Source organism: Primulina eburnea, chromosome 13 (assembly GCF_022965805.1).
Source record: "Primulina eburnea isolate SZY01 chromosome 13, ASM2296580v1, whole genome shotgun sequence".
Lineage (NCBI taxonomy): Eukaryota > Viridiplantae > Streptophyta > Magnoliopsida > Lamiales > Gesneriaceae > Primulina > Primulina eburnea.
Genome location: NC_133113.1, coordinates 322,793 through 394,226, shown reverse-complemented (window position 1 = coordinate 394,226; position 71,434 = coordinate 322,793). Strand labels below are relative to the sequence as shown.

Sequence of the window (71,434 nt, the reverse complement as noted above, 5' to 3'; positions counted from 1 at the left end):
TCACACAAGAGAACAAAAAAAAACTCTCTTTTTTTTTTCTCTCTAATACGAAGCTTTGTAATTGCTTCTGGGATGAATTTTCAATACGAATTATGCTCGTATTTATAGGCGGGTTTTCCCGTGTAAACACAAGGAATGCATTTATTCCTCTGCCGGCCACCATTCAACCTTTTCAAATTTGACACGTTTTGGCAAAATGCATTGCATACAATTAAATGTAGCGGCCCACTCACCTAACATTTCTCCCACTTGAAGACTTGATTTCAATCACGTCTTCACATCATCATTGCAGCAGCTCATATCTCTTTATTTATACTTGCAGTCCAACTGAAGTTGAACACAACTTCAGTTTGTCAATGGTTACTGTCTTTGTGAGCATATCGGCTGGATTCTTACTTCCAGGAATCTTTTCCAGCATCAAGATTCCATCTTCCAGCACTGATCTGATGAAATGGTACCTCACCTATATATGATTTGTCCTAGCATGATAAACAGGATTTTTTGCTAAATGAATAGCACTCTGACTGTCACAGTGTAACGTGCTATCTTCAAGCTTCTGACCCAATTCTTCCAGAAAGGATCTCAACCATATCATCTCCTTGCTAGCTTCTGTAACTGCAACATACTCAGCCTCAGTAGTCGAAAGCGCAACAATCTTTTGCAGCTTAGACACCCAGCTTACAACTGTACCACCTAATGTGAACACATATCCAGTAGTACTTTTCCTGCCATCCAGGTCACCACCCATATCGGCATCGACAAAACCCTGTAAGCCCAATTTTGACCTCCTGAAGCATAAAGAACAACTAGCAGTACCTTTCAAATACCTGAGAATCCACTTAACTGCTTCCCAGTGTTGCTTTCCTGGATTACTCATAAACCTGCTCACGACTCCCACTGCATGTGCTATGTCTGGTCTTGTACACACCATTGCATACATGAGGCTTCCGACAGCAGAAGCATAAGGAACCTTATTCATATAAGCCTTCTCCTGCTCCGTCGATGGTGATTGTGCTTTGGTTAGTTTGAAATGACTAGCCAAAGGAGTACCCACAGATTTAGCTTCATCCATGTTAAATCTGCTAACCACCTTTTTCACGTACTCTTCTTGAGATAACTTCAACAATCCATTCACCCGGTCTCTAAAGATCTTCATTCCAAGGATTTGCTTTGCAGCACCCAAATCCTTCATGGCAAATTCCTTTGATAAATCTTTCTTGAGTTTATCAATTTCTTCCAGACAAGCTCCAGCTATCAGCATATCATCTACATATAACAGTAGTATGATATAAGAACCGTCAAACTTTTTCACATAACAGCAGTGATCAGCTTGACACCTTAGGAAACCATTTTCCTGCTCCGTCGATGGTGATTGTGCTTTGGTTAGTTTGAAATGACTAGCCAAAGGAGTACCCACAGATTTAGCTTCATCCATGTTAAATCTGCTAACCACCTTTTTCACGTACTCTTCTTGAGATAACTTCAACAATCCATTCACCCGGTCTCTAAAGATCCTCATTCCAAGGATTTGCTTTGCAGCACCCAAATCCTTCATGGCAAATTCCTTTGATAAATCTTTCTTGAGTTTATCAATTTCTTCCAGACAAGCTCCAGCTATCAGCATATCATCTACATATAACAGTAGTATGATATAAGAACCGTCAAACTTTTTCACATAACAGCAGTGATCAGCTTGACACCTTAGGAAACCATTTTCACTCATGAATCCATCAAACTTCTTGTACCACTGTCTTGGAGCTTGTTTGAGACCGTACAAGCTCTTCTGAAGTTTGCACACCATTCTCTCTTTTTCCCGTACTTCAAAGCCCTGTGGCTGCTTCATATAAATTTCTTCATCTAGGTCACCGTGAAGAAACGCAGTCTTTACATCCAACTGCTCCAAATGTAAGTCTTCCTTTGCCACTAGTCCAAGTACTGTCCTGATAGTGGTTAATTTAACCACCGGAGAGAAAATCTCGGTGTAATCAATTCCTTCCCGTTGTTGGAAGCCTTTTACAACAAGTCTTGCCTTGTACCGCTTGCTACCATCATGCTCTTCTTTTAACCGGTACACCCACTTGTTATGTAACGCCTTTTTGTCTTGTGGAAGTTCTGTCAACTCCCACGTTTGATTGGATGACAGTGAATCCATCTCATCTTCCATGGCCAACTCCCACTTGGTTGAATCATCATTTTGCATTGCCTCTTCATAGGTCTCCGGTTCACCTTTGTCTGTCAGCAAAATATAGTGAAGTGCAGGGGAGTATCTCTCAGGTGGTCTAATGGTTCTCAAAGATCTCCTGAGTTCAATCACCGGAGTTTGTGGGTCATCATCTTGTGCAGTTTCTTCTTCATCCTCCTGGTTACTGGTTTTCGATTCATTCACAGGAATATATGTCAATGGCACTTCATCAGTTTTCTTGACTTCAGGACATTCATCTCCAGCTCCAATGTCTGACTTGTCCTTGTACAGAAGTTGCTCATTAAATATTACATCCCTGCTCCGAATGATCTTCCGATTTTGGTCATCCCAGAAACGATAACCAAACTCATTATCTCCATAACCAATAAAGAAGCACTTCTTTGATTTCAGATCAAGTTTTGTTCTGCTTGCTGAATCAATATGAACATAGGATAGACATCCAAACACTTTCAAGAAAGAAAGGTTTATTTCTTTGCCGCTCCATACCTCTTCGGGTATTCTGCAGTCAAGCGGTATCGAAGGTCCTCTGTTGATCAGATATGCTGCAGTGTTAACAGCATCAGCCCAGAATGATTTTGGCAATCCAGAATGCAATCTCATGCTCCTTGCACGTTCATTCAGGGTCCTGTTCATCCTTTCAGCTACACCATTCTGTTGAGGTGTACCAGGAATGGTTTTCTCCATCTTGATCCCGTTCTGTGCACAATATTTCTTGAACTCATCATCTTCATATTCTCCACCATTATCAGACCGTAAGCACTTCACCTTCAAGTTGGTCTCATTTTCCACCATGGCTTTCCACCTTTTAAAGGTCTCGTAAACATCAGATTTATTTTTCAGAAAATAAACCCAAACTTTTCTACTCGAATCGTCAATGAATGTGACATAGTATCTCGAGCCTCCAAGGGATGTCACAGGAGATGGTCCCCATACATCAGTATGAACCAGCTCCAACTTTGCTGCTTTCGGTTCTCTACCGCCTTTTGAAAAGCTCACCTTCTTCTGCTTTCCAAAGATACAGCTTTCACATAGTTGGTGTTCAAAAGTCTTTAATTCTGGTAGCTTTCCTTTTGACACCAACATCTTCATTCCCTTCTCACTCATATGTCCAAGTCTATAATGCCATAGACTTGAATTGGCTCCAGCATCCACAGCTGCTAAGGTGTCTCTGCAACTGGAAGTCATATACAGTGTTCCAGTTTTCTTTCCTCGAGCAACAATCATGGCTCCTTTGTTCACTTTCCAGGAACCATCACCGAAAGTCACATTGTGGCCTTCATCATCGAGCTGTCCCACCGAGATCAGATTGCGTATCAATTTTGGTACATGTCTGACTTTGTTGATTTTCCAGACAGATCCATTTGACATCTTCATCCGTACATCACCCATACCAACAATTTCCAAGGGTTTTCCATCAGCTAGAAAAACTTTTCCGTAATCGCCAGCAATGTAATTATCAAATACATCGCGATCACCAGTGGTATGAAACGAAGCTCCCGAGTCCATAACCCAAGAATCAACAGGGCTTTCCATGGATAATAGCAGAGCATCATGTACTTCCTCAGTGACAGCATTGGCATTATTCTTCGTTGATCTGCAGTTCTTTTTCAGGTGACCAGTCTCACCACAGCTCCAGCACTTCAAATTCTTTTCAAAGTTGCTTTTGTCTTTTCCATTTCTTGACTTGGACCTACCGCGCCATCGGTTAGAATTCTTTTCGCTACTCCTGCCCCTTCCTCTGTTCTCGAGATTTAGAGCAGATCTCGATGATGTTCCTTCGCCCGAATCCATCCTGCGAACTTCTTCAGCAAGAATTTGATCCCTGACATCATTGAATTGTAGCTTTCTTTTTCCAACAGAGTTGCTAACCGCTGCCCGCATTGGTTCCCAAATATTTGGTAAAGACGCCAAAAGAATAAGTGCACGAATCTCATCATCAAAATTAATTTCAACCGATGTTAGTTGAGAAACAATCGTGTTGAATTCATTGATGTGTTTAGCCACCGAAGCACCTTCTCCCATCTTCAAGTTGAATAACTTCTTCATGAGATGCACTTTATTGTTAGCTGATGGCTTCTCGTACATGTCCGATAAAATGGACATCATCTCTTCTGTGGTTTGTGCCTCCGCCACGTTATGCGCCACGTTCTTTGTTAGGGTCAATCGTATGACACCTAAAACCTGTCGGTCAAGGAGCTCCCAATCATCATCCTCCATCTTTTCCGGTTTCTTTCCTGATAGAGGTTGATGCAGCTTCTTACTGTACAGATAATCTCTTATCTGTAACCGCCAGAACGAAAAATCTGTTCCGTCGAACTTGTTGATTCCCGGTCCCGATCCATCATCTCCGGCCATCACTTCTCTAGCCTTTGCAAAAAATCTAAAAAAAAATCTTTTCTGATGTGGAAGATCAGACAAAGCTGCAACCACAGAGCATACTCAGAATTCTTAAGAATTTTCACAACAAGGCTCTGATACCAGTTGTTGGGGAATTACCCCGAAGCGATACCGATCACGATGATAATATAGTGCCGAAAAATTTGCGGAATAAAATAATCAACAAGGACACAAAGATTTACGTGGTTCACCCAAGATAGGCTACGTCCACGGAGCTACTGCAAATCTTTTATAACCGAAGAAATATTACAACAAGTGTACACAATGATACACTAAATATCTCGCACTCCCAACCCGAGTATAACCGAGAAAATATTTTCTCTAACTCACACAAGAGAACAAAAAAAAACTCTCTTTTTTTTTTTTCTCTCTAATACGAAGCTTTGTAATTGCTTCTGGGATGAATTTTCAATACGAATTATGCTCGTATTTATAGGCGGGTTTTCCCGTGTAAACACAAGAATGCATTTATTCCTCTGCCGGCCACCATTCAACCTTTTCAAATTTGACACGTTTTGGCGAAATGCATTTTGGCAAAATGCATTGCATACAATTAAATGTAGCGGCCCACTCACCTAACATATTGCTTATTATTTTATAATAGACTTTTCTAAACTTGGAAAGAACAAATTTTGGGGGAGCTTGTAAATTTTACACTCTTTTTTTTCCTGTTATTTGCACTTCATTTGTGAATAAATTTGACTCATGAAGTGAAGTATAAATAATACAAAATGAAGTGTAAATATCATCCCCTTAAAATGTAGAATATAAACAAAAATATCAAATAATATATAAAATTCAAAAAATATATAACATATATGTGATACTTTAAACCAAATTGTTGTTACATATTATGAAAGATGACGTGCTGTACAGAAATTGAAACTCGGTCGTGATAGTTCAATCATACTTTAAGGTGAGAATAATCTACAATAATGTGCAGAAAAAAAACCCACCAAGCCTTTCCAAATTTCCACGGTAAATTCAATAGTCATTAGACAATTATGTGAATATTTAACTCAAGACAAGACCAATTTAAAGCTCAAGAAACTTGCAACTTTTAAACTCAAGAATGTCTCACATTTTCGGCGCAATAATTTCTTACATCAACAGTCCAAACACAACAAACAAACCTGCAGCCCATAAAGCTTCATTTCGAAAATTTGAAGCACGATTTGACCATAATTGACAACCACTAATGACCGTTAAAATTTGAATTTGAATAGCCCCTTGGTCAGCATGTAAAAGCCAAATAATTGGTGTTTAATTAAGGCCATTAAGATGGTGATTATTACATGCTTAAAACTCTCCAGAATCTCTCCCTATTCTAGCTTATAAATATCATCCCAAAGCTGAAGGAAATCATACCATACACAAATGATTTCTCTCCCTATTTTCGAGTTCCCCACATCAACATATTTGAGCAAGAGTGCTGCCAATTTCGAGCTAAACATCTGTCCAAACTCGGGCAGAAAGGCTTAGTTCATTCTCTAAAGCTGATTTCTGCCCATCTTCGAGCAACCATTATAGCAAGCAAAGTTCTGTTCACTTCAATCAAGGAAAGACATTTATTTTCAAGTTCTCAAAGAAGAGTTGATGTCCAAGAATGTGTCAACTTTAGCAACGTTTCCGACAACTTTGTTCATATTATTCTCAACTTAAGATCAAGTAAGTGGGGTTATATATATGTGTTTTAAAATAATGATGTTCTCGTTTTGAAAACTCAACCGTACGGCGTACACTACTCTTTTCACGTCATTTGAATCATATATGTTTCGTTCCGTATTCCCTAACAAGTTAAGGAATCAAATTGTATTCCAAAAACAACAATCAAATAATGCAAAAAATATGTGTTAAAAATTAGAGCAACAAAACGAAATATTCAATCAATACTTTCATAAGTATTGTCTTCAGACGTCTCCAAGAACCATGGTAACATAGTTGTAAATAATTGTATTATTCAAAAGGCGACGCTCTACGACTTAATTATTTTTTCTGATAATATTTCTCTATATCTTTCCGCTCTTTCACCTCCGTGCACGATATTTGATCTTCATATTTAAAAGCATGTTTTAATTTTCGCTAGAATTGTTTCCTTGATTAGATACATACAAATCATGGCAAAATAAAGTTTATAAGAAATAAACATTTTTAGCATATCAAATTAAATCTGTAAAAGTCTAGAAAGCCAAAACTCTTAATCAAATATCACGCAAGAATTATTTTTCCTTTCACACTCTCCAAGCTAGAAAAAGAGAGAAAACTCGAGTAGTGGACCGGGTTAGTTAGGGGCCTTATCAGAACTTAAGTTATGGCCTCAATATACAGATTTTTGACGGGTTTGTGGTTGTGGTGACTGAAAATGGGTGTAATTCACGCGGAACACTGGTTTGGATACAATCGACAAAAAGATTTTAGCATGAAATGATCAATAACCTTGAATCCTTTATTTTTTCCATCACCGGATGCGCGCATTTGGATTTTCATCATAATCGACACGATGAGATTTATTTTGTAGAGACGTGTTAATATGAATAAAGTCAATCTTGAAATCTACAGGATGTGTTGTGTCTCCAATTAGTTCCAGGTTATTTACTCATGATTATGTAAATGTCAAGGATTGAGGCAAAGTGAGTACTATTATCTCGGATGCTCTTATCCCTTGCATGTTCTACGTTTAGTTTGGGGCTAATGAGTTGAATCATTTCATTATGGGTGTTGGAAGCTAGCGATGAAATATTTAGTTAAAACAGATCAAGAACGTACGATTTTGCAATAAAACTCCACAATATATAAGTTATAAATCTCTTATTAAAAAAGCATGCATTATCCCTCATGGATGAACAAGCGTGACTTTATACTCCAGAATAGCATCACCATTTGTAGTGTTCAGGAAATAAGTATTCACCTCGATGAACCCCCTCGCCATCCGAAACCGGCCCCGTCCCCCCACCACCGCCAGTTCCCTATGCTTCTCCGTTATCGGATTCCTCGAGAACACACTGATGGAACTCCCTTTAAACTTCCCAGTGGTAAAACCTAAATCAACGTACATAACCAAAGTCAAGAACTTGTCTTGGCTTGATGAGAGGTACATCCCACGCGCGTTGCCTATGAGTTCTGACGTGAGCTCGGGGCCTTCGGTGAGAGGATCGTCGATGGCGAAAAGGGTTCCAAATGGCACTGGATCGTCCTTGCTCTTCGTGGTGTTTGGAGAAGCTATCTGGATTGCGGTGGGGCTTTTACCACTCAAGGTATCGTGTAGATAAAAATGGAGGTGGGTTGTTTTTTCTTGCAGTGTTGAAAATGGTTGTGTTTTGGAGTAGTATTCGGAATGAACTGATATGGTGAATATGCAGAGTAGCAAGTGATGCCACCCGGGTCGAACAGTGGAGTCGGGTCGGGAACTCTACCAGGTAAGCTATCAAGAATACGGGAAGAAATATGAGCTAAGACGGCGAACTGGAAGGAAGATTCTTCGTTTGCCTTTGAAAGATCTGCCAATAAGAAAAACAACCACGTGAATGGGCGCCGGAGGGGGTCCCCGGCGTGGCCACTCCGATGCTTAAGTCAGTAGGGTACTCAAGCAATAAAACCAATATAGCCAAGTGATGGCTGTGATATTGGTGTACAATAAATGAGTGTGTTAAATGTTCATTAATATCTGAATGCAGGAATAAATGCAAAACCTGGTATTTATAGTGGAGGAAATAATGATGACCTCGTTTTTTGGGAAGTCACCATTAAATAGTTGGTCACAAGAGTCAAATGGCGAGCTCCAGTAATCCGTCGAATTCAGATATGGAAGAAGTCTCGTGGCGATTAGTTGAGAAGAAGAAAACCGAGATAGAAGATGAAGTGTTCCATAAGATCGTTCGTTACTGGAAGAAACTTCAGAGATTACAACTTCTCCACGAGACCGGAGAAGCTAATGCTTCTAGACTGGTGGTAAAGATGGAGAAGTACCGGGAACGTCTGAACGTGACCGAAGAGGTGAACATCTTCGAGGGTGACTACATACCAAAAGGCGGATGCAGTTATCAAAACGACCCCGAATATGAAAGGTTTCCCGAGATAATGTTTAATGATAATGCATGCATCATTATGACTACCCGGATATCACAAGCCTTGGGGCTTCGTATCCTCTCTAAGAGAGTGTCAGGGCCCAGCGTAATGCTTCAAAGCAAAGTCGGTGATCAACCATTACCGTTGGGATACTTTTGTTTGGTTTGTTCAGCAGGCATTCAGTAATAAAGACTCATACCAGATCTTAAAAATACAAAGCAAGGGTGAAACAGAAGAGTAACTTTATTCATTTGCTAGCATTTCTACTAATTACATCGGAGTATTTTTCTTCTACAAAGAGTATCCACATGGTTTTCCACTTTCTTAGCTCATTTGGGGAAGACTTGAGGAAGCCCTCGGTGCTTGTAATGTCCGAGAGGATTTTCATCTCCTTAAGCAACGTCAGCTGGTAGATGTAGTCACCCTCGAAGATGTTCACCTCTTCGGTCACGTTCAGACGTTCCCGGTACTTCTCCATCTTTACCACCAGTCTAGAAGCATTAGCTTCTCCGGTCTCGTGGAGAAGTTGTAATCTCTGAAGTTTCTCGCAGTAACGAACGATCTTATGGAACACTTCATCTTCTATCTCGGTTTTCTTCTTCTCAACTAATCGCCACGAGACTTCTTCCATATCTGAATTCGACGGATTACTGGAGCTCGCCATTTGACTCTTGTGACCAACTATTTAATGGTGACTTGGGAAAAAAAGATGTTGCTATATTTATAATAGCAAGGGGCTAATCACAACCGTCGAATCTTTGGATACATAGACGGTCAGGATGGACATTGGGAATTGCACCAGAAAGTTGAAAAGACGTACACGCCTATCGAAATATTGCGATAAATCATCCTCGAAAACATAAAAACGTGGGAGATATGATTGATTGATATACATCGCGAGTCTTCACCATACACCGATGTCTGTGTAGCTATGCTCAGTCCAGAAGGTGTATCAAAATGGCTTTTCTGACCGGGCACAAGGGACTAATCGGGACAGCGAGTAGACTCTAGCCCGACTATTTAAGGAAGGAGTGATGATACCCCGATATGTCCCGGGCAGTTGATCTCGGGAATGCTCGGGTCATGGGTCAGGCCCATGAGCGATGCCCGGGTCAGGACAGCCCATCTCCCGAGTGGTTGATTCAGGACATAGCACCAGAGTTCTGGTATAACTTCTCTTCTGACATCTCGAAGCGAGGGAGGCATTTAATGATGTTGACTTAATAAAATACACGCGGCCGACCTGTTAACATTAATGAGTGACTGGACAGATGGGATATGACTAATATATGATTTGACATGTCAGAACAGTAGGGTATAATCAGCCGCCCTAGTATATTTAATGCGCACATCCCAAAAAACGAGGTCATCATTATTTCCTCCACTATAAATACCAGGTTTTGCATTTATTCCTGCATTCAGATATTAATGAACATTTAACACACTCATTTATTGTACACCAATATCACAGCCATCACTTGGCTACATTGGTTTTATTGCTTGAGTACCCTGCTGACTTAAGCATCGGAGTGGCCACGCCGGGGACCCCCTCCGGCGCCCATTCACGTGGTTGTTTTTCTTATTGGCAGATCTTTCAAAGGCAAACGAAGAATCTTCCTTCCAGTTCGCCGTCTTAGCTCATATTTCTTCCCGTATTCTTGATAGCTTACCTGGTAGAGTTCCCGAACCGACTCCACTGTTCGACCCGGGTGGCATCATTGGCGCCGTCTGTGGGAAATCTGAGTCCTAAGACGTGGATATGGCTCCTACTAGGAGAGCAAACCAAGACGTCTCTCGAGCCCCAGAGGAAAACAATACACGTCTCTCTGGCGCAGGTGGTCCCCCCCCTAATGATCCTCAACCCACCATTCATTTGACTCCCGAAGAATTGAAGAAAATCATAACCGATGCTGTCAACATGGCTAACGCCAAAGAGGCTGCTTCTCACCAGGCCAGTCAGCATGAACAGCAGCGTAAGCAAGCACAAGAGGAAGAGAGAAGGGAAGAAGAAAGGGAAAGCGCAGGTTCTAAATCCCCCACTATCGCTGGAGAATTGGAAGAATTAAGAAAAAAGTGAAAGCATTGGAAGGGCAGGCTGTCTCCAAGGGCGGTATTTTTGTAATCAAAGGCTGCCCATTCTCTGACATCATCATCCGGGAACCACTTCCCGGGCATTTCAAGTCGGCAAAAATCAAAGATTATGATGGAAGCTCTGACCCTGAGGAACACCTCGCGCGTTTCGAAAATATGGCCATGTTGCACTGCTATGAAGACCCAATCAAATGTAAAGTATTTCTTACCACTCTGGTCGATTCCGCACAGAGATGGTTTGAAGGGTTGGCACCACAAAGCATCTGTTGCTTTGAAGATTTTCAAAAAGTGTTCTTGCATCAATTTAGCAGCAGTAAAAAGTACAAAAAGACCGCCTTCAGTTTATTCGAAGTAAAGCAAAGGCAAGATGAAACCCTAAGGGCTTATCTCAAAAGATTCAATCGGGTGGCCCTTGATGTGCCGACCTGTGCACCTGAGACAAAAACCACCGCATTTATGCAAGGGTTATGGGAAGGGGATTTCTTCCGATCCTTAACCAAAAACTGCCTGAAAATTTTGAGGATCTCCTGTCACGAGCGGAGAAATATATCAATATGGAAGAAGCGCAAAACCAGAAAAGAGAGGCCTTGAAAAGAGCAAGAGGAGATCGGACTTACAAAACTGAAGAAAGAGCTCCTAAGAAAAGTGGTGGGGGTCATTTTCCCCATGTGCCTTTAAAGATGGCTCGGGACAGAGAGATTCAAGAGTGCAGGTCAAAGGAAGTCCTTCCTCCCCGTTCAGAGGTCAGAATCTCCAAGCCAGAACAAAAAAGGTACTGTACCCTTCATAAAAATTGTGCTCACGATACTAATCAGTGCCGAGTCCTAGGAAGAAATGCTAATAGACGTCCCGTGTCCGCGCCTCACCCGCCACGAGAACGATCTCAACAACCACCCTGGTTGTCCAGACGTTCATCGCTGAATATTCCCCAAAGAACGATGAGCACTTCAAGTGGAAGACGAGGAGGAAAAACGAGTACCCGGGAAGAGAGAATCAAGCCAGCGGGAGGAGAGGATCCTTCTCCGAGTCGAGGAGTAATCAAAATGATTTCGGGGGGAGCTACTGATGGCGACTCTAATCGGGCAAGGAAGGCAAGGGGTAGGAGGGAATATCTAGAAGTTGATAATAAAAGAAGAGACGAGCCGATTATAAGCTTTGGACCAGAAGATCTCCAAGGAGTGAGTTTACCTCACAATGATGCGCTGGTCATTCAGGCCCGCATCGCCAACTATGACGTGTTAAGAATTTTCGTGGATAATGGGAGCTCTGTCAATGTTATTTTCAAAGATGCCCTCATCCAAATGGATCTGCATGAATACCAGCTGGAAACTGTGGGAAACCGCCCTGTTCGGGTTTGCTGGTCACGCCGTGTATCCAGAGGGGGAAATTGCTCTACCCCTGACTCTGGGCACCGGAGACTTGAGAAAAACTGTAATAACTACTTTCACAGTAGTGGACGCCCCATCTTCATATAATGTCATCATAGGGAGACCAGCCATGAATGAAATGAGAGCAGTGGCCTCGACGTACCACCAAAAGATCAAATTCCCAGTGAAAGGATAGGTCGGAGAAGTTAAGGGCGACCAGCCCTCTTCTCGAAGATGTTATGGAGAAACAGTCCGAATTGATCAGAAGAAGGCAAGAAGGGAAGGGAAGGGAAGGGGAAAGAACACCAGGAAGAAGCCCGGGAAGGGGAAGTACACTTTGTGACGGAAGAAGAGCAAGAATCGGTGGAGATCGAGTCGGGAAAGACTATCCGGATAGCTCGGGACATCTGCGCCACCACCCGGGTAAAACTCTTGCAATGTTTAAAAACTAATGTCGATATCTTTGCTTGGTCTCAGCAGGAACTGTCCGGGATCTCGCCCCAAGTGGCCGAGCATAGACTAAATATCCTCCCAGGGTCCCGGCCAATTAAGCAAAAAAAGCGACATTTCGGCCCGGAGAAAGATAAAATAATTGAAAAACAGGTCGAAGAATTGCTGAGGGCTGGACAAATTAGGGAAGTCCATTTCCCTTCTTGGCTATCGAATGTAGTTCTCGTCCCAAAGTCTACTGGGAAATGGAGAATGTGCGTAGATTTCAGAGACCTGAATAAAGCTTGCCCGAAGGATTGTTACCCACTCCCTCGGATTGATCAGCTAGTCGATTCCACTTCTGGGTGTGAAATCTTGAGCTTTTTGGATGCATATCAGGGATATCATCAGATCCCTTTAGCTACAGAAGATCAAGACAAAGCTAGTTTCGTCACGTCTGGGGGAACTTTCTGCTATGTTGTAATGCCTTTTGGACTGAAAAATGCAGGGGCTACATATCAACGACTGATGAATCTTGTCATTCAAAAACAGATAGGCCGAAATATTGAAGTATATGTGGATGACATTTTGATTAAAACCCGAGAAGTCGCTCATTTCATCGATGATCTGATCGAAACCTTCGCCACTCTGAAGTAGTATAGGATAAAACTTAACCCGGCCAAATGTGTGTTTGGGGTTAAGAGTGGGAAATTCTTGGGGTTCATGGTCACGGATCGAGGAATCGAAGTCAACCCAGAAAAAATCAGGGCCATCATGGATATGCCCTCTCCTCAGTCGGTTCGAGATGTGCAAAAACTGACAGGGAAAATTGCAGCCTTATCACGCTTCATTTCCCGATCTGCACACCGTAGCTATCCTTTCTTTCAAGTTCTGAGGAAAGCACAGAAATTCGGCTGGGATGACAACTGCGAGCAGGCCTTTCAAAATTTGAAAAATCACTTGGCTGAATTGTCTGTCTTAGCAAAACCCGAGCCCGGAGAAAAATTGTGGGTCTATCTCTCAGCCACCGAAGTTGCTGTTAGTTCCGTGCTCGTCAAGGAAGAAGGGACCGATCAGAAGCCTGTCTACTATGTCAGTCACGCCCTTCGCGGAGCCGAAATGAGATACAGTGAATTAGAAAAGATTGCTCTGGCTTTGGTAATGACTGCTCGAAAGCTGAGACCGTATTTCCTATCACATCCCATTGTGGTCCTCACTAATTCTCCTCTCGGCAGAATTATGACTCATACAGAGGTCTCGGGGAGGATGATCAAATGGACTGTAGAACTCGGGGAATACGATATTGAGTATAAACCCCGGGCTGCAATAAAAGCACAAGCGCTATCAGATTTCTTAACAGCCCGAGGAAGAAAAAGTGTGGAGGGTATTTGTCGATGGCGCTTCAAACATAGCGGGATGCGGAGTGGGGGTCGTCTTGATCTCCCCACTCGAAGAAAGGGTTAAATTGGCTTTGAGGCTTGACTTTAGGGTCACGAATAATGAAGCAGAATACGAAGCTGTCTTGGCAGGGTTGCGTGCTGCCCGTGAGATTGGGGCCTCCCGAATCATCATTTATTCCGACTCCCAGCTGGTTACTCAACAAATTAAAGGAGCTTACGAAGTTAAGAATGAAAAGATGCTCAAGTACTTGAATCTTATCACTTCTCAAGCGTCATCCTTCACAGACTGGAGTATCGAACAGATTCCCCGGGAAGAAAACACCGAAGCCGACACGTTGGCTAAATTGGCGGCTTCCTTGACAGAAGTAAGCACCCGGGAGATTCTCTATTGTTCGAAGCTCGTATCCTCGCTGGAAGAAGAAACACCCCCGCTGAGAAAAGACTCTTGGATGACTCCTCTCATAGAGTACATAAAGGAGGGAAAACTTCCAGAAGACCGGACCCAAGCTGTAAAGATCAGGAAGCAGGTACCCCGATTTGCCCTTTTAAATGATGTTTTATATAGGCGATCCTTTCAGGGCCCCTTACTCAAGTGCCTATCGGGGGAAGAGACAGAGTATGTCCTTCGGGAAGTACATGAGGGATGTTGTGGGGAACATCTCGGGGGGACGGCTCTATCGCGGAAGGTTATTTTAGCAGGATTTTGGTGGCCTCAAGTAAACCAATATGCTACCCGGCTCGTCCAGAAATGCCAAGGTTGTCAACATCACTCTAATTTCCACCACCGCCCAACTGCCAACATGCAACCGATCTCCGCATCATGCCCTTTTGACCAATGGGGATTGGACATCGTGGGTCCCTTTCCGCCAGTTCGTGCCCAGAAGAAGTTCCTCCTGGTAGCTGTGGATTATTTTTCTAAATGGGTAGAAGCCGAGCCGTTGGCAATAATCACCGAGGATGAAATCATGAAATTCTTATGGAGAAACATTGTCTGCCGATATGGCATCCCCAGGAAATTGATTTCAGACAATGGCAGACAATTCCAAGGAAAAAAGATTACCTCTTGGTGTCAGGAAATGAAGATTATGCAATCTTTTACCTCAGTAGCCTACCCTCAAGCCAATGGCCAGACAGAGGTAACCAACAGGATCATTGTGCAAGCTTTGAAAGCCCGGTTGCAGGGGAAAGGAAAAGATTGGGTAGAAGAATTACCCAGCGTCTATGGGCTTATCGGACTACTCCTCGAACATCCACTCGGGAAACCCCATATGGTCTGGTTTATGGATCTGAAGCAGTCTTGCCAGTAGAAATCGGGCAATCTTCCACTCGAGTGGAATCCTATTCGAGCAACAATGACTTATCTCGAGCCCTGGAGCTCGACCTTGTGGAAGAAAAAAGAGATCGGGCGGTCATCCGGATGGAAGCTTATCGCAGCAGGATCATAAAATCCTATAACAAGCACGTCCGAAGAAGGGATTTTCACGTGGGAGATCTGGTTATGAAAAAAGTTAAACCGGTGGGTGATGTGGGGAAGCTAGAAGCCAAATGGGAAGGGCCTTTCAAAGTAATCAGAAAAGTCAGTTCTGGTACGGCCTATTACCTCGAAGATCCTCAAGGACGTGTTCTTAAAAGACCATGGAATGCTTTCATTTAAAGAAGTATTATGCTTAAGAAACATTTGTATCTGTTATTTCTACACTGAATGAAGGAAATTACTCGAAAGAATTATCTTTTAAGTCCAGGGACCCGTACCCTGGCCCGGTGGACCCATACCCCGGATAATCTTTTAAGTCCAGGGACCCGTACCCTGGCCCGATGGACCCGTACCCCGGATAATCTTTTAAGTCCAGGGACCCGTACCCTGGCCCGGTGGACCCGTACCCCGGATAATCTTTTAAGTCCAGGGACCCGTACCCTGGCCCGGTGGACCCGTACCCCGGATAATCTTTTAAGTCCAGGGACCGTACCCTGGCCCGGTGGACCCGTACCCCGGATAATCTTTTAAGTCCAGGGACCCGTACCCTGGCCCGGTGGACCCGTACCCCGGATAATCTTTTAAGTCCAGGGACCCATACCCTGGCCCGGTGGACCCGTACCCCGGATAATCTTTTAAGACCAGGGACCCGTACCCTGGCCCGGTGGACCCGTACCCCGGATTATCTTTTAGGACTTATACCCAACCTGGGTAAACCGTATCCCATTTAGCAATCGAAATTACGAAATTTTACTAAAGGAAGCAAAATCGAAAAAGAAACATGCATACATAGATCAGAGGAAAGAGGTTACAAAAAAAAAAAAAAAAAAGAGAGAGTTATTTATTCCCAGGAGGGTCCTGCTTATCCATATCTTCCTTGTCATCATCTGGGAGAGATGCAACAGCCTTCTCCAAATCCGGGAAATCTTCCATATCCGCTGGAACCATGCCAGCTTCCTCGAATTGCTCCAAACACTTGTTGAAGCCTTGTTCAAAGTACGGGAAGGCTTTTTTGGCCAGCATTCGTTTAAAATCCGAAGACTTCAGGAAGTGTGACATCTGCTCTGTCTGGGTTTTCCTCAAAAGGGCCACTGCCGCCTGAAAGTCCCCAGCCCGGACCCGGTGGTATTCTGCATCTTCTCTGGCAGCCAGCATCCCTTCTCTAGCCTCAGCAGCCATCGCCTCGAAATCCTCGGCACGAGCCCGGGAGGATTCTGCTTCTGCCCTGGCCGACTGCGCCTCCGCCCGGGCATCAGATAATTCTGCCTGAAGCAGGTCCATCTGCTGCTGCCAAATGGCCTTCTCCCGGGCCAGGACATTCTCGTGAATTTCCCTGATCTGGTTTACTTCCTCTTGGAGCTGACCATGCGCTCCCTGAGCGGCCTTGGTTTGGGCATTAGCTCTCTTGGCTATCTTCGCCACTCGTTCATGCCCATGAAGTAACATTTGTAAACCCTGGTAATGAAAAGGTCAGGAAAATTTGCAGGAGAAAGGAAGAAGCAAGAGAGAGGGAACCCAAAAAATGAACTTACCGAGAAGGTCCGGGCCGCTCCTTCGCTCAGGAGCATATTAGGGTGCATTCCCTGAAGGTGTGCCACCTCGTCAGGTCGGAGGAAGCTCCCGATCACCCCTAGCAGATCTGAACTAATGGTATCCCCAAAAATATTGGGGAGAACCAGAGGCCTCTTCGCCGTAATGCCTGCAGAAGGATCAGCCAAAGCAGGAGAAGGGGTCATCCCCTCGGGCTCATCTTCCACCACTACCGTCTCCACCCGTGGCTCCGTGGTGGCTCTCCTCTTGCGACGGTTCAGGGAAGTTGAGTCTTCCTCCCCTCCCGAAGAGATAGGCCCCACCCGGGGAGAACTGGCCCCTGCTTGGGCATCACTCTCTGCTTCCCGGGCCAAATCTGCCTCGCTGGCTCTGCGTTCTTCTGTTTCTTGAGCTTCAGCTGCCTCCCTAGCACGGCGTGCTTCCAATTCACCAGCTTCGGCCGCCTCTCTGGCCCGGCGCTCCTCCTGTTCCTGGGCTTCCTTCGCCCTTTTCTCCGCTCTAATCCTCTTTTGCTCCGCTTTCCTCTGAGCAGCAGCCTCTTGAAAGCTTGCTTTGATCATGTCTTCTTCGGCTACATCAAAAACACAGTGGGTCAGCAAAGTAAAGTTGCGAAAAAAAAAAAAAAAAAGCCAAGAAAAGCGATTTACCCGCCTGCGACCCGGGTTGATCAAACCCGTCGATGATCTGATCTACAGGGTCTTCAGGCCGGGACCCGATCCCGTAATAGGCCAGATTGTTCGACCCAATCAGCACTGAAGATAAGAAGGATTGCTTTCCTAAAGCATCCCAGGCATCGGTAAAAGGAGGAAGAAGTTTGAAATCTCGGGGAAGCTCAGGTTGTTTGGGCATGGAAGGAAGAAACCCCAAAGCACTGGTGGGGAGAGTCGGAAATTTAAGAAAGAAAAATTTTGTTTTCCATCCCTTCAAAGAAGAAGGGATGTCGGTTAAAAACCGATAGTGCATCCGGGCCATAAAAGAAAAAACCCCGTCATTAAATCGACAGGAATAAAAATAGTGAAAGATGGAGGAGTTAATGGGAATAAGTTTCATGCGGAACAAAACAAAAGTAGCTGTCATAATACGAAAAGCATTGGGATGAAGATGATTGAGAGGAAGGTTAAAAAATCGAGCAACTCCTTCAAAGAAATGATGAACCGAGCTGCTCAAGGAAGAAAGCGTGGTATCCGAGGGGAGGAGTATCAGGATGGTCATTAGGTCCAGGAATCCTAATGTCATAAGTAGAAGGAATAGCTCCCAGGGACCGAATGTCTCCTAAACTACCCGGACGGAGAGTGGAAGACACCGTAGAAAACCAGAAGGGCCCTGTTATTTTATCCTTCCCTCTACTCGGGGAGCCCAGGGGTCGGGAAGAAGACGCTTTAGCAGTCTTCTTGGACAAAGATCGAGAGGGAATAGTAGGAATACCTCTCGGAATCTGAACAGACTGGTCAGAAGGGGTGGGAGAATTGTCCTCCGATAGGCCCCTAGCATTTTTGCCAGAGGTAGAAGAAGTGGAATTGGACATGATGGAAAAGAAGCAAATAAGACACAGAAAAGAGAGACTTACTGAGAGGAATTGAGGGTGATGGTTGATAGTCGGAGAGATCGCCGAAGAAATCTACAGAGAAGACCGAGGAAGAAAACAAGCAGGGCTTCGCCGAAGAATAAATTTGCAAGTGATTTTTAGAAAAATCGATGGATCGCTATATATAAGGGAGAGATGGAATCTATGCCGTTGATCTAGCATAGATTGGACGGGCTAGATTAGCCTTGGAAGTTGAGCGGCATCATTCGGCGGGAAAATTGAAAAGACAGTTGCTCAAATCGAGGCGCCATGGTAGCTGAGAATACGTACAGGCTCTGACAACACGTCATCAGAATTCTATCATTATGACTGCGCAATGATTGACTGAAAAAGCGAAGAGAGGGATTGGGATAATGCCATATCTCGGTCTTATTCAGATCCCGGAAGAACTAAAGTTATTGAATGAGTACCCCGCTATACCCAGATTGGGACTTACCGATTTATCATATGACTATTCTTTTATATCCATGCGTGAAAAAGGTAAAGAGGTAATACGCCCCGATAGAATCCTTTTATCACAATCAAGAAAGAAAACATGCCAAGTCCCGGCCTCTTACGAGGTAACTCGGGAGCAGAGGATCCCATCACCCGGCTAAAAGGCCCGGACAGCATGGGACCCGGCGTTCTGATATGTTTAGGCCTACCTTTTTCGGTTTTTCGGATTGATGATTAGTTTAGCTGGTGTTAAAACATTTGCAAAGAATTAAAAGAAGACGCAAGAATTAATTGTCTAAATTTTCATTAAGGGAATGGTCGGCATCGTATTACAGAAATTTCAGTGGCCACTCGACCTTTCCACTCATCCATCCAGTCAGTAACTTCTTGAATGCCAAGATTGACAAAGGAATCGGTGCTTGAGACCTTATTTAGATGCCGCCATTCCTTCCACAACATAGCATGCAGCAAGTTCTGGTCAGTCAACAACTCTTCAATGCGGGATACCCCTAGTTCCCGCCTGTATTTCCTCGTCACCATCCTTTGAGAGCGAGTGAGGACTGTGCCGTTCAAATAAAGAAGGCCGATGAATTGAAGCTTATGCCAGGGACATATGACTTTGGCCAGAATGTACTCATCGACATTCTTTTTGAAAAGCTCTACATAGGGACGTAACTCCGCTGGGATTTGACTTTGCACACCAACAGAAGAGATGGCACTGCTGCAAGTACTGGAGTCGCTGGAGCTCGACATTGTTCTGTTGGTATGGGTGCATCTTATCCACCAATTTATTTATAGGAAAGGGAGGAAAAGACGTTTGGGATGAGGGAATGTGAAGAGCCTAAGGTTAATTAAAGCATGCCGTCATTTATTGGGAAGGAGAATGTATCATAGCCATTAAGACCAGTGCACGTGGGCGATTAATAAGGGCCTCGAAAATTACGTGTGGTAGACCAAAAGGCGGATGCAGTTATCAAAACGACCCCGAATATGAAAGGTTTCCCGAGATAATGTTTAATGATAATGCATGCATCATTATGACTACCCGGATATCACAAGCCTTGGGGCTTCGTATCCTCTCTAAGAGAGTGTCAGGGCCCAGCGTAATGCTTCAAAGCAAAGTCGGTGATCAACCATTACCGTTGGGATACTTTTGTTTGGTTTGTTCAGCAGGCATTCAGTAATAAAGACTCATACCAGATCTTAAAAATACAAAGCAAGGGTGAAACAGAAGAGTAACTTTATTCATTTGCTAGCATTTCTACTAATTACATCGGAGTATTTTTCTTCTACAAAGAGTATCCACATGGTTTTCCACTTTCTTAGCTCATTTGGGGAAGACTTGAGGAAGCCCTCGGTGCTTGTAATGTCCGAGAGGATTTTCATCTCCTTAAGCAACGTCAGCTGGTAGATGTAGTCACCCTCGAAGATGTTCACCTCTTCGGTCACGTTCAGACGTTCCCGGTACTTCTCCATCTTTACCACCAGTCTAGAAGCATTAGCTTCTCCGGTCTCGTGGAGAAGTTGTAATCTCTGAAGTTTCTCCCAGTAACGAACGATCTTATGGAACACTTCATCTTCTATCTCGGTTTTCTTCTTCTCAACTAATCGCCACGAGACTTCTTCCATATCTGAATTCGACGGATTACTGGAGCTCGCCATTTGACTCTTGTGACCAACTATTTAATGGTGACTTGGGAAAAAAAGATGTTGCTATATTTATAATAGCAAGGGGCTAATCACAACCGTCGAATCTTTGGATACATAGACGGTCAGGATGGACATTGGGAATTGCACCAGAAAGTTGAAAAGACGTACACGCCTATCGAAATATTGCGATAAATCATCCTCGAAAACATAAAAACGTGGGAGATATGATTGATTGATATACATCGCGAGTCTTCACCATACACCGACGTCTGTGTAGCTATGCTCAGTCCAGAAGGTGTATCAAAATGGCTTTTCTGACCGGGCACAATGGACTAATCGGGACAGCGAGTAGACTCTAGCCCGACTATTTAAGGAAGGAGTGATGATACCCCGATATGTCCAGGGCAGTTGATCCCGGGAATGCTCGGGTCATGGGTCAGGCCCATGAGCGATGCCCGGGTCAGGACAGCCCATCTCCCGAGTGGTTGATTCAGGACATAGCACCAGAGTTCTGGTATAACTTCTCTTCTGACATCTCGAAGCGAGTGAGGCATTTAATGATGTTGACTTAATAAAATACACGCGGCCGACCTGTTAACATTAATGAGTGACTGGAGAGATGGGATATGACTAATATATGATTTGACATGTCAGAACAGTAGGGTATAATCAGCCGCCCTAGTATATTTAATGCGCACATCCCAAAAAACGAGGTCATCATTATTTCCTCCACTATAAATACCAGGTTTTGCATTTATTCCTGCATTCAGATATTAATGAACATTTAACACACTCATTTATTGTACACCAATATCACAGCCATCACTTGGCTACATTGATTTTATTGCTTGAGTACCCTGCTGACTTAAGCATCGGAGTGGCCACGCCGGGGACCCCCTCCGGCGCTCATTCACGTGGTTGTTTTTCTTATTGGCAGATCTTTCAAAGGCAAACGAAGAATCTTCCTTCCAGTTCGCCGTCTTAGCTCATATTTCTTCCCGTATTCTTGATAGCTTACCTGGTAGAGTTCCCGACCCGACTCCACTGTTCGACCCGGGTGGCATCAGCAAGATTAAAGCTTTCTCCATTTTTAAGTGTTTTGTGGTGAGATTTTGAATTTATATACACACAGAGTATATTGAGAGCCGATTGTGAAAATCTGAAATTCAGATTTTTACACCTTTCCAATATAACAAAACGAGAGAACTATTAATTATTTTGGCATCTTGGATTTTGATTATGCATTTATTTCAATGGCGGGTTTTATTTTACGGAATATTGTTCAATTCCTTAAACCTCACGAAGAGTTTTATTTTCACAACTTTTTAAATAACTACCATCAGACTAAAATGTTAATAAAGGTAAAAAAAATTATATATAAGTTTCAAAAAATAATAAAAAAATTATATTCTGAATTGAATAACTATAATATTGTAAAATATATATATATATATACGAAAAATATGGGTCGGGTCTTACATTCCGAATTCACCCAAAAGACCAAAGACTAATCATATGGATTATTTTTCTCCTATATAAAGAGAATAATTATAACATTTGCAAATATGAAATATTCTTGGTCTCGTCTCTTCTGTCAAATCATATCAAAATTATTGCATTTACGATAAGATTAAAATCACAAATATAATCATATACAACACTGATTTGTTAATATGATAATTGAATGAAAAATAATTGTAGTGATAATTAAAAGGAAATATGGACAATTATTATTGTCTGATCAAGCATATATTTTTTTGGAGTTTTTTGCATGTTATTAATATAGGTAGTGTCCTTATCCACTCAGTACATGACACGTGTACTGAGTGAATAAACCATGAAAATTCATTCAACCGCAATGTATGGAAAAGTGATAATGATTCATCACTCAACACATGATAGTTGAGTGGATTATGATATTACACATATAGATATCATTTACTAAACCCTTTCTTGTATAAATTTTTAATGTGTGATTAATTTATATTTTTTGTTTTTTTGATCCAAAATATTCTTTACCATTTTGTTCAATTTACCTTTTGTATGGGAGTAAGCACATTGTCTCTTTCTTTTCCTCACCTCACCTTCTTTCTCTATTTCTTTCTTTTCTTCCTAAAATTATTGTTTCATCATGATCCTCACTCTTATCCTCTATTTATTTCTCGTTCTTCCTAAAATCATTCTTAAATCTTCAAAATTATTTACACCAATTAGTAGGGGGAAAAATGGAAGATGGCTCACAGATTGTATACAAGTTTCACATACAAAAGATAGACCACTTCCTTCTTCTATGACGATCTCATCTATTATGTCACTAAATAAATGGAACAAAATAAGATTTGCTGAACTTGGTATGATGCATTTCGTAGAAATTAAATATACGAGCAAATAATAAAAGAAATGATACATAAGAAATTTACGTGGTTGTATGGCAGGTTAAAAAATAATAATAATAATAATAGAAAAATATAAATAAAAAATAAAAAACAGTATATGCTGCCTGTATGGCAGGTTGAATGCTGCTATTAGTGGTGGACGCTGCAAAATATATGACAGCATCCGTTATTGATGGTGGTGTTTTTTCTTAATTTTGCAAAATAATATCATCTAACTTACTTTTGAAATTAAATTTTTTTAAAAAAATAAATTTTAAAAAACCCGGTATCTGGTTGGTTTGAACGGATGATAATAACAATAATAATAATAACAATAATAACAATAACTGATTACGTAAATTTCAAAAAGAAAAAGAATATATATTACCAAAAAAATGGTGCGAGACAGTTTGTGAATCAAATCAACCACTTCACGAAAGGTTCCACTTTAGTTTGATTATTAAGACAATAACTACTTTTAATTTTATAAAAATATCATAAAACATTGAGAAATTTTCTCTCATCTATAACTATCATATTATAATAAATATTTTTTCCTTTTGACTATACTTAATTATCGTATTAACTATAACATAAAAAAAGTAAGTTTGTTGTGAAATAGTTTTACAAATATATATTTGTGACCAAAAACTTGTGGAGTGAGTCTCATGTGAGACCGTCTCACGGATCATAATCTGTGAGACGGGTCAACCCTACTCATATTCACAATAAAAAGTAATACTTTTAGCATAAAAAGTAATACATTTTCATGGGTGACCCAAATAAAGATCTGTCTCACAAAATACGACCCGTGAGACCGACTCATACAAGTTTTTGCCAAACTTGTGTGAGACGGTCTCACGGGTCGTATTTGTGAGACGGATCTCTTATTTGGGTCATCCATGAAAAAATATTATTTTTTATGCTAAAAGTATTATTACATGAGACTCACTCATATTTGTGAGATTGATCGACTTGATATTTAATGAAACATTATATTTTTGAAATAAAATTTTATATTTTTCATGAATTAGATCAAGTTGAAAATTTCTTTCACAAAATTAATCTTATGAGAGAGTCTCACAACATATTTTTGTGGATACAAAAATATTATTAAAAAAATATTTCCAACGTTTTAAACTTCAATATAATTTTTAGATTTGGGAAAATTAGGGAAAAGGGAGTCATCTGAGACTTATTTAAAAAAAAAAGGATTGAGATGTCAATTTACGTAAATGTCCCTGTTTTGTTAAGTTGAAAATGGATTACCTCTTCTTCAATCCTCTAGCTTCTTCACTTTACTTTTCTTTCAACCCTAAATTTCCCCAACCTATGCAGTCGACTTCCCTCCTTTTGCTCGTCGACTAAATCCGCATCGACGATCGACGAAACACGTTTATTTACTTACAACGCATCCGAGAAATGGCTGACCAAAATACGGTATGTTAACTTTTATTCTGTTATTTGATTCTTCGTGTGTGTGCTTTGAAAGAAATGGTAGAACCGTCGTGTTGAGGAAGAAAGGGTGCGTGTGTTGAACGTATGATGGTTGACGAAGAAAGGGGAAAGGGCTTCTTGGTCGACCAAGTTAGAGTTGGTCGACCAAGCGTTGGTCGTCGACCAACGCTTGGTCGACCAACCCACGCTTGGTCGACCAGGTTGGTCGACCAAGCGTGGGTTGGTCGACCAACGCTTGCTGGTTCACTGTTACATTAATTTTTATTCTAATATATTTGTATTTGTTTCAGGTATATTTGCCGAGAAAAATAGGCAGGGATGCAATTTTTTGTTGCAAGTTGACACTCGAATCAAGATATAAAGAGGTTGCGGAGAAGATTTTTCACTACCTGAACAACGACGAGAGAGCCCTTTTTTTTTTAGCAGTCTCCTTTTGGTAATTTGGTTAGGTATCATAGAGATTTTAATATTTCTAGTCAAATTATATGGTATTTGATGAGTAATCAGATCGTTGAGACGGGTAGTGATGATTTTTGGATGGTGGTGCGCAAGAGGCCGGTTAGATTTTCTTTGTTAGAGTATTGTTTATTAACCGGCCTCGATTGTGGTACAGAGCCTGTAGATGTACCAGAGGGAGGTGTCTTTCGCTCCATACACTTTGCCGGTAAGTCTGATATTATTTTGAGTGATTTGGAGGCAAAGATGAGTGTTCAAGTGCAGAATGAGACTGATGTAGACGTGGAGAAGTTAAAGATGGCTAGTCTTTACTTCTGTTGTTTTGTGTTCGGTGAGGGGACTAGGAAAAAAACGAATAAGATCGACCCTAAACACCTAAGGCTTATAGATGATTTGGATAGGTTTAACAGCTATCCGTGGGGTAGAGTAGCCTTGCGTGATGCGGTCCGATGTTTGAAGAAGGACCTTTTAGGGCGATATAATTACCTCACCGAGGCACAGGGTGGGAAAGAAGTTAATGGCAGCTTCCTTGTCGGTGGTTTTGTGCTGCCTCTGCAGGTATGTTATTTTTTGAATGTTAAAACTGGATTTATTATCTTTATTTCTATTAATTACATTGTTCTAAATATATATTACAGATCCTCGCTTATGAATATTTTCCGAGCGTGGCACAAAAGTTTGCAAAGAGAAGAGATGTGGACGGTTTGATGTTGCCCAGGATGTTTCAGTGGGTGACTAACACGTGGCCGTCAACTCGCGCTCCAACTGCTGTTGATGTCAATGCAGCCTTTGGTGATTGTGCAGTAGATGTAAGTAATATAAATTGATTTAGATATAATAACTGTGGACTTAATCTTTAATTAATCTGATACGGCATTAATTAAATGTAGGACTGTCTTGGATGCTTGACTCCTACTCCCGAGGAGCTTGTTTCAGCGTATTATACGAGCATGGTTTTTGTTGATTCTGCGCCCGATGCAGGTCACCACTCGGGTACTCGACCTTTGGAGGCAGGGTCAGACAGTCATATGTAGCGAGCACCCTGTGGAGTCTCCCTCAGTCCAGCACATGCGTTTCGCACATTCACCTCCCTCTGTCCATCACACACCTCCTGCACATGCTTCTCCTGACGTTTCTTGCATCCGTCCTGGTGATCTCAATAGATACAGCTCTAGCACCAGTTCTCCTATGCGTACGGGTCTTAGAGTCCACTTTGGACTCAATCCTTCCCGCCACCCATCACCCTTGGAGCATCGTTTCGAGCGGCGATTGACTGCGTTGGAGGATTCCGTTACGTCCATGCATGCGAAGATTGCAGCAGAATTTATTGAGACCAGAGCGTTTATGAGGAGTATAAATCAAGCTGTAGTTGACATGAAATCGAGTTTGAATCTTGGTCTCGATGAGTTGAGATTGAGTTTGACTCAGCTTAGGAGCTGATTTTGCTGAGATGAGGCCTAACATGCCAGTGCATCATGACAGAGATTACAGCATAGCCTATAGCAGAGGGCGGAAGAGGAAAGCATCTGAGGCAGATTTTGGTGAGTTAATTTTATTAATTATATTTATGTTTATGTATTATAATGATTTAGTACAATTCTTATATTTATTTTAATTTGTTTAATGTACGCTTTTAGGTGTGGATGATAATCTGGCCAGGGAAATTGGCAGTACTAGTCCAAACACCACATATATTTGAGCCTAACCTTGAGGTCATTACAGAGGAGTCCTCAGAAGGTGAGTTAATGCACTTTTTTGATTTGATATTTATGTATAGTATATTTAACAACAAAACTTTTTGTTTTTTAGATATTCAAGTTACTCCGGATTCGCGTAAGTCAGGTGGCGAGGCGACCACGTCGAGAGGTTATTACACTAAACCTTGTCTATTCATATTTGTATTAAAGTTGTTATTATTTTAATTTGTTGAATCTACGCTGTTAGGTGTGGCTGACAATTTGGGCAGGGAAATTGGCAGTAGTAGCCAAACCCAACAGAGATTTGAGCCTAACCTTGAAGGCATTCCAGAGGAGTTCGCAGGAGGTGAGGTAATGCACATTTTTAATATTTATATTTATATTTATGTATAGTATAATAAAAAATATACTTTGTGTGTTTAGATATTCAAGTGACTCCAGATGCGCGTCTGTCAGGAGGCGAGGCGACCACCTCGAGAGGTTATTAAACTGTACCTTGTTTATTGTTCGTATTTGCATTAAAGTTGTTACAATTGATCATTTTATAGATGACGGTGTGAGGCCACTTGCGGAGACTGTGACACTAAAGGTTAACTACTCTCTTGCGCGAGTTAGTGCATCGATGCTCGACCGTTCGCCTAGTAGGATTCGAGGTTTTTACGGCGAATATGAGAAGTCGTTCTACAGGCCCATGGCGATCGCAAACTCGCGTGTCACTTTCTTTGTAAGCTTTTAAATAAATCTTTTTCAAAGTTTAAATTTGTAGAGAACTTGTTTTAAAACATATAATACCTTTTGTTATGTTCAATTCAGCACTTCAACGAAGCTGTCCGTGGATTGCTTGAGATGCAGATTCGACATCCTGAAGTGATGTCGGCAGATGATTCGTTGATGGACACTCATTTCTGCGATGCGATCTCAGTTTTGGCCGAAGATATCGATTTCAAAATAGATCTATCACGGCTCGTGAGCATAGTCAAAGGTAGTGATCCAAAATGACTGTGTCTCTCGTGGTAAAAGGCACGAAGAATTCTCATCCCTATCTACAGAGATCGGCGCTGGTTTTTGCTAAAACTCGTGACAGAGGTGAATAAGTGCATCATATATGACTTGCAGCGAAGGCACGATCCCAAATTCAAAGATCTGAATGAAGAAATAGAGCCTATATTTATAAACGCTGTTCGTCTGCTATCCATTGTTGGGAACAACCCACACCCCGAGAGGCCATAGAATATAAAACTACATGATGAATTCCATGCCAAGATTATACAGTAAGTTGTCAACTTTCTGTTTAAAATATAATATCTTCATTATTCATTTTTTAAAATGTTAACGTAAATATTAACTTCTCCTTTTTTTCTTTTTTCACAGTGAAGATTCAGGAGCATTTGTCTTATCCGTTGCTGGATACTCTTTGTCTGCGAAGAGTGCACAAGTAGTACTAACGATAGATTAGTATCTGAGTTTAGATATTTTTTAGTTTGTAATATGTTTCTTAATGATTGGTGATTATTGTGATGTATTTGACAATTTTATGGCATTGCTGAACATTGTTACCTTTGTAATTATTTGGAGTTTTTTTGTTGGTCGACTAATGTTTTGCCATTACATTTGGTTGGTTGACTAATGGGCGACCATTACAATAATGGTCGACCATTACCTTTGACGGTCGACCATTATTGTAATGGTCGACCATTACCTTTGAAGGTCGACCATTTCATTTTGTTGGTCGACCGTCACTGTACTTTTAGTCGACCACTCTTTAGGTTTTAGGGTCCAGGGTTTTTTAGGGTATAGGGTTTAGGGTTTTTTAGGGTTTAGGGTTTTTTGGGGTTTATATTTCAAGTTAAATGTGAATCATGGAATCGAACTATTTTTTTTATATTTTTTAAAAAATATAAATTGTAATTTAAAGATTATGTTATATATTTTATTTTACATACGAATCAATTCATCACATTCTCAGTATTTTGTCACGATCTAAAAAACAGGATTTTGTTATATGTTTCAAGTTAAATGTGAATCATGGAATCGAACTATTTTTTTTATATTTTTTAAAAAATATAAATCGTAATTTCAAGATTATGTTATATATTTTATATTACATACGAATCAATTCATCACATTCTCAGTATTTTGCCACGATCTAAAAAACAGGATTTTGTTATATGTTTCAAGTTAAATGTGAATCATGAATCTAACTATATTTTTTTTATATTTTTTAGAAAATATAAATCGTAATTTCAAGATTATGTTATATATTTTATTTTACATACAAATCAATTCATCACATTCTCAGTATTTTGCCACGATCTAAAAAACAGGATTTTGTTATATGTTTCAAGTTAAATGTGAATCATGGAATCGAACTATTTTTTTTATATTTTTTAAAAAATATAAATCGTAATTTCAAGATTATGTTATATATTTTATTTTACATACGAATCAATTCATCACATTCTCAGTATTTTGCCACGATCTAAAAAATAGGATTTTGTTATATGTTTCAAGTTAAATGTGAATCATGGAATCGAACTATTTTTTTTTATATTTTTTAGAAAATATAAATCGTAATTTCAAGATTATGTTATATATTTTATTTTACATACGAATCAATTCATCACATCTCAGTATTTTGCCACGATCTAAAAAACAGGATTTTGTTATATGTTTCAAGTTAAATGTGAATCATGGAATCGAACTATTTTTTTTATATTTTTTAAAAAATATAAATCGTAATTTCAAGATTATGTTATATATTTTATTTTACATACGAATCAATTCATCACAATCTCAGTATTTTGCCACGATCTAAAAAACAGGATTTTGTTATATGTTTCAAGTTAAATGTGAATCATGGAATCGAACTATTTTTTTTTTATATTTTTTAGAAAATATAAATCGTAATTTCAAGATTATGTTGTATATTTTATTTTACATATGAATCAATTCATCACAATCTCAGTATTTTGCCACGATCTAAAAAACAGGATTTTGTTATATGTTTCAAGTTAAATGTGAATCATGGAATCGAACTATTTTTTTTTTATATTTTTTAGAAAATATAAATCGTAATTTCAAGATTATGTTGTATATTTTATTTTACATATGAATCAATTCATCACAATCTCAGTATTTTGCAATTATGTTACATATTTTGGACAATTATTAATATATATTAAAAAAAAAACAAAGCTCACCATCAAGCTAATGGTCGACCATGAGATTGATGGTCGACCTAAAAAGGTAAGGGTCGACCATCACCCTACATCAAGCTTGATGGTCGACCAAAGAGAAATCATGGTCGACCATGAAGCTAATGGTCGACCCTCAAGCTATCTCTTGCTGAATTCACCAATCGAAGAAATCTGTTTTGTTTTCTTCTGCCAACTCTCTTCTCTAGCAAAGGAGGCAACACCAATGGAAAATTAATGTTGCGTGGCCATTCATTTTCTTCTGGAACGGGATACACAGTCTCTGAGTAAGCCATGCACCATGACATTGTAGAATAGTACTGTGAACACATATCATATAAATCAATATTCGCTAACCAACTAGCTGCGATGGCATGAGCACATGGGATTCTATCAATATCAAAAACTCGACATGTGCATCCTTTTGATTCGAGGTCCACTATGACCGAATGTCCACGACTCCTAACATCAAACTCCATACGTCTTGCATTCCTTGGGCATCTGTGAACCTGCTACGAAGAATCCCCTCGATCGTAGGGGTCAAGTTAGTGTTACTTGTAATTGATGCGTGGAGATATCGTGCAAACCAAGATGAGGCCAGTTTCTGTAAAGAATCTAAGACTGCAATGATTGGCAGCTTCCTTTCTTCAAGTAGTCTAGCATTGATCGACTCAACCCCGTTTGTCGTCATAATATTGTAACGGGTCTTTTGACAATACGCTCGAGTCCATCTATCAAGTGAGTCTCTCTCGTCCAAATATTGCGCTGCCTCAAGATATCTATTCCTACAATCATTGTACGCAATATCAAACTCGAAAGTTTTATAAATTTTTGCAATGTGCAAAAACATTTCGGTTGCACCCTTCTTTTGGGATAAATGCCACGTACAATGACCATGATGCGCATTTCTATAGACAGTAGAAACCGCATTAATGATCCCCTGATGCCTGTCAGAAATTATCACCAACTCATCCTCGTCTGGTACTACTTCTAAAAACTTCGTTAAAAACCAACTCCACGAAGAAGTACACTCGACATCTACGATTCCCTACGCCAAAGGATATTGGTGATAATTTCCATCTTGTGCCGATGCCACTAGTAAAACACCATTATATTTGCCCTTCAACCACGTACCATCAATTAATACAACTTTTCGCATACTTCGATATCCTCTAACGCATGCACCAAAAGCAAGAAACATATACTTGAATCGATTTTCCTCGTCGACAAATATGTATGTTATGCTTCCTCGATTCATCTGCTCAACCATGTGCAAATAACAACTCAATTTATTAAAACTCTGCGTAGGATCACCTTTCATTATATTGTCTGCTAGTTCTTTCCCTTTCCAAGCCTTGTAGTATGATATATCAAGCATTCATACTATTGCGCATCATCGCCATCACTGCTTTTGGTACAATTGGCACTGGATGACCTTGGAAATTATCCACTAACATATCACGAACAACAGCAGAACTTGCTCCACGGATTCTCTTTCGTCTCCCAGTCAAACCACATGTATGTGTATTACAATATGTTCGAACGGAGAATGCAAGTGAATCATTCTTAATCAAAGAGGTCCAGATTCTCCACTTGCAATCAGACACTACAAATTTTACGGCGTACACCTTTTGGCAACTTTTAACCGTCTCAAATTCAAAGCAAGCTTCCAAAATTATTCTAATTAGCTCTTTTTTCACCGCTTCTCGGTTTGGAAACTCTTGCCCAACAAACAAGTTTGAACCATCCGTGAATGAAAACGTGTCAGTGTCAATATCCACATCCGCATCCAAATTTGCGTCATTGCTTTGGACCAAATTTGCCTCTACCTCAATTGCATCATTACATGCTTCATCATATAACTCGTCTGTGTTACTACGATCCACATGCATGGCATCCAAGTTATGTGCTTCGTCGATAAAATCACTGCTATTATTACGATCCACAGAAGCAATATTCAAGTGAAAATAATCATCAAAATGCATCTGTTCGTTAATATTGCAATTGTTTTCATCAATACCATACCCGTGCACATTATCAAAAGAATCAACAGAAGCAACACATTCAATTTCAACTTGAAGCACTGGCCTACTTCTCGGACAACCAAGATACAAATATGCTTTCAAATCATGGTCATTCTCTATATAAATTGGTTGAATGTTGCACGGCAAATCTAGAAGATAGCTCAGCCTCAAGTTGGCAGTGTCTTCTACTTTTCCAGCTCTATATAGTTCACTTTTTAAATATATCATCGTCCACTGGAACATCAACAAACTTTGCATTGGCCCCTGGATTCCATTTAACCAGTCCCTCCGTCACTTCCCATTTCCCATCAAATTGAACAACAATAACTGTTGGCATATCTACAAAGTGCACAAACAAATATGATAATTAGAATGTGCACAATTATTTAATAACAAAATAAAAAAAAACCGCACATGGTCGACCAACAAATTATTGGTCGACCATGAAATTAAATCGGTCGACCATGATCATCACGGTCGACCGACTACAAGTATGGTCGACCATGAAATTTTTTTCATTGGTCGATGGTCGACCAACATAATTTTGTTTCATGGTCGACCATAATGTTGTTTCTTCATCGACCATAATGTTGTTTTCTTCGTCGACCATAATGTTGTTTCTTCATCGACCAACATAATTTTGTTTGGAAAAAATTCTTCATTTTAATTTTGGTCGATGATGAAAACAATGAACGACACAAACTATAAAATGAGTAAAACAATGAACTGGTTCAAAGAAAATGAAGCAAACTTACTGTATTTTTCTTCAAATAGAGACGAATTGGTCTTCAAATACAGAAGAATGGGGCCAAAATATGTGGGAGTAGATTTAGATCTGGATCTGAGGAATGAGCGCAACAACACCTGAGCAACAACAGTATCAATTTCGATTTAATGTGACGCGGCAGAGGTAGATGGAGAAGATGGGTTCTTTAAATTTGGGCAGCTTACGATTGGAGAATTTTGTAGGGATTTTGTGCGTTGAATTAGAAGAAAGAGAAAGAGATTAATTAATTTAATAATTTATAAGTTTAATTAAGGTTAACATACTAATCAAGAGTCAACTCCTTCTTTTTAAAAAAAATAAGTCAGCCTCCTTGTTTTTTAAATCCTTCGTGGGGGATCTCATTTTTTTAATTGTCCCGAGATATAGATATTTTACCAAAAATTATTATATATTTATATACATGCGACAACAGACACTAATATAAATTATTTGTCAATTAGGGAATATAAAAAAATATATTTATTGTGACTATACTTAATTATCATATTAATTATAACATAAAAAAAATAAGTTTATTGTGAAATAGTTTTATAAATATATATTTGTGAGACTGATCGACTTGATGTGTAATGAAAAAATATAATTTGAAATAATATTTAATATTTTTCATGAATTAGATCAAGTTGAAGATTTCTTTCACAAAATTAATCTTTGACACGGCCTCACATGATATTTTTTGGATACAAAAATATTTCCAAAGTTTAAAATTTCAACATATTTTTTAGATATTTTACATAAATTATTATATATTTATATACATGTGACAACAGACACTAATATAAATTATTTGTCAATTAGGGAGTATAAAAAATAAGAAATTGGGACCCAATTCCTAATTGGGATATATTTTTTATGCGTCCAAGCAGCCAGTAGAGACCGACACTGCTTGGCCTCATTCAATAAGTGGAGAAAATTTATCAAAATATTATTATAATAGACATTGATGTAAACACATTTCTTTATTAAAACTTACCTCTGATATTTGTAAACAATTCCTTGGATGGATACTCACTCTTTATAGCAAGTAAATCTACAATTATTATTATTATTTATTTTGAAGTGAGATTTGAACACCAAAGATAATAAAAAATCGATATACATAACAAATCATTCAAAAACACCAATTTACACCAACGACGGCGCGTTCATCGGACATAATACTTTTCGGCCAAATTCAGAAATTAAAATCCGAAAATGTAAATGTAGAGGTGAAAACTAATGTTTATTTGAAAGCATCGGGGACAGAAACTAAAACTCGATCAGGAAAAGCAAAACATCAGAAAATTAAGTTAAGATCGATATCAGATCTCAACATAACACAACACCCAGAGGTACAATCTTCTAAAGTTGACCACAGTCAGCGATCACCACAGGCTTCGAAGTCCTGCCCCCACCAGATCCGACCTTCTCGATCGCCTTCACGACGTCGAATCCTTCGACGACCTGCCCGAACACCACGTGCTTCCCATCGAGCCACGAGGTCTTCTCGGTGCAGATGAAGAACTGCGAACCGTTGGTCCCAGGTCCAGCATTCGCCATTGACAGAATACCCGGTCCAGTGTGCTTCTTCACGAAGTTCTCATCGGCGAACTTCGATCCGTAGATCGACTCACCTCCCGTGCCGTTTCCGGCTGTGAAATCGCCTCCCTGACACATGAAGCTAGGGATCACGCGGTGGAAAGACGAACCTTTGTAGTGGAGTGGCTTTCCTGATTTCCCAACGCCTTTCTCACCGGTGCAGAGCGCACGGAAGTTCTCGGCCGTCTTAGGGACGACGTCAGCGTAGAGCTCCATCACGATCCGGCCGACAGGTTGGCCGCCTACGGTCATATCGAAGAAAACTCTAGGGTTTACCATTTGTACGGATTACGATTTATTGCAAATATCCTTCTGATAGTCAAGTCCGGCGGCAGAGGGGGACAAAGTTTAAATAGGAGGGTTATCCTCTGGAGGGATGATCTTGGCCGTTGAAATGGGACGCGTGCCATACATCCCAAGAGGGGTATGTTTGGTAATGACAGTGAAAAGTAACTGGGGTTGGATTTAAGCTACACTGTAGTTAAGTCATGCAATTGAGCATATGCCTGTAATATCCGCCCGCACATTTCCAGTCATTTTCCATGGGCTTTTTTGAGAATCAGAAGCCCACACATTTCCAGTCATTTTCCAATTATTTAACAACTTATTAAATCAACCATCTAAATATTATACAATTACTATACTCTAATTCAGAACAGTGATGTTTATAATTATCAAGTGGGACAAAAAATTACATAGTTCAGTCACGGTTGAAATCCGTTGATCCTGTCAGAAAATATCAAGTGGGACAAAAAATTACAGAAAGCAAAAAGTAGATTAATTTTTTTTAAAAAAAACATATGTCCACGCACATCTTGGCAAATAATGCGGAACGACTGAAAAGGCAAAAGAGACTCATTTACCTGCAGGCCGTGCAAGATATCAGGCATTGGTAGCTCTGGAAAATGTGCAAGGTCGACAAAACCGACCTCATGCGCCATTCTTGAAGCACTTTCAGCTTGTATGCATAGAAACTTCAAAAGAAGATATGCAATCTTGTCTATTTCAATTGCAATCAAGTCGGAGAAGTGAGTCTACAAAGAAAATTTATAATTTAACTCGCAACCTAGAGCAGACAGAGCAAACCAGCCATTTCTGTTGTTAATAAAAGATGGCTCGTTGTACCACTCGAACTCTTCTGTTAGCACAGGGTGGCACAAAAAAGGGGAATCTCTCGTTGGTGATTCTCTAGGTCCTGAGTCCCCCGGCTAATGAAGGATAAAAAATGAACAACTTTTTCCCTTAATTGGGACTCAATGTCTTTCAAGGCTTTGTTCAATGTCTTGCTAAAACGCAGACTTGTGGTATTTTGGGTTTCCTCAAGCTCATGTAAAGAAATATTAGATTTCAAAGCACGAGCCCTTTTCTTTTCATGACCTTCAAATGGGAAACCCGGTGCCCTTAGGTAACGCAAAAGTAGAGGAGCTTTCTCTACCAATATGGAAGATAACACATAAATCACAATACTGGCAGAAGTCTCCCCAAACCAGCTGAGGCTTTTCAGTTGTCTCGGAGATGTTGAAGAAGCTTGTATCACATTGAACCACGGGGAAAGGCGCACCTCCAGAACAGTCGAACAATAGCATTCTTAAAGATGCAAGAACACCAGCGTTTACAAGCATCTCAGCAGTCAGCACCCTCTCTCACACGTGCAAAGAAAAATTCAAAAAAAATTTCAGTATTACGGAAACTGTTTTGGAAGAGGTTATATCTCGAAGCTTCTGAACAATATGAAAATGTTTCTGCATAATAGGAAACCGAGTAGAAGGAATCAAGAAACTTCTCAACATAAAATCAATAGCAGTCAAGGACAATGTACAATGACCCGTGTGTTCAATGCAGTCGCAAAGAACAGGCAATAATCCCAAACTTGCATTAGATGCCTCAGGAGAAACTTCCACAGGTCCCGAATGCAAATCCTTGAAACTCAACTCAACAGAATAAGAGTAGGTCTCATGTGAGACCGTCTCACGGATCTCAATCTGTGAGACGGGTCAATCCTACCCATATTCACCATAAAAAGTAGTACTCTTAGCATAAAAAGCAATACTATTTCATGGATTACCCAAATAAAGATCTGTCTCACAAAATTTGATCCGTGAGACCGTCTCACACAAGTTATTGCCACAGAATAAATATAAGAAAAATATTTCTTTGCTGTCATGACACCAACTGACTCCCTACCCTATAGCTGCACAACTCTTTGAGACCATAACCTGATGTTTTTACAATGACAACAAAAGCAGATCGAGAAAAATCATTACTTATGGATTTTGTGAGGAGTAGAAGTAGTCCTGCTTCAGCAGTAAGGATATTCAGAGCGTCTTCATTAATGTCAAGAACATCAGTCAAAGATTCCAGCATGGTACGAAGACATTTGCATATATGATCGATACGTAACAAAACTAATTGCTCAGACATTGCTAGCTGGGTAAAATTTTCAACCTTGGTGAACTGCGCCATAGGGAAATTTTCCAAGTCAAAGTTCAGAAAAACCAAAAGCAAATATGTTTTACAAAATCATGAAAAGAAATAACAAGAAATCAAGAACTCACATTGTCTCCATGAATATTGAACAGGGAAATTATCCCTATCAAAGCTGAAAGCTTAGAATGTGAACATAGTATCATTAAATTCACACGTTGCCAGCAAAGGATCGCAGTTTCTGCATCTTCTTAAGTTTCTAGCCGTGCTAACAGATCCCACATTTCTAATCCCAAATCTGCTCTAAGGCAGACAGAATCATAAAGGTAAACACCATTAATGTCTGCAAAAATATCATTTTCTTTCCTACAACTATATATAGGTATTAAAGAATTTTGACTCCAGCAAACACTATGGCCTTCAATCTCTCCTTTAACATGGTAAAATAGATCGCTGAGGATTGAAAATCCAATTCTTGTCCTTCATTGAAATTCCAAAGAGAAAAGATAAGAAGGTTAAGCGAGTAACTCTCGTATGGAGTACTGATCAAAACAGCATTACCGACCAAGGACAATCTGAGAGACCAATTTGTTCATTTTAAGCTGGAGATGAGTTGGCACAAAATTTTAAAAATACAACATCATTTTTTGGAATACAATAAACAAACGATAGCCTCAAATGGCAACGTCTGAATTAAGCACCATTCCCAATAAACTATCAGTCGACTCTCAATCAACCCTCAAAACAATTATCAGTATATCATAGAATTTTTAATGAGACAAACTTAGCTACTTGTACCTAGAAAATCTTTCAGCAAATTAATCTACCCAATTTTTTTCCGCAACCTTGTGCTAATGTTGGGTAATCATTAGATACAATAATGTTATTTCAAGTCAATTTCAAACTAGCTATGAGACTCGTGACAGTGAAAGTATCTAATACTGCTATGTTGGATTAAATATATATAATATATATTGGGTTGTAAAGTTTATGGTCTTTCCAGGTGAGTAAATGAAAATTTGAGAAGGTGTGCGTCGAATGTAAGACCGATCAAGTCAAAAGTCGTCTAGCTAGTCTATGCCACCTTTTGCAATTTTTTCCCTCAACATGTCCTTGAGACCTTTCACATGGCATTTTTTCCCTCAACATGTCCTTGAGACCTTTCACATGGCATTTTTTCCCTCAACATGTCCTTGAGACCTTTCACATGACCTGACTATTGGTGTTTCAGTTGTCCTATTGATGGCAATCTTTGGTGTTTCTGTCCTGCATTCTCCACTGATTAAGTTCAGGTAATTTTCGTTCGTCAACGTAGTGATTTGTGCAACAACAATACGGGTCTACTCGTTGTATCTTGGGAAACAGATGTCCGGTTGAAACCTCGGAGCACATAACGGAGGGGACGAATCTGGTTTAAAGAAACTGTACTTGCTACAAACCTCGGTTTGGTTTTGATTTTCCTCACACAATACTTATATTATAAACAGTACACTTACTACGATTACACCTTTACTTTTACGAGCTTGATTCAATCATTATGTTATTAGTAACTTTCGCCTACATGCTACACCTGAGAACAAATCGTAGCTTTTCAAAAGACACAGGTTAATCAAGTGTAGGCACACTATATAACCGAAACCAATCATCCAAAAAACATAGAAACATATTCTATCAGATTGTGTAGATATTATCTAAGTTTATTTAATCTTGTATTATGGAAACATAAATCTTGATGATTATGTATAGAACGAGATATTAAATTCATCTTATTTCTGTCAAAAAATATAACCTAAACTTAAGTAAATCAGAAATAACAATCTTTATTAAAAGGAAAAAAGATCTTTATAGGATATGTCCATAGGGGCAGCCACATAATTCCACACTCCCCCTCAAGCTGAGAGGATATACGTTGATCATTCCCAGCTTGGAAGCAAGGTTCTCAAATGTGCTTCTTCGAAGAGCCTTCGTGAGAATGTTTGTTGTTTGCTATCCAATTAGGCATAGTTTGGTACATGAGATAAGAGATGGATTGATAAATAATCCTCTTTATCCCATGTTTGGTACATTTTTAAAAAGCTCATGATAATATCATGGGCCCTTGATAAATAATTTTTTAGAAGGATAAAATATCCTTAATAGAAGGTGTGATAATTTTAATTTAATGATAAAATACACTACAAATGACTTAATTACCCTCAATTTATAAATGATTTTTTTATAAATCTATGCTAGTAGGTAGAAATTAAAATCAAATAAATATTTTATTTATTTTTATATATTATATAATATGATAATTATATAAATGAATTCGAGATAATTATTATAAATAATTTTTATGAATCTCAATAAAATTATTAGTATCACTCGATTAACCTTAAAAATTGATATTTGACTTGACTCAAAAAATCAAGGGCTCAATTATCATATTATATAATATATAGAATTAGGTAAAAATAAATAAATCATGCAAGTACTATCGGCACATGAACAGATAAAAAATATGAACTCAAGCAACAACTTTGAAATTATAAAATTTATTATGATAAGGTTAATTTTGTCATTACAATCTAATATCTAAATTTAATCACTCTTATTAAAATCATACCAAACATTAAATATAATATCCTACATCTTATTTATCCTTAACTTATCCTTATATTATCTATCACATGTTTATCCTATCATGTGTACCAAACTATGCCTAAGTGTATAAACCAACTTAATGATTCCTTCCTTGATTTTCTCTTTGATAAAATGTTGATCAATCTTCACGTGTTTTGTTCTATCATGATGAACGGGATTTTTTGCAATATGATAGCATATTGATTATCACATAACAATCTTATGGAGCCTTCATAAAGAATCTTCAAGTCCCTTCACAAATTCCATTAGCCAAAGATCTAAACTTGGCTTTGGCACTACCTCTTGCCACAACTGATTGTTTTTTACTCCTCCAAGTAACTAGATTACCCCACACATAGGTACAATACCCAGATGTCAATCTTCGACTAGTTAGAGAACCTGCCCAATCATCATCTGAAAATATCTCCAGAATTTTGTTGTCTCCCTTCTTGAAGTACAATTCTTTTCCTGGGTCATATTTAGGCATCTAAGGATACGATAAGTTGCATCAAGATGTTCTTCTATAGGATCATTCATAAACTGACTTGCTACACTTACTGAAAATCCAATGTCAGGTCTGGTGTGGGATAGATAAATGAGTTTTCCCACGAGGCGTTGGTCTCTTTTGGTCAACAGGAGCACAATCCGTTTTCATCCCTATTTTGCAAGTTGGATTTATTGGTGTGTGAAAGAATTATTGCGCATTAATTGTCAGGAAATAAATATCAAAAACTTGTATGTCAGAATAGAGTGTTTTGCTCGGTGTTGTCAACACGGCACACAACACAGCAGCAGAAATTTGTTATTTAATATGGACGTAACGCCAACAAATGAATACTTGCATTTCACTTATGCACAAGTATTTATACTTGTGCGACGCCTCATGACGAAAAAATTCACTAGAAAAATTATATTAATCGTTTACACCAAAACAATCCTAGTGAAAAACAAAATCAATTCCCTTGACACTCCAGGGAATTAAACATGCATCAAAATAAACCACCTAAAAAACTAGATGCATAAAATAAAATCGTATTGCTTAAAACCAAATGAATTCACTCTTCGATCAACACTTTGCGTCAGTGTTGTTCTTGAGTGTATGAAACACCAAACAGCAACGCAGTCACTCGACTGACGAACTCCCGTGCTTTGTATGAAAATATTCACAAGAAAAGAAACTTCAGCGGCCGTCGATCAACCCTTATTGAGAATAGACCCTTGTATATATAGTCTCTCCTTTGACCTAGATCTTCATGGATCCTTCACACCTATAAACAAGGAAACTAGAGTTTCATAGGAATCAAACTTCAATTTAGATAACATACCTTATATCTTATAAATAATTTTCCAACTGTATTGAATCATTCCTAACGATAGGATATAATAAATATTTGGAAAATCAGATCTATTAAATTTTTCTAGAAGTGCAAAATCAAAATAATATTTAAAATGAATTTGGAATACAATATTCCTTTCATTCTCTCCCTTTTTGCAATTCTGGACAAAACTAACAACTTGACAAAAATATTCCAACTCCCCCTGAGTTGTAACTTGCTTATCCCCCTGAATTATGAAGACACAATAACAAAGAGAAGTAAGCATCAAACAAGTTTATTAGAAACATAGCAACATAGGCATAAACCAAAACAAAACAACATAGGCAAGGAGTAACACATGAGCCTAACCGACTTGTTTCCTAATCAACTTGTTCATCTTCCTGATTAGCATTCGAGGGACCAGCCTCCTCAGCATCATCTCCCCCTTTTTGACCAGAATGTACACCGACCTCGAGGAGCAGTCTATACTCAGCAATCAGTTTTTCATAATAGGTAAATGTGGAATTTAACTGGCTTATCAGCTTGGTGGCGGAGACAATGGTATCCCGGGCTTGTTGAATCTGTTGAAGACCAAACGCAATTTGTTCATGAACCTCAGGGACCATCAAAGCGATATTATCATTTGAGTTTGCGTGGGACGAGGTATGAGTGTTGCCAACACCAGGGGCAACACTAGGGGTAACACCAGAAGTTTCCACGTTGGCCGACCAGGGAAGGTCCACTTTCCGATTACCTCGGAGGAAAGCAGGGGAAATTTTTAAAGGTTCTCCGATCTCCGTCAGTTGATCATCTTCATTCGGCACAAGCCCTTGAGATTCAAGCAGCCCAAATATAAGAGAGGGAAAGGGCAATTTCACAGATTTCATCTGTCCTTCAGCAAACTGCATGACAGTGGTGAAGACCAACTGTCCAAAATTAAAAGGACGCCCGGTGCCTATAGAGAACAAGACAATGCTTGTGGCCGTGTAACCACAGTAGAGTTTGTAGATGGGGTCCAGTTTCGAATCGTTGTTTTGTGTAGCACAGAGTAAAACGAAGTAAGGTTTGCTGCAGAAAGTAGTCAAGGGAGGTATGGAAATGTAGTGATAAATCCGCCAGTGAGCACAGAGGTGATAGTGTCAATGTGAGGAAGGTTAGCAAAATCGGCTTCTGATGGGGTTCTGTACAATTCATTTATCGAGGACGGAGAAAAGTCGTAAATACTATCCCGAACAAATACTTTGTCGCACTTGACTGAACGCTCATCTCCAATAGCTGGGATCAAATTGCAGTAGAATTCAAGTACTGGTCTTCTAGCATAAGGCATGACCGAATTAACAGTGGAGCTCAGCCTTCGTTGTTGCAAAAATGTGGAGACATTATACCTTCCGTATGCCTCAAAGTCGATATTGCATTCTTCGATAAATTCACGATGAGCATACAGAGCCCATCTGCTAACAGCCGCCTCAGAGTAGAATCTTGTTAAGAACGAATGAGCAAGATTGTAGTCTGTGTTGTCAACATTATCTGCAACACCAGTGTCAACACCATCAGAAGGGTCGTCAACTTCAGGAGCAGGGTCACTCACTGATTCTGTGGGTTCAGGATTAGGTTCAGTCTCCTTAAGGATAACTGTAGTGCCTTCATCCTTAGAAGATCCCACTGTCTGCCCACCTTTCGCATCTTTTATACTGTTCATAAATTCTGCCAGTGATTGTTCATCCTCAGAAGAGAAACATACCTCGGTAGAGGGCTCAGAAGATTTATCAGTTGAAGGAGCGGATGAGGATGATGAAACTGATGATTTCTTTGTACGAGCTGACCGCTTCCGATTGACCAACTCGAAATTTGCATCATATGAGTCATCTCCGGACGAAAAATCTGGATCAAGTGTAAAATAGGTGGCCATTCGGGGTTTCTTTGGCGCATTGAAGTTAGGTCTGTAACCTGCTTGCCGCTTGGATCGCCTTCGAAACACTGGAGGTTGAGTGGGAAAAATCCTTCGATAAATCTCCTTGTCTATTGGGTTGTCAGCATCCAATGGATTACCAGGCTCTCCAGGGAGAATTTCTTCCAACGGGAGTGCTTCGGGGTCAACAGCCACCATCTGCAATGGTGTTCAGGAGGGTTCTCAGACGATGTTGTTGTTGGGGGTGTTGGTGCCAGAGGAAAAACACCTTGACTTGATGCCATTTCACTTCGTATGTCCTGTGGATCGAATTGATGATCTGCCATTTGTTTTTACGGAGAGGGAGAGTGAGACAGTAAATAGAGCAGAGCAATTTTTCACTGTTACCGGATGAAACAGAGAGCAATGATCAAATTTGATAAATCTGAAAGAAAAGAGAAAAAAAAGCGAAATTGATCAGAAATTAATTAGGTGGGATATGAACCCTCACATCAACGGTAACAAAAATTTCAATTTCGGAAAGTTGCACAGTAACGGTAAAAAAGAAATCTCGGACTCAATGATTACCATATTCGAAATTATCTTACTAAATTGCACTTTAACTCCTTATATCCAACGGTACAGGACAATTCAAGGCGCAGTAACATTAAAGACCAGCCTGAGCAAAAAAAATTCGAGTTCATCCCATATCCATAAGACGTCATTTCTTTTGAGCATGGTCAATTAAAGTTTCAATCAATCGTCATGAGTCAGCACTGATATGTCACTGAATATGATTAGTTCACGAAACAAAAAAAAAATATGCATAACTTACATATGCCTACAATAAGATGATTTCTCGGAAAATGTCAGGCAGTCTATAATTTTGTGCAGTGTCTGAACTTGGTGTTGGCAACACTTCTGGCAACACCACTGAGTTAGATTCGAACTTCCATAAAATTTTCTTTTGTTTCAGAAATGGTATTTCCCACTCTAGAAGAACGGTTTTCAATGGACTTCCCTAGGTAGCTTTTTCCATTACTATTTTTACTTAGAAATGGTAGCTCCACACTAGAAGAACGGTCTTCAATGGACTCTTCTAGGTAGCTTTTTCCATTTTCTTCTAAACAAATTTTTTAATCTTTACCTCTTTTCTGTTTTTCTCCTTATGCTCACATTTTCCAAGTCACTTTTTCACATTGGACAAGATCACGATTTCTATGAACATCCTCAACTACTCGATGCCTTGGATTGAGCATTATTTATTCCTCAATATTTGATTGGAAGTATGAACACTCAGAGAGTACCTTTCAGAAATTGTCGTCACTGTTCAGACATTACCAAGAAAATATAGGATGTTTATGATTATGCAGTATGCCTAGCATCCTAAAAATAGTCATGCAGAAATGGGTGTTGTCTCTGGTGTTGACAACACCATGGAAAACACGGAACAAATGTTTTTAAAGTACACACATGCTGAGAGATTTTCGAAGATTTGAAAATATCTCGAAATCCAAAGGTTTCGTGAAAATATCGGCCAGCTGGTTTTCAGTCCTGACAAACTCCAATCGTGCTAATACCTTTTTCAACCAAGTCTCTAATAAAATGATGTCTTATATCTATATGTTTAGTTCGAGAGTGTTGAATAGGGTTCTTAAAAATGTCTATGACACTAGAGTTGTCGCAATACACAATCATTATGTCACTATGAAACCCATAATCATTAATCATTTGATTCATCCACATAAGTTGAGAGCAACAGTTTGCAGCTGCCATATATTCAGATTCAGCTGTGGACAGGGAGACACAGTTTTGTTTCTTGCTAGCCCATGATACAAGGTTATTTCCCAAATAAAAGCACCCTCCCGAAGTGCTTTTCCTATCATCTAAATCACCCGCCCAATCAGAGTCAGAAAAGCCTACCAAGTTTGTGTTTGTGTCATGAGTGTACCACAAACCAAATTCTAGTGTACCTGCAATGTATCTTAGTATACGTTTTACAGCTTTAAGGTGCGAAGTTTTTGGATCTGCCTGGTACCTAGCACATAAGCACACACTGAACATAATATTGGGTCTAGTAGCAGTTAAGTACAGAAGACTCCCAATTATGCTACGATACATGGTGTTGTCAACACCCTCGGCAACACCATCCTTAGATAACTTGTCACTTGACCCCATAGGTGTTCTCACATGTTTTAAGCTGTCAGTAGAGAACTTTTTGATCAGATTTTTTGCATACTTGGACTGACACAGAAATATACCATCATATAATCGCTTAACTTGTAATCCAAGAAAGAAATTTAATTCTCCTACCATGCTCATTTCGAATTGAGATGCCATGCAGTCCACAAACTTACTCACAATTATTTGGGATGAAGCACCGAAAACAATGTCATCAACATATACTTGACAAATCAAAATATCATTATTTTGTTGTTGAATAAAAAGGGTTTTGTCAACCTCACCTCGTTTGAACCCCAAGTCTATCAAATAGTCAGCTAACATGTCGTATCAAGCCCGTGGAGCTTGTTTCAGTCCATATAGGGCCTTTTTCAGTTTGTAAACATGGTCCATGTGGTGAGGATCTTCAAATCCCTTAGGTTGACAGACATAGCCTTCTTCATTTAAAATGCCATTCAAGAACGCGCTTTTCACATCCATTTGATACAATTTAATACGCATATGACATGCAACAGCAAGTAACAATCGGACAGAATCCATTCGTGCCACATGTGCGAAGGTTTCATCAAAATCCACTCCCTCAACCTGTGTATACCTTTGTGCTACCAATCGTGCCTTATTTCGAATAATGTTACTGGATTCATCTGTTTTATTTTTGAATATCCATTTTGATCCAATAACATTGACGTTCGAAGGTCTGGGAACTAAGTTCCACACATCATTGCGAACAAATTGTTCTAGTTCTTCATGCATGGCATTAACCCAAAATTCATCCTTAAGAGCCTCATTCACATTTTTAGGTTCAATTGAAGACACAAAGCATGAGTGGCTTACCTGTGCGAATGTGGAGTTCATACACACTAATCCGATCATTTTCCGGTAGTCAACCTTCTCCTTTTTCCTTTTTTGCACCTCCTCATGTATTTCACCAATGATTTGTGACGATGGGTGATCCTTTTGAATTTTGCTGGGAATGTCTCTTCTTTCATTGTGTATTACCCCATCATCGTCGTCGTTTTCATTTTCCATGGTTTCAGATCTTTTTATTGGCGGTGTTGTACATGGTGTTGCTTCATTGGTCTCAACACTAACCTCAACGCCAATGCTGGTTGAAGGCTCACTTGAATCTAACAGTCCCTCAATATCATCCTCTTTATATTTTCCTGTTAGTCCTGCAAGATCATCAAAAACAACATTAATAGATTCAATGGTAGTTCTTGTTCTTAAGTTAAACACACGATAAGACCGACTATTCATTGAATATCCGAGGAACAGGCACTTATCACTTTTGGAATCGAATTTCGCGAGATGTTCTTGATCATTTAGGACGTGGCAAATACATCCGAAAACATGAAAGTATTTGAGGTTTGGTTTCCTCCCCATGATGATTTCATAGGAGGTCATAGTGGATCCACTTCTTAGAAACACACGATTAGAAATGTGACAAGCTGTGTTCAAGGCTTCAACCTAAAACCTTTTAGTCAAATTCTTTGAGCTCAGCATGACTCGTGCCATTTCTTGAAGAGTTCGATTCTTCCTTTCGGCTATACCATTTTGTTGGGGAGTTTTAGGGGCAGAAAATTCATGAGAGATTCCTTTTTTTTCACATAGGGAAGTAAAGAGAGAATTTTCAAATTCTTTCCCATGATCAGTTCGAATTCTAACAACTTTCTCATCATGAAAGTTGGTTATTCGTGCATGCAGTTACTTGAAAACACCAAACGTATCCGATTTTTCTCTTATAAAACTTATCCAGGTGAAACGAGAAAAATCATCAACACAAACGAGTGAGTATTTCTTACCTCCCAAGCTTTCAACATCCATTGGACCCATTAGATCCATGTGTAGAAGTTCAAGACACCGTGTTTTCCCAAAGTGTTGCAACACCGGGTGTGCAACACGGGTTTGTTTACCTTTTTGACATGATCGACAAATATATGCATTATCTGAACACAAATTAGGCATACCTCTCACAGCTTCATACTTACAGAGATTTTTCAAGGTCTTGAAGCTCACATGACCTAGTTTTTGATGCCATAGATCCAGATTGCTTACCTTGGCACTTCGACAATCATTACTATCTCCCACAAGATAGCAATTATCAGCAGACCGTGTTCCTGTCATAACACAAACATTTTCATCATTAAAAACTTCACAATTATTCTTGTTGAACCTCACATGTAAGTCATCATCACAAAGTTGACTTATGCTTATTAAATTCGAGTCAAGTCCTTCAACATGTAAGAAATTGTGAAGCATGGGAAGCCCATCAACATTTAGGGTTCCTTTGCCTACAATTCTTCCTTTGGCACCACCTCCATAAGTTACATGTCCATTTTTTTGTTCGGAATAATAAATGAGGTGTTCTTTAGAACCTGTCATGTGACGAGAACACCCACTGTCAAAGTACCATGCTCCTGCAATGTTAGTTTTCAGCGATGTATAAATGACATTACATTGAATGACAGTTTTTGGTACCCAAATTTTTTTTGTGGAAGAACTTTTGGATGTGTTGGCCATGGTGTTGGACAACACCTTATGCAACACCTGATTTGAATGCCACCTGAGATAGTCAGTTCTGAGTTTGTAGCAGAAACGTTTGATGTGCCCAGTCTTACGACAGTAGTGACAGATGAAATGATGCTTTCGTTGCTTGGGATTTGAGATTGATACATGCTTCTTGCCTTGAGCCATCTTTGCTGAGGAATGATTTTTTGGCGGTGAGAAGCCTGAACTAGATGTTTTCAGCGTCTGTTCATAGACCAGTTTTGATCTTTGTACAGTTTTCATTGGTGAATTTTCTGTTTTAGTGACAGAATCGACTCCTGCACCCTTTACAAATACTATGGTCCTCGAACTGGAGTTAGACGACTCACCATGTTCATACATACTTGGAACATAACCAAGGCCAGATCTGTTGTCCTTTCCCATAGTCAATACTGCGTTAAGTTTTGATGAGCTTGTATTGAATTTGGCAAGAGTTTTTGATGCTTTCTAAAAATCATCTTTGACTTTACATAGTTCGAGATCCTTTCTACTTAGCAAAACTTCTAGACGAGACAAGTTGTTCTTCAACTCAGTGTTTTCTTTTGACAGTAACGAGTAAGCCTTATTTCTTTTGAGCCAGTCATCATAGAGTTTTTCATACATCCTTTGGACAATTTCAATAGAAAGCTCTTCTTGGTCAGATTCCTGAATTTTGTTAGCTTCTGAAACTTCCAGAGAGTTGGCATTGAGACACGGTGATTCTGACACAGTGTTGCGCCCTGGTGTTGCAACACCAGCGGCAACACCAAAGGGATTGACCTGCAGTTTGTAGGTTTTATCCTGGACAGCAGATAAAGAGGTGCAGTCATCTCCTTCCTTGGTTTCAAAATCATCATCAGGATCCTCATCACTCAGTGTAGCTGCCATATTTTTGTTTTTACGAAGCCGATTTGCGCACTCATTTGCGTAATGACCAAATCCAGAGCCTTCTATGCATTGGACTAAATCAAGTTTCTTTGTTTCTGTTCGAGCTGATGAATCATTTCTTGATCTGAAATTCCCTTGTGTTGATGCAGTTATTTTATTTCTTTCATCGGGAACAAACTGTGGTCTTGATGTTGATACAATCTTCTTTTTATCATTCATTCTTTTCAGGTAGTCACCAAATTTTTTTGTGATTAAGGAGATTGATTCCTCGCCAAGATCAGAGTCCTTTGCCTCCTGAATTAGATTATTCACAAAATCATCCGTAGTTTGTAAGGCAACAGTCTTCCCTGTATCTCTTTTCTGTAGGTCTAGATTCATCTCAAATGTTCTGAGAGAGCTGATTAGATCCTCCAGATTAAGCTTAGAGGTGTCCTTGGATTCGTCAATAGCAGAGATTTTGATATTAAAACGCTCAGGAAGAGATCTCAGTACCTTGCTAACTAGTCTTTCATTTGACATAGAATCACCGAGACTAAAGGCCTCATTTGCTATCTCACGCAATCTCCGATCATATTCCATAATTGTCTCGTTTTCCTCCATCCTTAAACTTTCAAATTTAGAGGTCAACATTCTGAGTTTGGTTCTACAAACACTCTCAGATCCTTCGCAGTGCTTTTGAAGAATATCTCAGGCTTCTTTGGCGGAGATGCAGTTGGTGATGAGACAAAACATGTTGATATCAACAGAGGTGAAAATAGGATTTAGCGCCTTGGAGTTCAAGTTCCAGGTTTGAACTTCACCATTGGACCAGGAACTCTCAGGTTTACTTCGACTGTCTCCATCATCATCAACTATCTTTGGTGGGGACCAACCATCTAAGACTCGTTACATGCCCTTTCTTCTATAGATTTGATGTACATTCTCATCTTGACTTTCCAGATAGCATAGTTCGAACCATCTAGGACTGGTGGTCTAAAAACCGTGTTAGACACTAGTGGATCCATTAAGCTATCAGTGTATTTCCTGTAAACAGCAATAAACCAGAATCAAACACTTAGTGTATCAAGTGATGGCTCTGATACCACTTAAAAGAATTATTGCGCATTAATTGTCAGGAAATAAATATTAAAAACTTGTATGTCAGAATAGAGTGTTGTGCTCGGTGTTGTCAACACGGCACATAACACAACAGCGGAAATTTGTTATTTGATATGGACGTAACGTCAACAAATGAATATTTGCATTTCGCTTATGCACAAGTATAAATACTTGTGCGACGCCTCATGGCAAAAAAGTTCACTAGAAAAATTATATTAATCGTTTACACCAAAACAATCCTAGTGAAAAACAAAATCAATTCCCTTGACACTCCAAGGAATTAAACATGCATCAAAATAAACCACCTAAAAAACTAGATGCATAAAATAAAATCGTATTGCTTAAACCAAATGAATTCACTTTTCGATCAACACTCTGCGTCAGTGTTGTTCTTGAGTGTATGAAACACCAAACAGCAACACAGTCACTCGACTGACGAACTCCCGTGCTTTGTATGCAAATATTCACAAGAAAAGAAACTTCAGCGGCCGTCGATCAACCCTTATTGAGAATAGACCCTTGTATATATAGTCTCCCATTTGACCTAGATCTTCATGGATCCTTCACACCTATAAACAAGGAAACTAGAGTTTAATAGGAATCAAACTTCAATTTAGATACCATACCTTATATCTTATAGATAATTTTCGAACTGTATTGAATCATTCCTAACGATAGGAGAATTTTCGAACTGTATTGAACTGCATACCCATTTCTTTGAGAAGATCTAAAAATTTTTCTTTGAGAAGCTGATATGCTTTTACTTGTTCGAGCAATTTCCATGACAATGAAGTACTTGAGTGCTCCAAGGTCTTTGATTTCAAATTCCCATGGAGGCAGAGACTTGACTTGCTTCATTTCTTTGACATTATCACCCATAAGCACAATGTCAACATAAAAGAGTATGATCAAAATGGCCTTGAGTAAACTATTTTTCTTGATAACTTTAATGAATCAATCAAACCAAGCTCTCAGGCATTGTTTGAGACCATATAAAGTTTTCCTCAGTTTACGAACTTTGCTGGCATTATTCTTGTTTTCAAGTCCTGGTGGAATCTCCATGAACACTTCCTCTTCAATATATCCATTTAGAAACACAATTTTGACACCAAGTTGAAGAAGTGGCCATTCAAAGTTTGGAGCTAATGAAGGCCTCTGATGATATTCAGTTTTTCCAACGGAGCAAAGGTTTCTTGATAATCTACACCATATGTCTGCGTAAAACCCTCGGCTACATGTCTTGTTTTGTTTCGATATACTTCCATCTGCCTCGTTTTTAATTATGAATATCCATTTACACCCCACTTGGTGTTTTCCTTCTGGTAGGTTTGAGAGAATGTCATTTATATCATGGTCAGATTCTTGATTTTGATTTGGAGGAATTGGCTAAACTCTCTCTCTTGGTTGGGCTTTGGCCTTCTTGAATAAATTTGGAACAGTGTTTTGGTCGGAGACTTGAGATCTCATGATGATGATAAAGTAGAAGCATTTGGTAATGTATAAGAATTAGTTTGGAAATCTGGGAATAACAAAGTGGATGCTGGATTACTCGGTGTTTTATCATTAGGAGAGAGCCAAAATTGATATTCTTCTTGAGAGAAAGATTTTTCCCCTGAATATCAGCTTTCGAATAAAGGGCCGATTCTCGAAGAAAGTTACATCCATGGTAACGTAAAATTTCTTTGCAATGGGAGAATAACACTCTCTTTGGTTTGATGAGTATCCAAGAAATATGCATTTAGTAGCTTTTGGGTCAAGTTTGCTCCAAAGATGTTGAGATACATGAACATACACAGTGCACCCAAATATCTTAGGATGAAGAGTAGATACGAATAGGGTATCAGGATAGTTCTTTAAGAGGACTTGCTTTGGGGCTTGAAAGTGAAGGACCCGAGAAGGTATGCGATTGATCAAGTAAATTGCAATAAGAATGGCATCCCCCCAAAAATGTTTTGAAACAATGGAATTAAACATAAGAGCTCTGGCAACCTCAAGAAGCCTAAAGAAGATGTAGATTTTTTGTTCTGGAACTCGTGATTTGTAGTGATACTATTACAAGTTGGAAGTCGTTGTATTTTGGGAGACGATTGTCATATCTCGTGAGCACCATATACGGGAAAAATTCATCTCAAGGACAGAGTTCTCTTTTGCCTGACTTAAAATGTGCTAACATAGTTTCTTGAGTCTTGTTATTTTAAGGTTACAGATCCCGTGAACATGTTCCGGAGAAATTGCCACCAACAATATTAAGATGAATTTTGTGTTATTCTTTTTTGGTTCACAATTTAAAGATATGTTGACTATGAAAATGAACGACTTCAAATTGTGCAATCTCGTGAAAATACGACGACTTGTGAATCGCCGAATTTCAAATATTAGGTTGTGAAATTTTTCATGGCTTCTTTTTGTTATAATCCTTAAATTTGATATTCTTTCGAATTTTTTTATTGAAAAGCTAGAAACATGTTGATTTTTCTCAGCATTATGCAAAGATTGAAAATTATGAACCACGTGGATTATGCCAAAATCATGAAAATAAATATGTCTATAGTTTATTTGCTCAAGAATTCAATAATTTGTATATAAATTTTACGAAGATTCTTGATAAATAAACAAAAAATCAGAATGAACTCAATATCTTAAATTTAAACTATAAAATGATCAATAATATGTCTAAAATTTTACATCATCAAATAGGATATGCATTGAAATATAAATGGTGTCAATCCATTTATTGTAAAATTATACGACTTCTTAAATAGAAGAAAAGAATATTTCATCATATTCATTGATGACAATACAATATATGATATATATTTATATATATATATATATATATATATATATATATATATATATATATATATTTTGCGAAATAAAATATAACGCTTTAATGGCTTCTAATGAACATAAAAATGATGTATCAATTATGTTTAATGTGTCGTGTACATTGTGACAAATCGTTGTACTATTTGTACGTTGTTTGATTCTAACTGAATTTTGTAAGTTATGTACGCTTAAAACTTCAAATTTACCATCTATTAAATCTTGAATTAAGTTTTATAAACTTTTGTCTTAAAATTCAAATTGTTAATGAAATTTAAATAATTGAACTACATCATTCTCTTTTTTCTTTTCTTTCTAATTTAATTCTACATGCTAGTTTGGATTATACAAGCTTGCGCCCTTAAAATCTAAAATATAAACTTTTGAGTTGGATTTTCTCAATCGTGTGTTTAAAATTCGAACTTTAGAATTATATTAGAAGTTTGTTTCGAATTATTTAATCAATTGCACTTAAATCCATGTTTGCAAAAAAATAATTCTTGGATTTAGATTTATAAGTTTTAACTCTTAGAATTCAAGTTTAATAATGCTCTATCCATTTCAAATGTATAACTTTAAAAAATGTCATAAATTCATGTAAATAACTCAAACTATAAGGGTGTCGTATTTACTGTAAGATCCAAAATGCGATAATGTAATCTAACTGTATGAGAATCTAGGGAAAATGGAAACTGTCTAATTAAAGGGTTTTAATAGCATGAATTAGATATAGGGTGCATGCTTATATGTTTAAAATGCGCATTTTGACATGAATGCATGAAAATATGTTTTAAAACCTATTCGAGACGTGATCGAGGAACGGAAACCGAGGGCTGAAAAAGGGAAAATATTTTTATTAAATTATTATTTTTAATTTAAAATATGGTATATGCTATATGATATTTTTGAAAGTGGGATGTTTTGATGTGTTTATATACGCCGAGTCGTATTTTTAAACGGTATTCGATTTTCGACGAAAATATGAACTTTTTGAGAACTTGACTAATATTTTCACGAATTTTCCTAGACAAAATATTTGGAAAATTACGTAATGGACTTAATGGGCCTATTATACAATGTTAATGGGCCTAAACTTACACCACTTGTTTTATATCAAAATAAAAGCCTAAAACCTTACCATAACCCCCTTGAACCCATGCCCCACCACTCATAATCATACAAGGACTCTCCCTCCCCCTCATCACACGCACACGTGAGATTTTGAAGAAAGGGAATCCACGATTTTGAGGAAGAATTGAGCCTAGGGTTTCTACATCGTCGTTCTTCGCAACGCCAACTCGTTTTCGTGCGTAATAAACGAAAAGACACGCCTAAACTTTTTCAACATCCTTCACACCATATTATGTATATTTTGATGAAAAATATGTTGCCTTGCATTTATTTTCGTTTCTATGTCATGCTATGCCATAAATTCATGTTTTATGATTCAAAAACTCATGCTAAAGATACCTAAAGGGGCCCAAAAGAGATGAATTTTATAGGGTTTAGGAGCCACATAGGAGTTGGTATAAGGGCTGGACCTGAGGGCTTCATGGCTGAACAAAAATTAGATACATTGAGGACTAGGATTCGGCTTTTCTTTCCTAGGGGAACACAGCACTTAACTGTGGTTAGGGTCACGTCCATGAGACTTAAGAAAATATGCATGAATTTTTATAAGTGATGGAAATATGAAAAATTGAAGGAGGTGAATTGATTGTGACTAATAAGATGATACGATGATACGATTGGAAATATCGTACGTGAGAGAAAAAGCCCCAGAGAGAGTCCGTTTACGGGAAAAGGCCCCAGAGGGAGTCCGACGACCGTATTTTCATTGACATGATATGATGATATGTAAGGTTAAGACTCAATTGACAGGTGAGAGTGCCGCTAATGTCTCAGCCGTCCAGTACTGTGGTTACACATAGATAGATCCATCAACATTCAGCTGAAACGAAAGTAACAATTAACGATCCGAATTCAATAAAAGAAAAATGTATGTGTATATGATGAAAAAAATTGTATATGATGAAAGGAAAAATGTTTAAGTTTATGCATGTTCATGAAAAGCTATTTTAAGTGAAAATATTTTCATTGTTACATGTGGATGTATATGTATTACTTGTTATCATGGTTAAGGTTTGCTGAGTCAATACACTCGCTAGGTATGATCGATGCAGGTGAGCATGATGTTGATGTCAAGGAGGGACTTGATGGTTGATCTTACTGGACTGAAAGTGCATACAACCCGAGGACTAGCGCTAATTTTTTCGCAAATAAATGACATTTATGCTAAATGATTTAAGTTGTTTTTTTTTTCAGATTTTATGGCTTATGATGATTTTGAGAGGTTTTGGAGAGGATGTTCGAGTTAGTTATTGTGAAAATGTTAAAGTTAGGATAGTTGACGTTTATAGTTGACGTTTTACGACTTTATGGTTGAATCACTTTCTTTTGGATCTTCAAAATAATATTTGATTGATTTATTTTTAAATGGTGCAAAAAGATTTTAAAAATGTATTTATATATAGGTATAGTTCGGCCGAAGCTTTTAAATAAAAAAAATTCTAGTATATTTGTAAGAAAAATGAGTAGTTGACGTTTCATTTACGATAGAAATACTATGTTAAAATACAACACGAAAATTAAATAAATGATGATAGTGTGGGTGTGTACTCCAAATATATAATATCATGCAAAATTTGATCTAAGTTGTGTGCTTAAAATTCGAACTTTATCATTATATTAGAAGTTTGTGTTAGAGTAGGTGCACGTCGAGCCAAGTGTTGGCCGAGTGTTCACAATGAAACTCTATGTATAAACAGTCTTTATTTTAATAATATTTGAAATTATTATTTTGGCACATCTTTATCTGTATACACATGCTAGTTGCATAGATAAAGCCCTTGAATATACAAATAGTAGAAAGAATATGAGATGCTTATATGATGAGTATCATGAAACTCATATTTGGAATACTGTATATTCTAAACAGTTCCTAGTCGATTCAGCCGCCGCTAAGAAGGATATAGGCCGCTCGAGTTCGAGACTAGTATCTCCGATGTCAGTACCATGTTTCATTGGTAGGGGACATTGTGATGTCCGAGCATGCAGATAGGTGCTCCTGGTAGAGTGCACTGAACAACCCTCCATAAAGGACTTTCCAAGTGGTTCTCACTTATCGAGTGGAAACGTCCTAGTTTATGGTTGTACACCATTAGTCCTTATGACCCGGGACAACATTGAGACTATATGTGCTAGCATTACACTTTGACTTGTTTACCGACTCTCAAGGGGTCACCAGGTGGCAAGGTTGGGTGTTTTGTCGAAACATATCGGAGTCGATGCATTGTAGTCGGGGATTCACCGCTTACTTTCGGGTATGGATATCCTATGTGTTCTCATGTGTATGTAGGTTGAAATCTCTGATCAGAGTATGGTGGTAATTATGAAAGGGGTTTCATAGATTACACCATCGATGCAACTACGACATGACACATAGTATCGATTCATTGACAACTCTCGATATACCAATGGTTGTCGAATCGGTCGGGATATATGAGTTGAAGGGACCGTACTGTACGCTAACCATAATTGAATGGTTCTTGCAGGCACTATCATTTGATACCTAGGGAATCATGTAAGCGATGCTGCTAGGCGTTTAACATGATTCGTTGGGTACTATCAGACTTGAGTTCTGACGTTCTTATTATCAAAGAGTTGATAATTAAGAATGGAGCAATTGGGGTATGCTCATATAAGGACATGTTTAGTTCGAATCACATGGAGATGTGAACCCACGGCTAGTTGTATCAATGAACCATTGAAGGCCACACAAGTACTAGCTTTCTAGATCCCGTTGAGAAGTAAAATTGTTCAATGTGTTGAACGGCTTGTAAATGAGTTTATAAGCATAAATAAAATAGAAGTATGACTTCTATGATAGAAATGTGACTTTTAATTTGTGGAAGTGTTCCTAGATTAAAAGTTGGCCAAATAAATAATGTATTTGAAAATTGTGATTTTCATAAACATTATTATGGACTAAATTAAATTAATTCAAGTGTTGAATTAATTAAACTCTAGTGAACCTAGTAGAGTCCAAATAATTAAATTAATTCAAGTGTTGGATTAATTAAACAATATTGGGCCTTGTAGAGCCCAATTAGAAATAATTATTCAACTAGTGACTTGAGTGAATTCAAGTAATGTTTAATTAGTCTCAAATATGTTTGAGATAATTAAAATAAGTCCATGGATTTTTAATTGTTAAAAATCAAATAAGACTTGCATGCATGAGAGGTGAAAAGTTGGGAGACAACTTTTGCAACATCCAAGGCATGGCATGCCTTTGGAATTCACACATTTTCCCACAACCAAGACTAGTGAAAAATTTTTGAAAGGGGATGGCCGAAACTTGCAAGGAGAACTCTCCAAGTTTTTCTCTCATTTTTCTTCTTCAATAGTTGAGGAAAGAAAACACTTCTCAAAGAAAAATGCTCTAATTTTTCTAGTGCAAAATTAGAGTGGTTCTAGCTTGTTGGCGATGGGTTTAATATTTGAGCAAGGTGGGCTCAAAGGGAAGCTTGAAGATTATCTTGTCATTCAAGAGCTAACGTGTTAACATCTTAGTTGGAGTCATCATCAATCTTTTAAGATTGATAGGTACATTTCTAAAATACCCTATGTATGTCATAGTTTGTGTTTTTTTATATGCTACACCTAGTACACAAGTTGGCCGAAATTTTCATGCTAATATATGATTTTTGAAATTTTTGTTGCTTCCGTTGCGCTTTTGGTCACCTAAAATCGATCCCTTTCAGTTTGTTTCAAATTATATAAGCAATTGTGCTTAAATTCAGGTTTGCAAGAAATTAATACTTGGATTTGGATTTATAAGTTTTAACACTTAGAATTCAAATTTAATGGCGTTCTATACATTTCAATTGTGTAACTTCAAAAATGTCATAAACTTCTATAAATAACTCGGTGTGAGGGTGTCGTCACATGTTAAACTACAACCCGAAATTAAATAAATGATTATAGATATGAACGTGTATACTAATTATAGAATATCGTGCAAAACTTGATCTAATTAGTGTTATCAATTTCTGATCAAGTGAAATCATAAGATAACTTGGCATATCCATAGTAAAAAACTTTGGATGGAGATAAGTCTATAACTTGTCAAAAAAAATAAACTTAAAATCTACAAAAAAAAAAATTCACAGTGACTATTCAAACTAGTTGATTGGAGATCCAAATATCTTGGTTCAATAAGACAACTAAATTAAGAGAACTTGTGTTAACACACAATGTGTCTTTTGGTCACAATTTTGAGATTTGTGACTTAAATATCATTTTATCTTTTATCTGAATGAGTTAACATACTTAAGAGACAGAATAATAATAACATTGATATGTTCAAACAAAAGAAGAACATTTGCATTCATATTGAACTTTTTTCTTCTTTCTTTTCAAAATGGAGTTTATTTCATTTTCTTGTTATCAAACGTGTGATTTACAGTGCTATTATCACAAGTTGGAAGTCGAATCTTAAAAGACGAATGTCATATCTCGTAAGCACCATGTGTGAGACAAACTAGTTTTAATGAGAAATAGTTCTCTCTTTCCTCGACTTCGAAATTTCTAACATAATTTTTTAAATCTTATTATCTCCAAGTTACAGATCCGTTAAGACGTTCTGGAGAAATACTCACCATCTAGGTTCAAAGCCTCAATGAGAATTAGTAGCTGCTGCACGATGGCTTGATAAAACAGGACACCTGGCTTCAGGAGATATTGCTATTTTCTGAAAGTTGTATAACCCAGTCACGATGTCCCGTACTCCTGTATTCATATAGAAACTGAAGCAAAAATTATAATTTGAAGTTGTTTCTTATAATAATAGGCTATCCCCAAACCATTACAAGTGTCATGTATCTGTTGAAGCACAGATATAGTACAAGAAATTGAGAGAAAAACAGAACAATTTTATAATAAAAAAATAATGAAAAATCAAGGACTATAATACATTCTCAAGTCACAGTGTAAGGGAAATAACTCCAACTTTGGTATACAAAATTGATAAAACTATCCCTCCCGCTGATCAAAACCCTGAATTAATCACTTCAATCCTTCTGTCAAACCTGGTGGCATTCCTAAGCTTTGTGCAAGATTGCTCATTCTCTCTTTCATAGCCTGCATTGTTCATCAAACCAAAGTCACCAGTGAACTTTATTACAAACCACCTTTTTTCAAAAAAATCAAACTCGATGAAAGTAGGATCAAGAAAAAATAGCTAAGCGCTATAAGACTACCTCCAGTGTTTAAGTTCATACAAGAAAAATAGTTTTACACTATAAGACGCCCCTTAATTTATAAGTTGATACTAGAAAATGTACATTCAAAATTAACACTAAAGACGGACATGCATATATTGGTCGGGTACTGAACAACACCACCCACCCAGAAATAACTACTTGAGACCCTATAATAAAATAGGCCGTGGATTTCACCTGTACAATTTCATTTTCTGACCGTTCTCCGACGATAGAAATCACCTTCCCAAAAGCTCAAGATTATAGGAGGCAAGATTACAATATTTTTATGTTTTAAACAAACTACAATACGGTATTTGGATTCAAGATTTTGCAGATAAAGGTGAAAAGAGAAGTGAAACAGGTAATAGTTTTCACCTGAATGCTCTTTTGGTGGGCGTCTTTGTAGGCCTCCGTGACCAAAAGAGAGAGTTTCTGTAAAAAAAAACATCAAATGACTATTGATTGGAGTTTCAGGTATCTGACAGCATAATGAGCTAATATGTGTTATGCTCTGGTCCGAATTTGTTGTCATTTACAATATAAGTGACGGGCAATGGACTTGCCTACTAAGCCAATAAGTATACTAGACAAACTTACTTCAGCTCCCAATTCCATGGCAGCCTCGGTAATCTCGATGCGTACTGGTTGTTGGTTCCCAGAAAGCGTTGCCTGGAAAAGATTTCATCAAAACAAACCGAGCAGGTCTACAAATCTTCAACAACTATGGTACGTTAAATCTACCTTTATTAGCTCGCCTTCGCAGTAACCATCAAATTCAGCTCTAAAAGTAGGACAAGAATATTCAAATACATTAACACATTGAAGTAAAATTTGACAAATCCAAGCAACAAGCAGCAATAAAAAACGTGTAGAAATGAACCATAGTTACATACACCGCAAGTTCCTTTTGCACTTTTACCGCCTCAACTTGGACAACCATCTGCGCCTTTTTTACTGTCTCATATAAATTCTGCATGTTTCCTAAGATTCCAGCCTATTTTTATAGAGCATAAACATTCTATTAGAGCTCTATGAGCAGAAAATGGCGAGTTGAATGGTCAACATTAAACCAAATCAGAAGAAATATAAACAACGTATACAAAATACATGCACATGACAACTTCATCGCAAGAAACTCAATATACGAAAAGATGAAAACGAACAAAAGGAATATTGAAAATTGAATGAATTGCCCAAAAAATGGCTCAAGTAAGGTATGATATTCTTGACAGTTCACAGGTATTAAGTTAAGTTATCCCCTGAAAGGCATCATTCTTCATGGATGGTCTCAACTCTCAACTAAATACAATATAATAAGTCATTTTTCAAAGATACCAGGCCTTGCTTGATTTTCGTGTTAGGGAAATAGTTTTTTATTTCCCGAAACAAAAACAAAAGCTAATTTTCACCTTTATTTCATTTTCAAAAACACATTACCCTCGTTTTAGATTCCCTGACATAATCATTGCTTTTGACTAAAATTTTCATCAATTTCAAAAAATATTCTACTAATTTATTACATTGTATTGCGAAACATTCTATTCTTAAATTTCTAAATAATTTTATCTAACGATTTCTAATGTGATTTGACACATACATTAACAATAACATTTCCTCAAGACAAACCAAACACATAGTTCTTGCCCAAACCATACACCAAACATTCTCTCAAAATGCTTGTATAAAATTCTGAAAACAAAACCAAGCAAACCTTAATTATGTATAACCACCATTTTCTACTAGTACCTTGGAAGAACTATTGTCACTGTTATCATCATTATCCTTCTTTCCAACAAATAATGAACGCACTCTGAGAGATTTCTTAACCATTCCACTTTGGTTTCCTGGTAATGGCAAATTTGGTAGGCCAAAATGGCTGACAACGTTATAGGACTTACCTTGAAATGAAACAAAAGATAACGGTAATGCGATGTCAGAAAATCAAAGTGCAACAATCAATATAACAAAATCATGTGAAGGAGGTAAATGTAGAGAGATTGGAGTTTATATCACATCACACCTCTCCCTCTCCTTGTATCGTTTAAACATGTACACGCTGTGTGGCCCCCTTTTCTGTGCTTCATAAACTACTATTACTCTTTAAATTTAAATCCTGTTTGATTGTAATTTTTGACCGCAGTAAAAGAAGAAATAAGCCCAAAATTTAATCTTTCATATTTACAATAATGTCCCCAAGTTGAAGAACATGCATGTTAAAGGCCATTAGGACCCTTACTAAATTTAGAATACTATTAGTGCTAAACATCATAAAGCTCGAGTGCCTCAAACACAGCTGAGATAGAGATCTATTTTCCCAGCTGGGGATAAAAAATAATAAATAAGATCTCTTAAAAAAAACAAATTCTAAACCGTCATTTTCTCAAGCAAATAGTCAAAAAGCAAAACACATTCATTCAAAAGACGCATTAATGATTTCACATTGGATGTACAAGATTTAGAATGGCGTGCCAAAGTTAAAGGAATAAATACATGTGCCCAAGTTTTATAATTTCCACAATTCATTTATTTTCCCATTTTCAACGACTAATTGCAGCACATATAATATAAATTCTAAAACTAACGGTCCATGGAAAAACTTTCAAAGATAAAATTTCAATATTGATTTTACATGGACAAATAGTTTGTTTGTATAATCTCAAACTGAATCAGAATCCAGGCATATCAAAAACAGACACAACAACTCCAAAAAGTCCTACAGAGAACATATTGAGCCAACAATACGGGGAGAGATAGAGAAGATGAAGAAATAGCTTACTCGAAGAGAAGGAAGAAGCAAAAGAAGCGGGAAATTGAGCCACTGAAGCTGCAATTGGAGCCATTAACATATGTTTATCAAGCTTTTACGGAGATGATACTAATTTCGTAGTGCAGGGCCAGATCGGATTAGAGATGCGTGCTTGGTTTGTCACGTTTCTCGTAAAAACTCGTGCCTTTTAAGATCCAACTACACAATTAGTTTTTTTGAATAAAAAAAAAAGAAGAGAAAAGCAAACTATACACAAACACAAACGTAACGACATACTCAATCAGGACCAAGATCTCTATAACCGTATCCAAATTAGGGTGTAAATGAACCGAGCATTGAAATAAAAAAATAGTGGTATTCAAGTTCAAGCTCAAAATATGTATGATATTCCAATTCGATTTAAGGTTCAAAAATACAAGTAATTTTGGCTCAAGCTCGAGTTGTTCGAACCTTGGTGCAAGCATAATTGAACTATTACTCAAAATTCGAGTGATTCGAACCTTCATTCGAGTTTATTTGAATTAAATCTGTGTAACACCACAAAACAACAAATTAACCTCCAATAGTTTGGAGCACATAACATAGTGGATCCAAAGCAAATCTTAGTAACAAAATAAAAATTCACCAACTGACATGTCTTGAAATATGAAATCCATACAAATCCGAGCCAAAACCAGACATATGGTAAAAAACTAACTGCATCTAGAATTTGAATCTAAACCAGGCAGAGTAGAGCCAGAGCCTTGTTTCTTGCTACCTCCTAAGTCGAGCTGCCATTGTATTTATTACACACAAACATACAAAAATATCCAGAGAAAAAAACGTTTTTTGGATGAAATGGATTCTTCGAAAAAAAACTAAAGATAATAACTTGAAAACTACAAAAAAGGATCATTCCCAAGGAAAAGTTACTTGGGTCTTTTGGGCTACTTTCATCTCAAAACTTATAGAAAAGTTCAAAATGGTGTACGAATGCAATGATTCGATGATACCATGTAATCATATATTCGTATTCCATTGAAAAAGTAAAATGATAAAATAAAAACCTAAAAAACCGAGGAAATACTGTAACTTAACTTTGAATAGAGGATGAGGTGTAACCAAATATGCAAGTCTCCAAACGAAACAACAAAGATTTGGGCAATAATTACTGAAAAACATGAATCAAATACCAAAAATAAAACCAAAACCAAGTAAGTTTCATAACGTTCCAAATTTATGAAGAAGCATTTCGAGACCAATAAACATTACTATAATCACCGCGCACACACCAGCTGTAATGCCCTGACTCCCACCCATCCCGATAGATACCTGTGGATGCAACGCAAAAAAAAAAACATCAGAGATTGATGAGCGAACAAAATCACAGATTGAGAATCGAAAGAAGAGACATACGATTAATTTCCCCTTCAATAATCAGCAACTCAGGAGCGAAAGGAGAATGGTTAGGGAAGTGAGAGATAAGGTGGAGTCTTACATTTAAATTAAAAATATAATATAAAATAACCACACATTCTTCTCAGAAAAAAAATAACAGAATAGTGTGGTCGGAACGGCGAACACAGAAGCGGCAGCGGCGCCTAGGGTTTAGACGTAGAGAGTGGCCCAGGTGTCCGAAATGCAAACCTTCGATCAAGGCACAGTTTGGTACACATTATAGGATAAACATTGATATATAATATAATAATAAGTTAAGTATAAATAAGATGAAGGATATTATATTTAATGTTTGGTATGATTTTAATAAGAGTGATTAAATTTATATATTAGATTGTAATGACAAAATTAACTTTATCATAATAAATTTTATAATTTCAAAGTTGTTGCTTGAGTTCATATTTTTTATCTGTACATGTGTCGATAGTACTTGTATGATTTATTTATTTTTACCTAATTTTATATATTATATAATATGATAATTGAGCCTTTGATTTTTTGAGTCAAGTCAAATATCAACTTTTAAGGTTAATCGAGTGATAATAATAATTTTATTGAGATTTATAAAAATTATTTATATAATTATCACGAAATTATTTATATAATTATCATATTATATAATATATAAAAATAAATAAAATATTTATTTGATTTTAATTTCTACCTACTAGGATAGATTTATAAAAAAATCATTATAAATTGAGGGTAATTAAGTCATTTGTAGTGTATTTTATCATTTGATTAAAATTATCACACCTTTTATTAGGGATATTTTATCCTTCTAAAAAATTATTTATCAAGGACCCATGATATTATCATGAGCTTTTTAAAAAGGTACCAAACATGGGATAAGGAGGATTATTTATCAATCTCTCTCTTATCCCATGTACCAAAGTCCAAACTATGCCCAAAAGAATATTTACACATTGTAAATATTTATTTTATTTAAGTATTTAGCCAAAAGATTTGAATAGATTTTAAAATTTCTTGTGAGATGATCTCACGAATTTTTATCTGTGAAACGGATCAATCCTACTAATATTCAAAATAAAAATAATATTGTTAGCATAAAAAGTAAGAGTAGGTCTCTTATGAGACGGATCAGCCTACCGATATTAACAATAAAATGTAATACGTTAGTCATAAAAAATAATATTTTTTTTCATGGATTGCTCAAATGAGATATTTGTCTCACAAATACGACTCGTGAGATCGTCTCATCCAAGTTTTTTTCAAAAAGTAATATTTTTCATGGATGACCCAAATAAGAGATCTGTCTCACAAAATACGATATTTGATATCGTCTCACACAAGTTTTTACCTTAAAATTTTATAATAGTTTTCTTGTTTTATTATAGATTTATATATATATATATATATATATATAATAAAAAATATTTTTTGGGATTTTGCATTTCCTTTTGTGAGTTTTAATTTTTAATGTATAAAATTAATTGTAACATTTAATTCTAACGAAAAATAAACAAAAAATAAAACGCCCTCAAGTAGAGTTGAAAAGTTGCTAAAAAAAACGATTAAAATAAAATAAAATAAAAATCAACATTCTAATTTGTAAATACAGAAAAATCAAGAGTTCATGCATGTTATCTTTGATAGAAGAATATTTATTTTTTAAAAAAATAAATATTATATTTTAATTGTATGACTAATTTTTACAAGGTTTAAATTGTTTAAACAGTTTTTACAAAACACAAAAAAAATATAAAATTCGAACAAAATTTTATTTGCTCGTGTAAGTTGAAAGTAATAATAATTTATTTTTTGTATTATTAAGGAGTAATGCCTAAATATATCTGTCAGACCAAAAAAAATAAAATGATAATAAAGATTAATTAATATATACTTTTATATATATAAATATTGTATAATATAATTTAGGTAAATATTATAAATATATTACGTGTACATATATATGTGCACACTAATACAATAAAAATAATAATTATGCATGTATAGCGAAAAGGTAAATGCAATATAATACAATAAATGTCACTTCAAACTTTTAAAAAAATATATGCTTGTCTATCAATTATCTCCTAAACAATCATTATGTCTCATTATGGACATTATAATTATATTATTATGCAAATAAATTTAATAAAGTTACACTTTGATTTTACAAATATATTATTTTAATCATGCTAACTTAAATGGTTCATCACTTATAACCAGTTAAATTAAAAAAGTGATTCTTATAGAAAATATAAATTTTATATTTAATAAAATGAACTACGAATTATGATATAAATAAATGAATTTGTGGCATTCTTTAGAGTTATCGTTATTTACAAGCTCGGTATATACCTCAAGTAATTCGAAAAAAAAAAGTATGTTATTATCGGATAATATGCCATATGTAATCATAGTATTTGATATTTGTTGAATGTGGATTATATGATATTTATTTGTCTACGTGGATTAATTTGTGACATTGTATAACTATCGATGCGTGGAAATAAAACATAATTTACACACATATTTTTCATATATATGTAGCATTGATGCATGGCACGACATTGCATTACATGTTGAGCCTTGATTCTATTTATGACCATTTTTCGTGTGTATGATTCGAGATGATTTTTGGGAATGATACGGGGCTGCGAATAGCTCGAGAGATGTTGTAGGCCGATAGAGCGCAGTATGTCTGTAATCTCTGGTGAATTGACCGGTACACAGGAATGTGTAAACTCCAAGTCACTCTCACTGGAATGGACGCCGCAGACAGCTCTATACTCTCTTCTACTAGAAGTCCAGGAAACTCATACGTAATTTCTTCAACTAGCATATGAATCTCATTTACATACATAATCACATGAGATGTCTCACTTCCTTCCTCACTAAGTAAAACTATTAATGACATGATTACCTGAATACCATCCACACACAAAATAATAACCATCCCCGAGAGGGTGAGTAATAACCAACTATGATAAAACCAAATAAAAACATCATGTAACGTAATGCATGATATGTGGATGTAATTCATGATCAGTAAACACACATGAATGGGTAAATGAAATAATGATAACTACACTATCAGTAAATGCAGTACAGCAACAGCTTGAGCAACAGGCAAGACTCGGCTACATTGTCGTAGTAACCACTCATATACCAGTCTACTGCCATGTGCCAGTCAACTCGCCAGAGATTAAGGATATAATGTGCCTTATTGGCTTGCAACATCTCTCGGCCTAGTCGCAGCTCCGTATCATCCAAACAATCACATCGATCATATACACGAAAAATGGTCATCAATAGAATCAAGGCTCAACATGTAATATAATGTCATGTCATACATCAACGATACATATGTACAAAAAATATGTATGTATAAATTATGTTTCTATCTCCACGCATCGATGTTTATACAATGTCACAAATTAATCCACGTAGACAAATAAATGTCTACGTTCAACAAATATCAAACCCTAAGATTACATACTGTATAATATCAGGCATGCTTATTGATCGAGCAAAACTTGCACAGTAAAATCTCCAATAAAAATAAATAAAAATTCAGGCTCGAAATAATCGCAAGTGCACGATGTCAAGTTATAGTAAAACGTATAAGAGTACGAGTATCGATCCCACAGAGATTGATTAGACAAATTTACTTTAAATTAAATTCTTTAATTAATTAAAACGACAATTGAATTACTTATTAACTAAATTAATACTAAAACACTAAATTGAAACAAACACATTAAAAATAATATAAACTAAAATAATAAATAAGCGAGTGTTAGGATCTCGGTTCACCTACCCGTCGTTAATTTAATTGATTAATATCGACACTGATTTACGCTTTTGACAGGATTTCCTAAGCAATTAACATACTATCTCGAGCTATGCTAAACTAATTCTACACGAAAGAATAATAAAATCTCTTTTATTATTTACTAACGGTGAATTGCATGTCGATCTATGAAATCCCTTAGTTTTCGCTCTACTGGACTATGACTACCAACGTGTATCCAACTTCATATCTCTATGTAAATTGTAGATCCACAGATTATGCTACTTGTTCCTATCGCAAGTTATTCTCTCGAACTCACCCACAATATTAGATATTATTAAAGTTAGCTAGGCTTTAACAATTCAATGTAAAATAATAGCACAATCAAGAATGAATCAAAAGTCGAGAATTAAATAATCAAACAACGGTTCGGGGTCGGATCCCCTAAATCCTAACTACAATAAAAGAGTAAAGAGAAAACGCTGTAGAGTTCTTGTTCCGGTTCCGTTGAGCTATCGCCTGCTACAGTGCTCTCCCCTCCAAAAAAAAGATGAAAATATGATGGTCTCCCTCTGAAAAAGTGATGATCAACGGCGCCCAATCTCGTGTGTGTCGTTTTTGTCTTGGATAGAGTCCCTCAAATTAGAAACAAATCTTCCAAGATCTCGCTGAATATCGCGTCTCGCTAGGGCGGTATGTTTTGACCGCTGGGGCGAGTGGTTCTCGAATAAAAATCCTTGGCCGCGTCTTTGGTTTCGAAAATGACCGCCCTAGCGAGAGGTTCACGCAACAACTCCTCGGCTGGACCAACATTCTCGCTGGGGCGGTCACTTTTGACCGCCCTAGAGAGACACTTGCGCACCAACTCCTCGTCCAAGCAAACATGCTCGCTGGGGCGGTCACTTTTGACCGCCCTAGCGAGGAGTTCTCGATGCTATGCATATAAAATCTCACTTTTTGGTCAAATTCCTACAAAAAAACCACAAAATACACGAGATCAGCCAAATGCTAAATAATGCTAGACAAATGCTAAATTAAACTAAAACAAACTAATATGATGCATGAATGCGACTCAAAACCAACACTAAGAACACATAAAAACGAGTCCTATCAACCCCCTCATACTAACCTTTTGCTCGCCCTCGAGTAAAATAGGTTAAAGCACGAGATTCTAAACAACCTCAACAAAAACAAAAAACTCAAACAGGAAAACCAACCCAACAAAAAAATGTCAATGGTGAGTCGACAACGGTTATATTCATGCCTCAGTTTACTTTCCCACTACCAATCATAATCAAGTCAAATCGCAAATGAATACTCATTCTCATCTACACATAAATACCAACACTAGTTTGAACGTGTGTGTGTGTCATGATGGGTCTAGTCATTCGTACTTCAAATAGATCAATTATCAAATCATGTGAGTCACTCAATTAACACTTCAATACAAGTCTCACTAGCATGCATTCCCGTGTCCATTTATCACTAGCCACACTTTGAACTTTATTCAACTTTTAAGTGCAGATAAGGGTGTCGGAAAGAAGGAAAATAAGCTCAAGTGGCTAAAAGTTGGGAGTACACCGATCATTTTCATTGTGCAATCGTCAAGACTTTTCGTCTGACTTTCCTCGTCTCCTTACATCTCCAACTTTTAGCCTAGGAATAGAATTTCATTCCTTTTATTTAGGTTCCCCCTCACCTTACATCTCGTTCTTTTTTTTTTCTCTTTTATTTTGTTGAATGCACAATTTTCACACATGTACTCCCTAGGCTAAGAATGATATAACTTTGGATTAAAGCCGGTTAGGAGTATGATCTTTTAATTAGTGCATTGGAGAGGAGGTACAAGTAAAGTTCAAGGCAAATCAACTTTTCTCAATCAAGGTCACATTAGCGACTTATTTTCACGGGTTTACATGCTAAATCAACTCATAAATGGTGCCTTTCAAGTTAACCAAACAAAATTTTCAAATTTCACCATTATTCCTACAAAATCCTAGTCCCCACACATATGTGCTCAAAAGTTCAAATTTTGTACCAAAATTTATGCTTCAACAATCAAGAGTAGCATTCACAAAGTGACCCAATCAATACTTTTGTAAACTATCAATTCAAGATCATCATTGGCTCATAACCTATGTCTTCTCACCATAAACGACACAAACTAACAAAACTGCAACGAAACTAAAGAAATGCAATGAAACTAAACCAATTAACTAAACAACCAAAACAATCTACCCACCCCCTCATACTAAAGTCGTGCAATGTCCCCATTGCACTAGACGACATAGAAAAAAAATAAATAGATAGATAAAACCAAACAACTAAATGCATGCATAAAAAAAATTATTAATAATTAATAATTTAATAAAAATAAAATAAAAACTCCCCTGGTTGATTATATTGTAGTAGTTGTAGACATCAATCATCTCCTATTGTACGAGCTCCTAAGGCCATCAATCTCCCACGTCCTCCAGTGTGCTCACCTGGCACAAAAGAAATTGAGCAAAATCAAATAACCACGAAACCAGGACTCAATGCAACAACTAAAATTAAAATAAATAACTAAAATATAAAACGCTTGGGTTGCCTCCCAAGTAGCGCCTGATTTCTAGTCGTCGGCTTGACCCTCTGAAGTCCTTATCAAAGAGCGGCTGATGCCCAAAGTAAGTGTCATATGACACCACATCTGGGTCTGGATTCCATATGCCCTCAAGTCTGGCTAGATATAGGCACATTAAGCTCGTCACCTCAACAACACACAACTCTGAATAATCGGCATGAGATGAGAAAAACAGTGTCGGCACTCCTTTATCAGAAAATTCTTCAAAAATCTCTTCCGACTGAGGCTCATTTACCAGCGAAGGATCAAACAACTCTAGATTTTCAGTCTTATCCAACTCATTCTCACTATCTTGGTTGTTTGAGTCATCATCATCAAACCAAACTGGATCGATCACCGGTTGAGTATATCGCTTCACTTCATGTTCTCGGCGACTTTGAAAGATGGATTTCTTGATATTCTCTATTTGCTCCTCAAGGTTGCGTAGAGAATTAATTTGATTTTCTATAGCTGCCTCAGTCAGTGCCACATACCTACCTATTCACGGTATCTTCTAGTTTAGTCGTGATCAGTTCATGGCTATCTCTCTCATCATTTTGAAACTCAAATGGTTGGTCTACAAACTCTGGGTAATGATCTTGTGTGTATTGATGACTCCAACACTGTGGTGAAAGATCCCAATATCTATGGTAGTCAAAGTCCGTCATATCACCCAACAAAAGTATCATTTTCTCATCATCTCGGCAAAATAGTGGACTGCCTGTTGTTAGTGCTCCGTCGATCACCCATCTTCGTGTTAGTGCATCCAAACCATTAAGGAAAAATTTAAGAAGAGAATAGTTGGAAAAATCATGATACAGGAAATTGTTTGCTAAATAATCGAATCTCTCCCATGCTGCGTAAAAAGGCTCTCCGCGTTGTTGGGCAAATCTTGTGAATACTTTTCGATGAAACATCTCAAAGTATTGCACAAGAAAATTTCCTGCAAAAAGAAAATAGAAAACGGTAGATCACGCAGGAATAAAATAAAATAAATAACTAAAAAAAATTAAATTAACTAAAGAAAATAACAAAAAGAAAAATTTGTCAATTTCAATCCCCGGCAACGGCGCCAAAAACTTGATCGAGCAAAACTTGCACAGTAAAATCTCCAATAAAAATAAATAAAAATTCAGGCTCGAAATAATCGCAAGTGCACGATGTCAAGTTATAGTAAAACGTATAAGAGTACGAGTATCGATCCCACAGAGATTGATTAGACAAATTTACTTTAAATTAAATTCTTTAATTAATTAAAACGACAATTGAATTACTTATTAACTAAATTAATACTAAAACACTAAATTGAAACAAACACATTAAAAATAATATAAACTAAAATAATAAATAAGCGAGTGTTAGGATCTCGGTTCACCTACCCGTCGTTAATTTAATTGATTAATATTGACACTGATTTACGCTTTTGACAGGATTTCCTAAGCAATTAACATACTCTCTCGAGCTATGCTAAACTAATTCTACACGAAAGAATAATAAAATCTCTTTTATTATTTACTAACGGTGAATTGCATGTCGATCTATGAAATCCCTTAGTTTTCGCTCTACTGGACTATGACTACCAACGTGTATCCAACTTCATATCTCTATGTAAATTGTAGATCCACGGATTATGCTACTTGTTCCTATCGCAAGTTATTCTCTCGAACTCACCCACAATATTAGATATTATTAAAGTTAGCTAGGCTTTAACAATTCAATGTAAAATAATAGCACAATCAAGAATGAATCAAAGTCGAGAATTAAATAATCAAACAACGGTTCGGGGTCGGATCCCCTAAATCCTAACTACAATAAAAGAGTAAAGAGAAAACGCTGTAGAGTTCTTGTTCCGGTTCCGTTGAGCTATCGCCTGCTACAGTGCTCTCCCCTCCAAAAAAAAGATGAAAATATGATGGTCTCCCTCTGAAAAAGTGATGATCAACGGCGCCCAATCTCGTGTGTGTCGTTTTTGTCTTGGATAGAGTCCCTCAAATTAGAAACAAATCTTCCCAGATCTCGCTGAATATCGCGTCTCGCTAGGGCGGTATGTTTTGACCGCTGGGGCGAGTGGTTCTCGAATAAAAATCCTTGGCCGCGTCTTTGGTTTCGCTGGGGCGGTCATTTTTGACCGCCCTAGCGAGAGGTTCGCGCAACAACTCCTCGGCTGGACCAACATTCTCGCTGGGGCGGTCACTTTTGACCGCCCTAGCGAGACACTTGCGCACCAACTCCTCGTCCAAGCAAACATGCTCGCTGGGGCGGTCACTTTTGACCGCCCTAGCGAGGAGTTCTCGATGCTATGCATATAAAATCCCACTTTTTGGTCCAATTCCTACAAAACAACCACAAAATACACGAGATCAGCCAAATGCTAAATAATGCTAGACAAATGCTAAATTAAACTAAAACAAACTAATATGATGCATGAATGCGACTCAAAACCAACACTAGGAACACGTAAAAACGAGTCCTATCACTTATCGGTTCCACCGAACCGGTTTCGGACCGATTCCTATCGGTTCTGGGTCCGGTTAGTTCGAAACGGTCTGAACCGGTT

At 37.8% G+C, this 71,434-nt stretch overlaps 7 protein-coding genes across 22 annotated transcripts; 2 read left to right on the top strand and 5 right to left on the bottom strand.

Moving 5' to 3' along the window:
- Window positions 1–7,389: 7,389 nt before the first annotated feature.
- LOC140809098 (dirigent protein 4-like) lies at window positions 7,390–9,329 on the bottom strand. The gene is made up of 2 exons (XM_073166582.1): window positions 8,940–9,329; window positions 7,390–8,009 (listed from the first exon to the last, which is right to left on the bottom strand). The coding sequence occupies exons 1-2, from the start codon at window positions 9,327–9,329 to the stop codon at window positions 7,434–7,436; spliced, it is 966 nt and encodes a 321-aa protein (XP_073022683.1). The 3' UTR covers window positions 7,390–7,433.
- Window positions 9,330–24,865: 15,536 nt separating this feature from the next.
- LOC140809093 (uncharacterized) lies at window positions 24,866–26,376 on the top strand. The gene is made up of 3 exons (XM_073166577.1): window positions 24,866–25,494; window positions 25,575–25,745; window positions 25,918–26,376. Exons 1-3 carry the CDS (start codon window positions 24,976–24,978, stop codon window positions 26,374–26,376), a joined length of 1,149 nt encoding a protein of 382 aa, XP_073022678.1. The 5' UTR covers window positions 24,866–24,975.
- LOC140810623 (uncharacterized) lies at window positions 26,121–27,903 on the top strand. Its single transcript, XM_073168471.1, has 7 exons — window positions 26,121–26,477; window positions 26,574–26,673; window positions 26,746–26,802; window positions 26,881–26,979; window positions 27,057–27,113; window positions 27,182–27,357; window positions 27,447–27,903. Exons 2-7 carry the CDS (start codon window positions 26,580–26,582, stop codon window positions 27,630–27,632), a joined length of 669 nt encoding a protein of 222 aa, XP_073024572.1. The 5' UTR covers window positions 26,121–26,477; window positions 26,574–26,579; the 3' UTR covers window positions 27,633–27,903.
- A 5,938-nt stretch (window positions 27,904–33,841) lies between these two features.
- LOC140809801 (peptidyl-prolyl cis-trans isomerase 1) lies at window positions 33,842–34,552 on the bottom strand. Its single transcript, XM_073167533.1, has one exon. The coding sequence runs from the start codon at window positions 34,493–34,495 to the stop codon at window positions 33,980–33,982; it is 516 nt and encodes a 171-aa protein (XP_073023634.1). The 5' UTR covers window positions 34,496–34,552; the 3' UTR covers window positions 33,842–33,979.
- A 9,462-nt stretch (window positions 34,553–44,014) lies between these two features.
- LOC140809092 (secreted RxLR effector protein 161-like) lies at window positions 44,015–44,644 on the bottom strand. Its single transcript, XM_073166576.1, has one exon. The coding sequence runs from the start codon at window positions 44,642–44,644 to the stop codon at window positions 44,015–44,017; it is 630 nt and encodes a 209-aa protein (XP_073022677.1).
- A 333-nt stretch (window positions 44,645–44,977) lies between these two features.
- On the bottom strand, window positions 44,978–47,578 carry LOC140809091 (uncharacterized). The gene is made up of 3 exons (XM_073166575.1): window positions 47,332–47,578; window positions 46,450–47,064; window positions 44,978–45,819 (listed from the first exon to the last, which is right to left on the bottom strand). The coding sequence occupies exons 1-3, from the start codon at window positions 47,576–47,578 to the stop codon at window positions 44,978–44,980; spliced, it is 1,704 nt and encodes a 567-aa protein (XP_073022676.1).
- Window positions 47,579–57,862: 10,284 nt separating this feature from the next.
- On the bottom strand, window positions 57,863–62,708 carry LOC140809226 (nucleoid-associated protein At4g30620, chloroplastic-like). 16 transcript variants are annotated; one of them, XM_073166758.1, is made up of 10 exons: window positions 62,474–62,708; window positions 61,712–62,389; window positions 61,529–61,605; window positions 61,088–61,276; window positions 60,058–60,209; window positions 59,205–59,305; window positions 59,053–59,092; window positions 58,909–58,980; window positions 58,687–58,743; window positions 57,863–58,189 (listed from the first exon to the last, which is right to left on the bottom strand). In XM_073166758.1, exons 4-10 carry the CDS (start codon window positions 61,155–61,157, stop codon window positions 58,115–58,117), a joined length of 567 nt encoding a protein of 188 aa, XP_073022859.1. In that variant the 5' UTR covers window positions 61,158–61,276; window positions 61,529–61,605; window positions 61,712–62,389; window positions 62,474–62,708; the 3' UTR covers window positions 57,863–58,114. The 16 variants fall into 16 exon arrangements, with proteins under 16 accessions (XP_073022859.1, XP_073022860.1, XP_073022861.1 ...); XM_073166759.1 differs by having other exon boundaries at window positions 61,088–61,262; XM_073166760.1 differs by having other exon boundaries at window positions 61,776–62,389.
- Window positions 62,709–71,434: the final 8,726 nt, after the last annotated feature.

What these genes read in the sequence shown, in the direction of transcription:
- LOC140809098 (XM_073166582.1), bottom strand. Translation starts at nt 9,329, where the DNA reads ATGGCGAGCTCCAGTAATCCGTCGAATTCAGATATGGAAGAAGTCTCG. An exon ending in TAGAAGAAAAATACTCCGAT is followed by an intron (nt 8,010 to 8,939) that starts GTAATTAGTAGA and finishes CTTACCTGGTAG; the next exon opens with AGTTCCCGACCCGACTCCAC.
- LOC140809093 (XM_073166577.1), top strand. Translation starts at nt 24,976, where the DNA reads ATGAGTAATCAGATCGTTGAGACGGGTAGTGATGATTTTTGGATGGTG. An exon ending in GTTTTGTGCTGCCTCTGCAG is followed by an intron (nt 25,495 to 25,574) that starts GTATGTTATTTT and finishes TATATATTACAG; the next exon opens with ATCCTCGCTTATGAATATTT. An exon ending in TTGGTGATTGTGCAGTAGAT is followed by an intron (nt 25,746 to 25,917) that starts GTAAGTAATATA and finishes CGCCCGATGCAG; the next exon opens with GTCACCACTCGGGTACTCGA.
- LOC140810623 (XM_073168471.1), top strand. Translation starts at nt 26,580, where the DNA reads ATGATAATCTGGCCAGGGAAATTGGCAGTACTAGTCCAAACACCACAT. An exon ending in TCCAGAGGAGTTCGCAGGAG is followed by an intron (nt 26,980 to 27,056) that starts GTGAGGTAATGC and finishes TTGTGTGTTTAG; the next exon opens with ATATTCAAGTGACTCCAGAT. An exon ending in ACTCGCGTGTCACTTTCTTT is followed by an intron (nt 27,358 to 27,446) that starts GTAAGCTTTTAA and finishes TGTTCAATTCAG; the next exon opens with CACTTCAACGAAGCTGTCCG.
- LOC140809801 (XM_073167533.1), bottom strand. Translation starts at nt 34,495, where the DNA reads ATGGTAAACCCTAGAGTTTTCTTCGATATGACCGTAGGCGGCCAACCT.
- LOC140809092 (XM_073166576.1), bottom strand. Translation starts at nt 44,644, where the DNA reads ATGGGGTCAAGTGACAAGTTATCTAAGGATGGTGTTGCCGAGGGTGTT.
- LOC140809091 (XM_073166575.1), bottom strand. Translation starts at nt 47,578, where the DNA reads ATGGGAAAGGACAACAGATCTGGCCTTGGTTATGTTCCAAGTATGTAT. An exon ending in CTCAGCAAAGATGGCTCAAG is followed by an intron (nt 47,065 to 47,331) that starts GCAAGAAGCATG and finishes CTAACATTGCAG; the next exon opens with GAGCATGGTACTTTGACAGT. An exon ending in GGATGTTGAAAGCTTGGGAG is followed by an intron (nt 45,820 to 46,449) that starts GTAAGAAATACT and finishes ATGATCTTGCAG; the next exon opens with GACTAACAGGAAAATATAAA.
- LOC140809226 (XM_073166758.1), bottom strand. Translation starts at nt 61,157, where the DNA reads ATGTTAATGGCTCCAATTGCAGCTTCAGTGGCTCAATTTCCCGCTTCT. An exon ending in TGCTTCTTCCTTCTCTTCGA is followed by an intron (nt 60,210 to 61,087) that starts GTAAGCTATTTC and finishes TTTCATTTCAAG; the next exon opens with GTAAGTCCTATAACGTTGTC. An exon ending in CCATGGAATTGGGAGCTGAA is followed by an intron (nt 58,744 to 58,908) that starts GTAAGTTTGTCT and finishes TTTTTTTTACAG; the next exon opens with AAACTCTCTCTTTTGGTCAC.